Here is a 72,089-nt window from a genome sequence, read left to right as displayed (position 1 = left end):
CCTCGTTGAGCTGGATCTCCTTCCTTTTCCTGTTTGTTCACGCCTTGACACAGCGGTTCCGTGCTCCGAGTTTCCAGGAATGTCGACTATGGTGAGCTGGACTTTGTTTTGTTCTATTTCAGGTTATAAGGCTCCCTGATAGCTGCGTTGCTGTGTGTACGCCGCTGTACAAACCAACTGCTTTTTTCAAAGCACAAATCCTGTTGCTCCTTCCTTTCTGCACAGCTATCTTGTTTGTTTGTCCACACTTTTGACTTTTGTGTGCAGCAGTCCTTTTTATTGCTGCCTGACATACTTTTCTGAGATAACTGTAGGGAGATAGTAATTGTAGTACAGTCCTTTTTTTTTTTTCTTTTTTTTTGTTATATCTCTTCAAGCCACTTTTTGCCACAGAAAATATACTCTAATACAGTGGCCCAGATTTATTCACAATTCTCCCAGAAAAAAAAATAAAAGTGGGAGATTAAGATTGTCAAATCTGCATCAGTGCCAGTCCTGTGTGTGGCATCTGTCTTTGTTTTTCTGCCACAGAAAACCTACTGTCTAACAGTGGGCCTGATTTCTTCACAATTCTCCCAGAAAAAAAAATAAAAGTGGGAGATTAAGATTGGCAAATCTGCATTAGTGCCAGTCCTGTGTGTGGCATCTTTTTTGTTTTTTCTGCCACAGAAAACCTACTGTATAACAGTGGGCCTGATTTCTTCACAATTCAACCAGAAAAAAAAGTAAAAGTGGTAGATTAAGATTGGCAAATCTGCATTAGTGCCAGTCCTGTGTGTGGCATCTTTTCTTTTTTTTCTGCCACAGAAAACCTACTGTGTAACAGTGGGCCTGATTTCTTCACAATTCTCCCAGAAAAAAAAATAAAAGTGGGAGATTAAGATTGGCAAATCTGCATTAGTGCCAGTCCTGTGTGTGGCATCTTTTTTTTTTCTGCCACAGAAAACCTACTGTATAACAGTGGGCCTTATTTCTTCACAATTCTCCCAGAAAAAAAAATAAAAGTGGGAGATTAAGATTGGCAAATCTGCATTAGTGCCAGTCCTGTGTGTGGCATCTTTTTTTTTTTTCTGCCACAGAAAACCTACTGTATAACAGTGGGCCTGATTTCTTCACAATTCTCCCAGAAAAAAAAGTAAAAGTGGGAGATTAAGATTGGCAAATCTGCATTAGTGCCAGTCCTGTGTGTGGCATCTATTTTAGTTTTTTCTGCCACAGAAAACCTACTGTCTAACAGTGGGCCTGATTTCTTCACAATTCTCCCAGAAAAAAAATAAAAGTGGGAGATTAAGATTGGCAAATCTGCATTAGTGCCAGTCCTGTGTGTGGCATCTTTTCTTTTTTTTTCTGCCACAGAAAACCTACTGTATAACAGTGGGCCTGATTTCTTCACAATTCTCCCAGAAAAAAAAGTAAAAGTGGGAGATTAAGATTGGCAAATCTGCATTAGTGCCAGTCCTGTGTGTGGCATCTTTTCTTTTTTTTTCTGCCACAGAAAACCTACTGTATAACAGTGGGCCTGATTTCTTCACAATTCTCCCAGAAAAAAAAGTAAAAGTGGGAGATTAAGATTGGCAAATCTGCATTAGTGCCAGTCCTGTGTGTGGCATCTGTCTTTGTTTTTCTGCCACAGAAAACCTACTGTATAACAGTGGGCCAGATTAAATCACTTGTCTCACATATCCCCAAAAAAATTAAAATAAAGGGAGAATAATCTTGCCAAACCTATGCATCTGTGCGAGTGCTGTCTGTGGTATCTGTCAGTCATTTTGTGCCACAGGAACTATACCATGATATAATGGGCCTGATTCAATCCCTTGTCTCCCATATCAAAAAAAAGAGGGACATTTCTATTGCCAGTGTGTGCATCTGCGTCAGTCTGGCTAGTGCCATATCTGCCAGCCTCTTTCTGCCAATCAAACAGTGTAGTGTAATACAGTGGGCCTGATTTTTCACTGCATTCTCCCACACATAAAGAGGGACATTTCTATTGCCAGTGTTTTTATCTGCGTCACTCCTGTTAGTGCCATATCTGCCAGCCTCTTTCTGCTAATCAAACTGTGCTGTGTAATACAGTGGGCCTGATTTTTCCCTGGATTCTCCCACACATAAAGAGGGACATTTCTATTGCCAGTGTGTGCATCTGCGTCAGTCCGGTTAGTGCCATATCTGCCAGCCTCTTTCTGCCAATCAAACTGTCTACTGTAATACAGTGGGCCTGATTTTTCCCTGCATTCTCCCACACATAAAGAGGGACATTTTTTATTGCCAGTGTGTTTATCTGCGTCACTCCTGTTAGTGCCATATCTGCCAGCCTTTTTCTGCCAATCAAACAGTGTAGTGTAATACAGTGGGCCTGATTTTGCACTGCATTCTCCCACACAAAAAAAGGGACATTTCTATTGCCAGTGTGTGCATCTGCGTCAGTCCTGTCAGTGTCATATCTGCCAGCCTCTTTCTGCCAATCAAACAGTGTAGTGTAATACAGTGGGCCTAATTTTTCACTGCATTCTCCCACACAAAAAAAGGGACATTTCTATTGCCAGTGTGTGCATCTGCATCAGTCCTGTCAGTGTCATATCTGCCAGCCTCTTTCTGCCAATCAAACAGTGTAGTGTAATACAGTGGGCCTGATTTTTCACTGCATTCTCCCACACATAAAGAGGGACATTTCTATTGCCAGTGTGTGCATCTGCGTCAGTCCTGTCAGTGTCATATCTGCCCGCCTCTTTCTGCCAATCAAACAGTGTAGTGTAATACAGTGGGCCTCATTTTTCCCTGCATTCTCCCACACAAAAAAAGGGACATTTCTATTGCCAGTGTGTGCATCTGCGTCAGTCCTGTCAGTGTCACATCTGCCAGCCTCTTTCTGCCAATCAAACTGTGTAGTGTAATACAGTGGGCCTGATTTTTTCCTGCATTCTCCCACACATAAAAAAGGGAGATTTACATTCATAACAAGTTCACGCACACCTTGTACCTGGCTTTACAGGACCACATAACGGTTGTTAGTTTGGTAACATTTTTTCAAGAATGAGGAAGACTGGTGGAAGAGGTCGTGGCCGTGGGCTGTTATGATATGGTGGCCTAGGAGAAGCATGGGGGACACTCTGGAGAAGGTGGGACCTGTACTGACCGCAGACCCTGAACTTAACACCGCAACTAGAAGCAGCCGTGGGATGTACCTAACACTCCCTAGATACCTCATCACAGCCAGAGATCTAAATACCCCTAGAGATAAGAAAAAGGAAAACTATCTTGCCTCAGAGAAAACTCCCAAAGGACAGACAGCCCCCCACAAATATTGACTGTGAGAGGAGAGGGAAAAAACATACGCAGACTGAAATCAGGATTTAGCAAAGGAGGCTGTACTAGCTAGATAGAAAGGAAAGAACAGAGTACTATGCGGTCAGTATTAAAATACTAGAAAATATCCACCACAGAAAAATACAAAAGCTCCACATCTAACTAAAGATATGGAGGGTATATCTGCATCTCCAGAGATACCAGCATGGCTGAACAAATCCTTGCACAGACCAAGCTGGACAAAACAAACATGAAAATGAACTGAACTATTATGTCCACAGCATATGGATAGCAAAAGACCAAGCCAGAACTTATCTTTGATGAACTGCACAGCAAGCAGGAGAGACCAGGAAAGGATGTGAATCCTCCAGGAACAATGGACAACTGGCACTGACCAAAGGGTGAAGCCAGACTAAATACCCCAGTCCGAAGTGGCCACACCTGATGACTGCTGTGAAAGACAGACAGCAGCTCTACCACTTATAACCACCGGAGGGAGCCCAAGAGCAGAATTCACAACAGTGGGCGTTCATTGCCAGCTGGTAATGATGGTAGTGGTGGTGGTCGTGGAGCATCAGGTGGTCGTGGGAAAAGCAATATAGCCCCTAAGTCTCGAGTTGTTGAGCCAGCGTCATCGTCTGGCTACACAAGGCCTCGAAGGCTCCCTTTTCTGGGAGTTGGAAAACCGCTTTTGAAGCCGGAGCAGGAGGAACAAGTATTGGCTTTCATTGCTGACTCTGCCTCTAGCTCTTTCGCCTCCTCCTCGGAAAGTGCCAAATGTCAGAGCAGTGCATCATCAGTGGATGCTCCCGGTCAGGAACAAGTCGCTTCCTTGTGTCCTTCACCCAGAACAACAGTAAAGGATGCGTCAGGCGACACAACAGGTTACTCCATGGAGCTCTTTACACATACCGTGCCTGGGTTAGAAAGGGAAATTGTTAACAGGCCATGCCCATTACAAGATAAATCGGACATGGAGTGCACAGATGCACAGCCACAGCCAGATTATTATGCTATTCCTTTGACTCAGATCAGAACATTGTCTTCGCAGTGTACTGATCCAGAATCTGACCCCGATGAGACTATGGAGCCCCGTCATGAAAGCTATAGCACCGGCTTACACGGTGACCCAGAGGAAGGTGCACAGGACATGGAAGAGGAGGTCATAGATGATCCAGTTGTTGACCCCAATTGGCAGCCATTGGGGGAACAGGGTGCAGGCGGCAGTAACTCTGAAGCGGAGGAGGAGGAGCCGCAACAGTCATCAACATCACAACAGGTTCCATCTGGCAGGCCCGTATCTGGCCAAAAACGTGTGGCAAAACCAAAACCAGTTGTAGGACAGCGTGGCCTTCCGGTTAAAGTAGCTCAGTGTGCAATGCCTGAAAAGGTATCCGATAGTAGGAAGAGTGCAGTCTGGCATTTTTTTTAACCAAGATCCCAATGATCAGTGCAAAGTCATATGTAAGAAATGCTCAAGGACCTTCAGCAGAGGTTAGAATGTTAAAAATCTAAATACAAGTTGCATGCGTAGACATTTAACCACCATGCACTTGCAAGCCTGGACAAACTACCAAACGTCCCTTAACGTTGTAGCACCCTCTCACAATGAAGCTAGTCAGCAACGCGACATCCCTTCCCTCACTGTAAGCCCACCGTTTACCACACCACCTGCAGGTAATGTGGCGGTTTCGTCGCCAGGCCAAAGCAGTCATGAAATCACCAGGTTCGTGGTAGCAAAAACTGTATGTAGGGCAACAGCAAGAATACCATCACCAACCCTCTCTCAGTCACCCATGTCCACCAGCACCCCCGCTAGTTCCACCCTATGCAGCTCTCCAGTCCAGCTCACCCTATATGAGATTCTCGTTAGGAAAAGGAAGTACTCATCCTCGCATCCGCGTACACAGGGTTTGAACGCCCACATTGCTAGACTAATCTCGTTAGAGATGATGCCCTACCGGTTAGTTGAAAGCAAAGCTTTCAAAGATCTGATGGACTACGCTGTACCACGCTATGAGCTACCCAGTTGACACTTTTTTTCCAGAAAAGCCATCCCAGCCCTCCACCAGCATGTAAAAGACCGCATTGTCCATGCGCTCAGGCAATCTGTCAGTAGAAAGGTGCACCTGACAACAGGTGCATGGACCAGTAGGCATGGCCAGGGGCGTTACGTCTCCATCACGGCACACTGGGTTAATGTGGTGGATGCAGGGTCCACAGGGGACAGTAATATTGGGACAGTACTGCCTAGCCCACGGTCTAGGAAACAGTTGGCTGTAGGCGTTCGTCACCCCTCCTCTTCCTCATCCTCCAGCAGAAGCGAGAGCTCGTCCACAGACCGCAGTCGCACGACCACTCCATCCGCAGTTGCCACTGTAGCACACGAGGTGTCCAATTATGGAACAGCTAGTGGCAAGCGTCAGCAGGCTGTATTGGCATTGAAGTGTTTGGGCGACAACAGACACACCGCGGAAGTTCTGTCCGAGTTCTTGCAGCAAGAAACTCAGTCATGGCTGGGCACTGTACATCTTGAGGCAGGCAAGGTAGTGAGTGATAACGGAAGGAATTTTATGGCTGCCATAGCCCTTTCACAACTGAAACACATTCCTTGCCTGGCTCACACCTTAAACCTGGTGGTGCAGTGCTTCCAGAAAAGTTATCCGGGGTTACCTGACCTGCTGCTGAAAGTGCACAGACTTTGCTCTCACATCCGCCGTTCGCCCGTACACTCCAGCCGTATGCAGAACCATCAGCGGTCTTTAAACCTTCCCCAGCATCGCCTAATCATCGACGTTGCAACAAGGTGGAACTCCACACTGCACATGCTTCATAGACTGTGCGAACAGAGGCGTGCTGTTATGTATTTGTGGGAGGATACACATACACGGGCAGGCAGTTGGATGGCAGACATGGAGTTGTCAGCTGTGCAGTGGGCGAAGCTCCAAGACCTGTGTCAAGTCCATCAGTGTTTTGAGGAATGCACACGGCTGGTTAGTGCAGACAATGCCGTAATAAGCATGAGCATCCCCTTAATGCATCTGCTGACGCAAAGTTTGACGCACATAAATCAACAGGCGTCTGCAGCCGAGGACGAGGGAAGCCTTGATGACAGTCAGCCATTGTCTACTCAGGGAAGTCTACAGGACGAGGTGGCGGGCGAAGAGGAGGAGGACGAGGAGGATGATGGGGATGACTATTTTTTGGATGAGGAAGCTTCTCAGGGGGCAATAGAAACTGTTGGCGGTGCAAGGCCGGGTTCAGGGTTTTTGAGGGAGACAAGTGACGTTGATTTGCTAGAAAGTGCTCCTCAACCCAGCATATGCACTGAGTTGACAACTGGAACATTGGCCCACATGGCGGATTATGCCTTGAGTATCCTCAAAAGGGACCCACGCATTATAAAAATAATGACCGATGACGATTACTGGTTGGCCTGCCTCCTTGATCCTCGCGATAAAGGCAAATTGCAAAATATCATGCCACATGAGAACCTCGAACAGATATTGGCAACCAAACAAGCTACTCTTGTAGACCGTTTGATTCAGGCATTCCCAGCACACAGCGCCGGTGATGGTTCTCACACGAGATGCAGGGGGCAACAGGGCAGAGGTGTTAGAGGTGCACAAATCAGAAGTGGCGTAGGACAGAGGGGTTTTCTGACCAGGTTGTGGAGTGATTTTGCAATGACCGCAGACACGACAGGTACAGCAGCATCCATTCAAAGTGACAGGAGACAACATTTGTCCAGTATGGTTACTAACTATTTTTCCTCCATTACCGATGTTCTCCCTCAACCATCATTCCCCTTTGATTACTGGGCATCCAAAATAGACACCTGGCCTGAATTGGCCGAATATGCATTGCAGGAGCTTGCTTGCCCAGCAGCTAGTGTGCTATCAGAAAGAGTATTCAGTGCTGCTGGTTCAATCCTGACCGAAAAAAGGACTCGTCTGGCTACCCAAAATGTGGATGATCTAACCTTCATTAAAATGAACCACTCATGGATTTTAAATTATTTTGCCCCACCTTTCCCGGCTGACACCTAGCTTTCCTGTAAAAAGGTCTTGCTTTGGGACTGGTGTTACTGACTGTTCCAATCGCTTAATTTGCAGCTGCTGTTTGTCCAGCATACAACATGTTTACACCTCCCTAAATGGCCTAACTCCCCCCACGGGGCCGTGGTCTCGCCACTTGTCGCAAGCACCCATCAGAGTGCCGTTTGTCTGAAGAGGTGGGTGTGTGTTATGACCCCAATGGCGAGGGTCTCAGAGGAACGTGGAAGTCTGCAGAATACAAAAATCCAGCTCATAGGGCAGTGGTAACTGGGTTGACCATATATCTACTCCTAACGCCAACACTAGAAGTAGCCGGGGATCATTCCTACGTTGATTCTAGATGACACGCGCCAGCCGGAGAATCTAGCTACCCCTAGTAGAGGAAAACAAAGACCTTTCTTGCCTCCAGAGAAGGGGACCCCAAAGCTGGATAGAAGCCCCCCACAAATAATGACGGTGAGGTAAGAGGAAATGACAAACACAGAAATGAACCAGGTTTAGCACAGAGAGGCCCGCTTACTGATAGCAGAATAAGAAAGGTAACTTATATGGTCAACAAAAACCCTATCAAAATCCACACTGGAAATTCAAGAACCTCCGAACCGTCTAACGGTCCGGGGGGAGAACACCAGCCCCCTAGAGCTTCCAGCAAAGGTCAGGATATATATTTGGAACAAGCTGGACAAAAATACAAAACCAAAACAAATAGCAAAAAGCAAAAGGCAGACTTAGCTGATATAACTGGAACCAGGATCAGTAGACAAGAGCACAGCAGACTAGCTCTGATAACTACGTTGCCAGGCATAGAACTGAAGGTCCAGGGAGCTTATATAGCAACACCCCTAACTAACGACCCAGGTGCGGATAAAAGGAATGACAGAAAAACCAGAGTCAAAAAACTAGTAACCACTAGAGGGAGCAAAAAGCAAATTCACAACAGTACCCCCCCCTTAGTGAGGGGTCACCGAACCCTCACCACGACCACCAGGGCGATCAGGATGAGCGGCATGAAAGGCACGAACTAAATCGGCCGCATGAACATCAGAGGCGACCACCCAGGAATTATCCTCCTGACCATAGCCCTTCCACTTGACCAGGTACTGAAGCCTCCGCCTGGAGAGGCGAGAATCCAAGATCTTCTCCACCACGTACTCCAACTCGCCCTCAACCAACACCGGAGCAGGAGGCTCAGCAGAAGGAACTACAGGCACAATGTACCGCCGCAACAAGGACCTATGAAATACATTGTGAATAGCAAACGACACAGGAAGATCCAGACGAAAAGATACAGGATTAAGGATCTCCAATATCTTGTAAGGCCCAATAAAACGAGGTTTAAATTTGGGAGAGGAGACCTTCATAGGAACAAAGCGGGAAGAAAGCCATACCAAATCCCCAACTCGTAGTCGGGGACCCACACCGCGGCGGCGGTTGGCAAAGCGCTGAGCCTTCTCCTGTGACAACTTCAAGTTGTCCACCACATGATTCCAGATCTGCTGCAACCTATCCACCACAGAATCCACCCCAGGACAGTCAGAAGGCTCCACATGACCCGAAGAAAAGCGAGGATGGAAACCAGAGTTGCAGAAAAAAGGCGAAACCAAGGTGGCGGAACTAGCCCGATTATTAAGGGCAAACTCAGCCAACGGCAAGAATGTCACCCAATCGTCCTGATCAGCAGAGACAAAACACCTCAAATAAGCCTCCAAAGTCTGATTGGTTCGCTCCGTCTGTCCATTAGTCTGAGGATGGAAAGCAGACGAAAACGACAAATCAATGCCCATCCTACTACAAAAGGATCGCCAGAACCTGGAAACGAACTGGGATCCTCTGTCTGACACAATGTTCTCAGGGATGCCGTGCAAACGAACCACGTTCTGGAAAAACACAGGAACCAGATCGGAAGAGGAAGGCAGCTTAGGCAAAGGAACCAAATTGTTATGACCCCAATGGCGAGGGTCTCAGAGGAACGTGGAAGTCTGCAGAATACAAAAATCCAGCTCATAGGGCAGTGGTAACTGGGTTGACCATATATCTACTCCTAACGCCAACACTAGAAGTAGCCGGGGATCATTCCTACGTTGATTCTAGATGACACGCGCCAGCCGGAGAATCTAGCTACCCCTAGTAGAGGAAAACAAAGACCTTTCTTGCCTCCAGAGAAGGGGACCCCAAAGCTGGATAGAAGCCCCCCACAAATAATGACGGTGAGGTAAGAGGAAATGACAAACACAGAAATGAACCAGGTTTAGCACAGAGAGGCCCGCTTACTGATAGCAGAATAAGAAAGGTAACTTATATGGTCAACAAAAACCCTATCAAAATCCACACTGGAAATTCAAGAACCCCCGAACCGTCTAACGGTCCGGGGGGAGAACACCAGCCCCCTAGAGCTTCCAGCAAAGGTCAGGATATATATTTGGAACAAGCTGGACAAAAATACAAAACCAAAACAAATAGCAAAAAGCAAAAGGCAGACTTAGCTGATATAACTGGAACCAGGATCAGTAGACAAGAGCACAGCAGACTAGCTCTGATAACTACGTTGCCAGGCATAGAACTGAAGGTCCAGGGAGCTTATATAGCAACACCCCTAACTAACGACCCAGGTGCGGATAAAAGGAATGACAGAAAAACCAGAGTCAAAAAACTAGTAACCACTAGAGGGAGCAAAAAGCAAATTCACAACAGTACCCCCCCCTTAGTGAGGGGTCACCGAACCCTCACCACGACCACCAGGGCGATCAGGATGAGCGGCATGAAAGGCACGAACTAAATCGGCCGCATGAACATCAGAGGCGACCACCCAGGAATTATCCTCCTGACCATAGCCCTTCCACTTGACCAGGTACTGAAGCCTCCGCCTGGAGAGGCGAGAATCCAAGATCTTCTCCACCACGTACTCCAACTCGCCCTCAACCAACACCGGAGCAGGAGGCTCAGCAGAAGGAACTACAGGCACAATGTACCGCCGCAACAAGGACCTATGAAATACATTGTGAATAGCAAACGACACAGGAAGATCCAGACGAAAAGATACAGGATTAAGGATCTCCAATATCTTGTAAGGCCCAATAAAACGAGGTTTAAATTTGGGAGAGGAGACCTTCATAGGAACAAAGCGGGAAGAAAGCCATACCAAATCCCCAACTCGTAGTCGGGGACCCACACCGCGGCGGCGGTTGGCAAAGCGCTGAGCCTTCTCCTGTGACAACTTCAAGTTGTCCACCACATGATTCCAGATCTGCTGCAACCTATCCACCACAGAATCCACCCCAGGACAGTCAGAAGGCTCCACATGACCCGAAGAAAAGCGAGGATGGAAACCAGAGTTGCAGAAAAAAGGCGAAACCAAGGTGGCGGAACTAGCCCGATTATTAAGGGCAAACTCAGCCAACGGCAAGAATGTCACCCAATCGTCCTGATCAGCAGAGACAAAACACCTCAAATAAGCCTCCAAAGTCTGATTGGTTCGCTCCGTCTGTCCATTAGTCTGAGGATGGAAAGCAGACGAAAACGACAAATCAATGCCCATCCTACTACAAAAGGATCGCCAGAACCTGGAAACGAACTGGGATCCTCTGTCTGACACAATGTTCTCAGGGATGCCGTGCAAACGAACCACGTTCTGGAAAAACACAGGAACCAGATCGGAAGAGGAAGGCAGCTTAGGCAAAGGAACCAAATTGTTATGACCCCAATGGCGAGGGTCTCAGAGGAACGTGGAAGTCTGCAGAATACAAAAATCCAGCTCATAGGGCAGTGGTAACTGGGTTGACCATATATCTACTCCTAACGCCAACACTAGAAGTAGCCGGGGATCATTCCTACGTTGATTCTAGATGACACGCGCCAGCCGGAGAATCTAGCTACCCCTAGTAGAGGAAAACAAAGACCTTTCTTGCCTCCAGAGAAGGGGACCCCAAAGCTGGATAGAAGCCCCCCACAAATAATGACGGTGAGGTAAGAGGAAATGACAAACACAGAAATGAACCAGGTTTAGCACAGAGAGGCCCGCTTACTGATAGCAGAATAAAGAAAGGTAACTTATATGGTCAACAAAAACCCTATCAAAATCCACACTGGAAATTCAAGAACCCCCGAACCGTCTAACGGTCCGGGGGGAGAACACCAGCCCCCTAGAGCTTCCAGCAAAGGTCAGGATATAGATTTGGAACAAGCTGGACAAAAATACAAAACCAAAACAAATAGCAAAAGCAAAAGGCAGACTTAGCTGATATAACTGGAACCAGGATCATTAGACAAGAGCACAGCAGACTAGCTCTGATAACTACGTTGCCAGGCATAGAACTGAAGGTCCAGGGAGCTTATATAGCAACACCCCTAACTAACGACCCAGGTGCGGATAAAAGGAATGACAGAAAAACCAGAGTCAAAAAACTAGTAACCACTAGAGGGAGCAAAAAGCAAATTCACAACAGTACCCCCCCCTTAGTGAGGGGTCACCGAACCCTCACCACGACCACCAGGGCGATCAGGATGAGCGGCATGAAAGGCACGAACTAAATCGGCCGCATGAACATCAGAGGCGACCACCCAGGAATTATCCTCCTGACCATAGCCCTTCCACTTGACCAGGTACTGAAGCCTCCGCCTGGAGAGGCGAGAATCCAAGATCTTCTCCACCACGTACTCCAACTCGCCCTCAACCAACACCGGAGCAGGAGGCTCAGCAGAAGGAACTACAGGCACAATGTACCGCCGCAACAAGGACCTATGAAATACATTGTGAATAGCAAACGACACAGGAAGATCCAGACGAAAAGATACAGGATTAAGGATTTCCAATATCTTGTAAGGCCCAATAAAACGAGGTTTAAATTTGGGAGAGGAGACCTTCATAGGAACAAAGCGGGAAGAAAGCCACACCAAATCCCCAACGCGTAGTCGGGGACCCACACCGCGGCGGCGGTTGGCAAAGCGCTGAGCCTTCTCCTGTGACAACTTCAAGTTGTCCACCACATGATTCCAGATCTGCTGCAACCTATCCACCACAGAATCCACCCCAGGACAGTCAGAAGGCTCCACATGACCCGAAGAAAAGCGAGGATGGAAACCAGAGTTGCAGAAAAAAGGCGAAACCAAGGTGGCGGAACTAGCCCGATTATTAAGGGCAAACTCAGCCAACGGCAAGAATGTCACCCAATCGTCCTGATCAGCAGAGACAAAACACCTCAAATAAGCCTCCAAAGTCTGATTGGTTCGCTCCGTCTGTCCATTAGTCTGAGGATGGAAAGCAGACGAAAACGACAAATCAATGCCCATCCTACTACAAAAGGATCGCCAGAACCTGGAAACGAACTGGGATCCTCTGTCTGACACAATATTCTCAGGGATGCCGTGCAAACGAACCACGTTCTGGAAAAACACAGGAACCAGATCGGAAGAGGAAGGCAGCTTAGGCAAAGGAACCAAATGGACCATCTTGGAGAAGCGATCACATATCACCCAGATAACGGACATGCCCTGAGATAGCGGAAGATCAGAAATGAAATCCATGGAGATATGTGTCCAAGGTCTCTTCGGGACAGGCAAGGGCAAGAGCAAACCGCTGGCACGAGAACAGCAAGGCTTAGCTCGAGCACAAGTCCCACAGGACTGCACAAATGACCGCACATCCCTTGACAAGGAAGGCCACCAAAAGGACCTGGCCACCAGATCTCTGGTGCCAAAAATTCCCGGGTGACCTGCCAACACCGAGGAATGAACCTCGGAAATGACTCTGCTGGTCCACTTATCCGGGACAAACAGTCTGTCAGGTGGACAAGACTCAGGCCTATCAGCCTGAAATCTCTGCAACACACGTCGCAGATCCGGAGAAATAGCTGACAAAATAACTCCATCTTTAAGAATACCAACAGGATCAGCGACTCCAGGAGCATCAGGCACAAAGCTCCTAGAAAGAGCATCGGCCTTCACATTCTTTGAACCTGGTAAATACGAGACAACAAAATCAAAGCGGGAGAAAAACAATGACCAGCGGGCCTGTCTCGGATTAAGGCGTTTAGCAGACTCGAGATACATCAGATTTTTGTGATCAGTCAAGACCACCACACGATGCTTAGCACCCTCGAGCCAATGACGCCACTCCTCAAATGCCCATTTCATGGCCAACAACTCCCGATTGCCCACATCATAATTTCGCTCGGCAGGCGAAAACTTCCTAGAGAAAAAGGCACAAGGTTTCATAACAGAGCAACCAGGGCCTCTCTGCGACAAAACGGCCCCTGCCCCAATCTCCAAAGCATCCACCTCAACCTGAAAGGGAAGTGAGACGTCAGGCTGGCACAAAACAGGCGCCGAAGTAAACCGGCGTTTCAACTCCTGGAAAGCCTCCACGGCAGCAGGAGCCCAGTTAGCTACATCGGAGCCCTTCTTGGTCATATCCGTCAAAGGTTTCACAATGCTAGAAAAATTAGCGATAAAACGACGGTAGAAGTTAGCGAAGCCCAAGAACTTCTGAAGACTCTTAACTGACGAGGGCTGAGTCCAATCAAGAATAGCTCGGACCTTGACTGGGTCCATCTCCACAGCAGAAGGGGAAAAAATGAACCCCAAAAAGGGAACCTTCTGTACACCAAAGAGACACTTTGAGCCCTTGACAAACAAAGAATTTTCACGCAAAATTTTAAAGACCAACCTGACCTGCTCCACATGCGAATCCCAATTATCAGAAAAAAACAAAATATCATCCAGATAAACAATCAAAAATTTATCCAGATACTTCCGGAAAATGTCATGCATAAAGGACTGAAAAACTGAAGGCGCATTGGAGAGCCCAAAAGGCATCACCAAGTACTCAAAATGACCTTCGGGCGTATTGAATGCGGTTTTCCATTCATCACCTTGCTTAATGCGCACAAGGTTGTACGCACCACGAAGGTCTATCTTGGTGAACCACTTGGCACCCTTAATCCGGGCAAACAAGTCAGACAACAGCGGTAAAGGATACTGAAATTTGACAGTGATCTTATTCAAAAGCCGATAATCAATACAAGGTCTCAAAGATCCGTCCTTTTTTGCCACAAAAAAGAATCCCGCACCAAGAGGGGAAGAAGACGGACGAATATGTCCTTTTTCCAGAGACTCCTTGATATATGAACGCATAGCGGTATGTTCAGGTACTGACAGATTAAACAGTCTTCCCTTAGGAAATTTACTGCCCGGGATCAAATCTATAGCACAGTCACAGTCCCTATGAGGAGGCAGTGCACTGGACTCAGACTCACTGAAGACATCCTGATAATCAGACAAATACTCCGGAACTTCCGAAGGCGTAGAAGAAGCAATAGACACAGGCAGGGAATCCTCATGAATACCACGACAGCCCCAACTTGAGACTGACATAGCCTTCCAGTCCAGGACTGGATTATGGGTCTGTAACCATGGCAGCCCTAAAACAACCAAATCATGCATTTTATGTAAAACCAGGAAACGTATCACCTCGCGGTGTTCAGGAGTCATGCACATGGTAACCTGAGTCCAATACTGCGGTTTATTTGCTGCCAATGGTGTAGCATCAATACCCCTAAGAGGAATAGGATTTTCTAATGGTTCAAGAGTAAATCCACAGCGCTTAGCAAATGAGAGATCCATGAGACTCAGGGCAGCACCTGAATCTACAAACGCCATGACAGGATAAGATGACAGTGAGCAAATCAAAGTTACAGACAGAATAAATTTAGGTTGCAAATTACCAACGGTGACAGGACTAACAACCTTAGCTATACGTTTAGAGCATGCTGAGATAACATGTGTAGAATCACCACAGTAGTAGCACAAGCCATTCCGGCGTCTATGAATTTTCCGCTCATTTCTAGTCAGGATTCTATCACATTGCATTAAATCAGGTGTCTGTTCAGACAACACCATGAGGGAATTTGCGGTTTTTCTATCACATTGCACCGAATTAGGTGTCTGTTCAGACAACACCATGAGGGAATTTGCGGTTTTGCGCTCCCGCAACCGCCGGTCAATTTGAATAGCCAGTGCCATAGTATCATTCAGACCTGTGGGAATGGGAAAACCCACCATAACATTCTTAATGGCTTCAGAAAGGCCATTTCTAAAATTAGCGGCCAGTGCACACTCGTTCCAATGTGTCAGCACGGACCATTTCCGAAATTTTTGGCAATACACTTCAGCCTCGTCCTGCCCCTGAGACATAGCCAGCAAGGCCTTTTCTGCCTGAATCTCAAGATTGGGTTCCTCATAAAGTAAACCGAGCGCCAGAAAAAACGCATCAAGATCAGCCAATGCCGGATCTCCTGGCGCCAGCGAAAAAGCCCAATCCTGAGGGTCGCCCCGTAAGAACGAAATAACAATTTTTACTTGCTGAGCAGAATCTCCAGATGAACAGGGTCTCAGGGACAAAAACAATTTACAATTATTCACGAAATTCCTAAACTTAAACCTGTCTCCGGAAAACAGTTCAGGAATCGGTATTTTAGGTTCTGACCTAGGATTTCTGATAACATAGTCTTGTATGCCCTGCACACGATTAGCCAGCTGGTCCACACTTGTAATCAAGGTCTGGACATTCATGTCTGCAGCAAGCATAGCCACTCTGAGGTAAAGGGGAAGAAGAAAAAAAAAAAAAAAACTCAGAATCTTCTTTCTTATAATCCCTCTTCTGCAATGCATTAAACATTTAATACTGTCCTGGCAAACTGTTATGACCCCAATGGCGAGGGTCTCAGAGGAACGTGGAAGTCTGCAGAATACAAAAATCCAGCTCATAGGGCAGTGGTAACTGGGTTGACCATATATCTACTCCTAACGCCAACACTAGAAGTAGCCGGGGATCATTCCTACGTTGATTCTAGATGACACGCGCCAGCCGGAGAATCTAGCTACCCCTAGTAGAGGAAAACAAAGACCTTTCTTGCCTCCAGAGAAGGGGACCCCAAAGCTGGATAGAAGCCCCCCACAAATAATGACGGTGAGGTAAGAGGAAATGACAAACACAGAAATGAACCAGGTTTAGCACAGAGAGGCCCGCTTACTGATAGCAGAATAAGAAAGGTAACTTATATGGTCAACAAAAACCCTATCAAAATCCACACTGGAAATTCAAGAACCCCCGAACCGTCTAACGGTCCGGGGGGAGAACACCAGCCCCCTAGAGCTTCCAGCAAAGGTCAGGATATATATTTGGAACAAGCTGGACAAAAATACAAAACCAAAACAAATAGCAAAAAGCAAAAGGCAGACTTAGCTGATATAACTGGAACCAGGATCAGTAGACAAGAGCACAGCAGACTAGCTCTGATAACTACGTTGCCAGGCATAGAACTGAAGGTCCAGGGAGCTTATATAGCAACACCCCTAACTAACGACCCAGGTGCGGATAAAAGGAATGACAGAAAAACCAGAGTCAAAAAACTAGTAACCACTAGAGGGAGCAAAAAGCAAATTCACAACAGGTGTGCCCACTTTTGGTCGACGGCACTGGCACTGGGTCCCTCATAGTACAATGAAGTGTCTCTGGCGGTGGTGGCGCGCACCCAACGTCAGACACACCGTTGTAACATGAGGGGCCCTGGGCTTGTATCTGCTGGCCAGGAGAGAGTGTCCCCCTCCTAAGGTCAAACAGTGCTCTACCACTGGCAAAATTATCTGTCGCTGCTCCACCACTGTTTAGTCTATGCGCTGAAATCCTTCAATGCCTGGCACAGACAATAACAATTTGTTGACATGTATGATGCTAGTTAAAATAGTCAGGGGCCCTGTCCTACATTTACACCAGTAAATACTTTGAGCCCAATTACAATGTCTGAAAGTCAGCATAGAAGCACACCCCGGTACCTAAGTATGCCACCCTTTTTTTTTTGTTTGTTTTGTTTTTTTTGGGGATACATTAACATCAATTTAGGTATGGGACTCGGAGTACTTACTGTGTCACACCTTCCAATTGTCCTCCGCTGACCACATCAATGCTGCCTGTGTACCCCTGCCACCTAATGGAAGCTGCATAGAGCCTATTTTATTATTTTAGGCCTAGGAAGTCTGTCTGCGGTCCCTCCTTCCAATTGTCCTCCGCTGACCACACCAATGCTGCCTGAGTACCCCGGCCACCTAATGGAAGCTGCATAGAGCCTATTTTATTATTTTAGGCCCTGGAAGTCTGTCTGCGGTCCCTCCTTCCAATTGTCCTCCACTGACCACACCAATGCTGCCTGTGTACCCCTGCCACCTAATGGAAGCTGCATAGAGCCTATTTTATTATTTTAGGCCTAGGAAGTTTGTCTGCGGTCCCTCCTTCCAATTGTCCTCCACTGACCACACCAATGCTGCCTGTGTACCCCTGTAACTAATTTAAAAATGCATAGAGCCAACTTTTTTAGTTAACACATACTACCTTTGTCTGTCTGCGGCGCCACTCAATCACGCTGTCCTCCACTGAAAAAGCTGAACTTCAACCTTCAGGCTCTCATTAAGTAGTTGTTTATATAAGACAGCAGTTGCCCTACTACTTTGGTTGGGGCCTAGTAACGGTGTCTGCCGCTCCTTGGTGTTCTCCTCCAGGTTTCCTTGTCTGAGCTTCAACCTTCAGGCTCTCAATAAGTATTTTTTAATGTCACACTGCAGTTGCCCTACTACTTTGGTTGGGGCCTAGTAATGGTGTCTGCCGCTCCTTGGTGTTCTCCTCCAGGTTTCCTTGTCTGAGCTTCAACCTTCAGGCTCTCATTAAGTATTTTTTAATGTCACACTGCAGTTGCCCTACTACTTTGATTGGGGCCTAGTAACGGTGTCTGCCGTTCCTTGGTGTTCTCCTCCAGGTTTCCTTGTCTGAGCTTCAACCTTCAGGCTCTCATTAAGTATTTTTTAATGTCACACTGCAGTTGCCCTACTACTTTGATTGGGGCCTAGTAATGGTGTCTGCCGCTCCTTGGTGTTCTCCTCCAGGTTTCCTTGTCTGAGCTTCAACCTTCAGGCTCTCATTAAGTATTTTTTAATGTCACACTGCAGTTGCCCTACTACTTTGGTTGGGGCCTAGTAACGGTGTCTGCCGCTCCTTGGTGTTCACCTCCAGGTTTCCTTGTCTGAGCTTCAACCTTCAGGCTCTCATTAAGTATTTTTTATTGTCACACTGCAGTTACCCTACTACTTTGGTTGGGGCCTAGTAATGGTGTCTGCCGCTCCTTGGTGTTCTCCTCCAGGTTTCCTTGTCTGAGCTTCAAACTTCAGGCTCTCATTAAGCATTTTTTAATGTCACACTGCAGTTGCCCTTCTACTTTGGTTGGGACCTAGTAACGGTGTCTGCCGCTCCTTGGTGTTCTCCTCCTCCTTGGTGTTCTCCTCCAGGTTTCCTTGTCTGAGCTTCAACCTTCAGGCTATGAGCACACTTTGCGTGTGACCTCTGCGGGTTCTCCCGCAGTGGATTTGATAAATCTGCAGGGCAAAACCGCTGCGGTTATCCCTGCAGATTTATCGCGGTTTGTTCCGCGGTTTCCGCTGCGGGTTTCCGCCTATACTATTGATGCTGCATATGCAGCAATATGCAGCATCAATAGTAATGTTAAAAATAATAAAAATTGGTTATACTCACCCTCTGATGTCGCGATCTCCTCGGCGCTGCACTCGGCGGTCTGGTTCCAAAGAGGCTGTGCCGAGAAGGACCTTCGTGACGTCACGGTCATGTGACCGCGGCGTCATCACGGTCATGTGACCGTGACGTCACCGCAGGTCCTGTTCGCACAGCAACTGAGACCGGGGACGGCCGCGTGCAGCGCTGAGAGGTGAGTATAGCATCATTTTTTATTTTAATTCTTTTTTTTTACACTATTTATGCTTCCCAGGGCCTGGAGGAGAGTCTCCTCTCCTCCACCCCGGGTAGCAACCGCACATTAGCCGCTTACTTCCCGCAACGTGGGCACAGCCCCATGCGGGAAGTAAGCGGATCAATGCATTCCTATGGGTGCAGAATCGCAGCGATTCTGCACAAAGAAGTGACATGCTGCGGGTTGTAAACCGCTGCGTTTCTGCGCGGTTTTTCCTGCAGCATGTGCACTGCGGTTTGCGGTTTCCATAGGGTTTACATGTTAATGTAAACACTATGGAAACTGCTGCGGACCCGCGGCATCAAAATCGCCAAGGATCCGCGGTAAAAACCGCGAAGTGTGAACATGGCCTTAGGCTCTCATTAAGTATTTTTTAATGTCACACTGCAGTTGGCCTACTACTTTGGTTGCGGCCTAGTAACGGTGTCTGCCACTCCTTGGTTTTCTCCTCCAGGTTTCCTTGTCTGAGCTTCAACTTTCAGGCTCTCATTAAGTATTTTTTAATGTCACACTGCAGTTGCCCTACTACTTTGGTTGGGGCCTAGTAATGGTGTCTGCCACTCCTTGGTGTTCTCCTCCTCCTTGGTGTTCTCCTCCAGGTTTCCTTGTCTGAGCTTCAACCTTCAGGCTCTCATTAAGTATTTTTTAATGTCACACTGCAGTTGCCCTACTACTTTGATTGGGGCCTAGTAACGGTGTCTGCCGTTCCTTGGTGTTCTCCTCCAGGTTTCCTTGTCTGAGCTTCAACCTTCAGGCTCTCATTAAGTATTTTTTAATGTCACACTGCAGTTGCCCTACTACTTTGGTTGGGGCCTAGTAACGGTGTCTGCCGCTCCTTGGTGTTCTCCTCCTCCTTGGTGTTCTCCTCCAGGTTTCCTTGTCTGAGCTTCAACCTTCAGGCTATGTGCACACTTTGCGTGTGACCTCTGCAGGTTCTCCCGCAGCGGATTTGATAAATCTGCAGGGCAAAACCGCTGCGGTTATCCCTGCAGATTTATCGCGGTTTGTTCCGCGGTTTCCGCTGCGGGTTTCCGCCTATACTATTGATGCTGCATATGCAGCAATATGCAGCATCAATAGTAATGTTAAAAATAATAAAAATTGGTTATACTCACCCTCTGATGTCGCGATCTCCTCGGCGCTGCACTCGGCGGTCTGGTTCCAAAGATGCTGTGCCGGGAAGGACCTTCGTGACGTCACGGTCATGTGACCGTGGCGTCATCACGGTCATGTGACCGTGACGTCACCGCAGGTCCTGTTCGCACAGCAACTGAGACCGGGGACGGCCGCGTGCAGCGCTGAGAGGTGAGTATAGCATCATTTTTTATTTTAATTCTTTTTTTTTACACTATTTATGCTTCCCAGGGCCTGGAGGAGAGTCTCCTCTCCTCCACCCCGGGTAGCAACCGCACATTAGCCGCTTACTTCCCGCAACGTGGGCACAGCCCCATGCGGGAAGTAAGCGGATCAATGCATTCCTATGGGTGCAGAATCGCAGCGATTCTGCACAAAGAAGTGACATGCTGCGGTTTGTAAACCGTTGCGTTTCTGCGCGGTTTTTCCCGCAGCATGTGCACTGCGGTTTGCGGTTTCCATAGGGTTTACATGTTAATGTAAACGCTATGGAAACTGCTGCGGAACCGTAGCATCAAAATCGCCGCGGATCCGCGGTAAAAACCGCGAAGTGTGAACATGGCCTTAGGCTCTCATTAAGTATTTTTTAATGTCACACTGCAGTTGGCCTACTACTTTGGTTGCGGCCTAGTAACGGTGTCTGCCGCTCCTTGGTGTTCTCCTCCAGGTTTCCTTGTCTGAGCTTCAACCTTCAGACTCTCAATAAGTATTTTTTAATGTCACACTGCAGTTGCCCTACTACTTTGGTTGGGGCCTAGTAACGGTGTCTGCCGCAAATTGGTGTTCTCCTCCAGGTTTCCTTGTCTGAGCTTCAACCTTCAGGTTCTCATTAAGTATTTTTTAATGTCACACTGCAGTTGGCCTACTACTTTGGTTGCGGCCTAGTAACGGTGTCTGCCACTCCTTGGTTTTCTCCTCCAGGTATCCTTGTCTGAGCTTCAACCTTCAGGCTCTCATTAAGTATTTTTTAATGTCACACTGCAGTTGCCCTACTACTTTGGTTGGGGCCTAGTAATGGTGTCTGCCACTCCTTGGTGTTCTCCTCCTCTTTGGTGTTCTCCTCCAGGTTTCCTTGTCTGAGCTTCAACCTTCAGGCTCTCATTAAGTATTTTTTAATGTCACACTGCAGTTGTCCTACTACTTTGGTTGGGGCCTAGTAACGGTGTCTGCCGCTCCTTGGTGTTCTCCTCCTCCTTGGTGTTCTCCTCCAGGTTTCCTTGTCTGAGCTTCAATCTTCAGGCTCTCATTAAGTATTTTTTAATGTCACACTGCAGTTGCCCTACTACTTTGGTTGGGGCCTAGTAACGGTGTCTGCCGCTCCTTGGTGTTCTCCTCCAGGTTTCCTTGTCTGAGCTTCAACCTTCAGGCTCTCATTACCTATTTTTTAATGTCACACTGCAGTTGCCCTACTACTTTGGTTGGGGCCTAGTAGCGGTGTCTGCCGCTCCTTGGTGTTCTCCTCCAGGTTTCCTTGTCTGAGCTTCAACCTTCAGGCTCTCATTAAGTTTTTTTTAATGTCACACTGCAGTTGCCCTACTACTTTGGTTGGGGCCTAGTAACGGTGTCTGCCGCTCCTTGGTGTTCTCTTCCACTGAACAAAGCAGTGCCGCCTGTTTACTACTGTTACCAATTTTGAACTTCATTTGGCCCACTTTATTACTTGGGCCTACTAACTGTGTCAGCCTCTCATTACAGTTGTCCTCCACTGAACAAAGCAATGCTGCCTGGTTAGTCCTGTTACCAATTTTGAACTGCATTTAGCCTACTTTATTCTTTGGCCTATATCTGTGTTTCCTCCTCATCCTGCCCATTGCCCAGCCACTGCTAGATGAGTCTGCTGGTACATTGACCCAGACCACTACATTCCCCTTGCACTCTACACAGCCAGAATCTGACCCTGCTGAAAGTAAGGTTCCCCTTCCCGCATGCTATACCACCTTACACAGGGACAAAGAGGAAAGTGCAGATGAAAGTGCAGGTTCCTTCATCAGGTGGGGGGGCATACTCGTTGGCGACGTCACTGGCACAGGGCCCCTCAGAGTACGCAAAAGTGTCGCTGCCGGTGGGAGGCGCCCCCGCCGTGCAAACACACCGCTGTACTTTGAGGGGCCCTGTGCCAGTGCCAATGCCAACGAGTGGGCCCCCCCTGCTTGCTCAGGATCACAGCACTTGCAAACTTGACATACTTACCTCTCACTGCTCCACCGCTGTGACATAGTCCACGTTTCCTGGGCCCACTAAAAACTTGAACCAGCCCTACCCCCCACAACTTTAGCCAAATGACCCCCAATTTCCAATGCCTATCTATTATTATAAAGTAAATTAAGATTGACAAGCTTCAGTAACAAGAATGGATGTTTTTGCCATTAAAATGGGCACTGTAGGTGTTTTCCTGGCCTCCACTCACTGCCGACTATGCTTCCCCATTGACTTGCATTAGTTTTCATGTTTCGGTCGATCCCCGACTTTTCGCAATAATCGGCCGACTTCACTTGACTCGACTTTTGATAAAGTCGGGTTTCGCAAAACCCGACTCGACCCCAAAAAAGTAAAAGTCGCTCAACCCTATTAACTATTACTACCTGAAATGAAGATCTGACTGGACAAATCATTAATACAAATGGTCTGTGAATTTTTAAGACATCATTTGTACTGAGATAGTGTTGTTGAGCATTCCTTATCTCACTACTTTATTCTGTGTAATGCGGAGTTCTTCGTAGGCTTTCAGCTTCAACGTTGAGAATCTAGCAAAGAGACATTTACTAAGACTTTTATTCCACTTTTGTAATTTTTATGCAGGCATTTTTTTATTGTGCTCTGAATATTTTATTACCTAAGTATCTTCATTCTCCAAAACTTCTGGGAAGGTCTTCCATTCATTAGATGATATCCCAGTATCCAAAACTCATATCAAAGATAGTCAACAATGTGGGGCAATGCCTCAAAGTCTTCGAGATCCAGAACGATGATAGAAGGCAGAAGAGTCAATTGAAGGATGGCAGTAGGCAGGACAGATATGGTGAGGACTGAAAAGAGGTGAGAATAGGTGTTTTTATTAACCCTTCCTCGTCAATTGAATGTACATAACATTTCCACTTCAATACGGCAAATGTGCTGAATTCTAATTTGAAGATTCACTCAACTGTGCTGAATTCTAATTTGAAGATTCACTCAACTGTAACTTACAGAACATACTGTACATCTACAGAATCCGGTGCAAAATGGCCTACATTCTGGTGCATATCGTTGTTAAACTAAATTATTCATTCCTAAACAGAATGTTCTGCAGAAATACTTCTCATTTATAATCTTGGGTGGAAGCTCTCCCATCTTATTAAGATGTAGTCAATGTGGTTTTTCTAAAAACCTAAACTCTATGAGGTTTTGCAAGTCTTGTTATTCAAATCTCAGGGATAAATTTCAGAGACTGCATAATACATGTTCTGAGAAACTCCTATAAATATGTTCTCACTGAAGAGCGGGTGTAACATTGGTCAATACAAAGGACTGGCACATTACTTATTCCTTCCAAAGACCTTACAAAGGAGCTAAAGCACTATGGGTGGAGGAAAGGCCATTTTGGCAGCCAAATAAGAAAAGGTTGCTTACAGTTACAGCAGTCAGACTGTGGAATGCCAACCACAAGATGTAGCAATGGCAGACATAATAACAGCTTTTCAAGGAGGGCTGGATGATTTCCTCAGTGCACATGATGTAGCACTGGCATCTCTGCACACTGTACCACTTCCCTGTCAGGGATGCAGACTCACTCATCGCCATAGCCCCTGTCCCACATCTCCTCCTTCCTTGTCGGCTGCTGCCCAGGTTGTGCTTACGGAGTGCAGATGCCCAGGCACTGTGCTTAGGATGCGCAAGAGCGCTCCCTCCTTCTAAAACAAGCTACGCACACTGTCCTCAAGTGTCCCCAACCTATGGCTGGGAGACACTTATTGTTTAAGGCACCTACACCTACATGGAGGTGCTTGTGCAGCATTTTTAGTCTGTTCCCAAACATGCTTGCTAGTTCTAAGGTCCCATTCCACTAGTTCCTGCTAGTTTCTGCTAGTATCTGTCTATCCCTAACCTCCTTGCCGGTACTTGCCTTGTCAGTCTCTATTAAAAAAGGATTCGCCTGCATCCACCATACCAGTCTGTACATCAGTTGGATCCACCAGCACTTGCAGTACCAATCTGTACATCAGTTGGATCCACCAGCACTTGCAGTGCCAATCTGTACATCAGTGAGATCCATCAGCACTTGCCATGCCAACCTGTGTATCAGCCGTATCATTCTGCTCCTACCTGTGCCTGCCTGCATCAGCTGTCTTCTCTTTCCCGGTTGTTCCAGCTACTAGTCCCTTGGGAGTCAACTGCCGTGCATCCATGGTCTGTTCTGGAGAAGAACCTGGTGCTCATCGGGAGCCAAGTCTAACCCCACCTGCAATGGCTCTAGTGAAAAGTCAGGTTCTCACCTTGTTATGTCTCTCAAGATTCTCCTTGGACAATAGAACAGTGGTTCTTCCACTCTCGCTACACATAAGATAATGGGATATTGATAATTTAGTGACAAAGAATGTATAATTGGTGGAGAAAGATTGAACTTGATGGACCTAAGTTTTTTCAAGATAAATTTAGTAAAACTTCAGTTGACTTTTTTCTAAATTTGCAACATATCATTAAGCTTGAAGGTGGAATGAAAGGTAAAGGTTTAAAATATATTGCTTGGTTTGGTTTGTTTCATTACTTTCAGACACAAAGGCAACTTTGCAACCTTTATATGAATACAAAATATTCATTAAACCACTCACAAAATATAAAATTAAATACGTTTTTATTAAACATATTTTTTTCAATACATGACCCATACAATTAATGATGCATGTTTGAGGATTCAGAAAAAAAGATAAATCAAGTATAGAGAAAGGAGGTGGTGAGTCAAGTTTAGCCATGGGTATAATAATACATATATGCAGTGTCAAACGGAAAATACTTGCCAGTTTCACAATAGGTATATGGTCTGAAATTCTTCTAATTCAAACAGGCTAGTCCATTTAAGCAAATTTAGATAGGTTCAATGGTTACCTATAGTGTGATCAAAAGACCGTGAATGCTACCATGACTGCCCCGAAGCGCATTTCACACTGACGCTTTCTAAGGAAGCAGCCTTGCAGCACTGGGGTCCTGGGTTCAAATCCAATCAAGGACAACATCTGCAAGGAGTTTGTATGTTCTCCCTGTGTTTGCCTGGGTTTCATCCAGGTTCTTTGGTTTCCTACTACACTACAAATGCATTCTGATGGGGAATTTAGATTGTGAACCCCAGTGGGGACAGTGCTGATAATGTCTGTAAATGTACTGCGGAATAAGATAGGGCTATATAACTGAGTAAAAATAAATAAATGATGAGTGAAGAAACCAATTGATTGTTTAATATATACTGTGTGTATATCTATATATATAAAGCTGAGTGTGTGTATGTTTGTGTGTGTATGTATCAAGTTACATCCACTCCACATAGCCCCGCCCACTCTGCATAGCCACACTCACTCCACACACAAGGCCCCATCCACATGGCCCACATAGTTAGCCCACATGGGTGGAGACACATTCACCTCGAAAGCCACCCTGAAAAACTCACCGACTGTGACGTTCCAGCTTCTGCGAGCTACAATAAGGGCCACCGCCTTCAGAGTATCAGTGCGCGGCAGGCACAGGCCATATCTAGCTCTGTCGTGTCTAGAATGGAGTTGCTCCTGTGAGGCATGACGTCAAGGGAAAGGGAGGAGCCTCATGGATTACACCGCTGTGCTCATAACAGGAAGCTGCTGTTCACATGAGAAAGGAAGAGAGGATTGTGGGGAAAACGAGAGGAGTGAGGGAAAAATGAGGGGAAAATAGTGGAATGATCGGAAAATGACAGGTGTGAGGTCAAAATGACAGGTGTGAGGAGGAAAATGTGAGGAGTGAGGGGAAAATGAAAGGTGTGAGGTGAAAATGAAAGGTGTGAGGTGAAAATGAAGAGGTGTGAGTGGAAAATATGTGGAGTGAGGGGGAAATAGTGGAGTGATCTGAAAATGACAGGAGTGAAGTGAAAATGAGATATGTGAGGGGGTACATGAGAGATGTGATGGGAAAATTAACCCCTTAAGCCACAAGGGTGGTTTGCACGTTAATGACCGGGCCAATTTTTACAATTCTGACCACTGTCCCTTTATGAGGTTATAACTCTGGAACACTTCAACGGATCCCAGTGATTCTGACAATGTTTTCTCGTGACATATTGTACTTCATGACAGTGGTAACATTTCTTCGATATAACTTGTGTTTATTTGTGAAAAAAATGGAAATTTGGCGAAAATTTTGAAAATTTAGCAATTTTCCAAATTTGAATTTTTATGCCCTTAAATCACAGAGATATGTCACACAAAATAATTAATAAGTAACATTTCCCACATGTCTACTTTACATCAGCACAATTTTGGAAACAACATTTTTTTTGTTAGGGAGTTATAAGGGTTAAAAGTTGACCAGCAATTTCGCATTTTTACAACACCAATATTTTTTAGGGACCACATCACATTTTAAGTCATTTTGAGGGGTCTGTATGATAGAAAATAACCAAGTGTGACACCATTCTAAAAACTGCACCCCTCAAGGTGCTCAAAACCACATTCAAGAAGTTTATTAACCCTTCAGGTGTTTTACAGGAATTTTTGGAATGTTTAAAAAAAAAAATGAATGTTTAACTTTTTTTCACAAAAAATTTATTTCAGCTACAATTTGTTTTATTTTACCAAGGGTAACAGGAGAAAATGGACTGGAAAAGTTTTTGTACAATTTGTACTGAGTATGCTGATACCCCATATGTGGGGGTAAATCACTGTTTGGGGGCATGGCAGAGCTCGGAAGGGAAGGAGCGCCATTTGACTTTTCAATGCAAAATTGACTGGAATTGAGATGGGACGCCATGTTGCATTTGGAGAGCCCCTGATGTGCTTAAACATTGAAACCCCCCACAAGTGACACAATTTTGGAAAGTAGACCCCCTAAGGAACTTATCTAGATGTGTTGTGAGCACTTTAACCCACGAAGTGCTTCACAGGAGTTTATAATGCAGAGCCATAAAAATAAAAAATCATATTTTTTCACAAATATGATCTTTTCACCCCCAATTTTTTATTTTCCCAAGGGTAAGAGAAGAAATTGGACCCGAACAGTTGTTGTGCCATTTGTTCTGAGTATGCCGATACCCCATATGTGGGAATAAACCACTGTTTGGGTGCATGGCAGAGCTCGGAAGGGAAGGAGCGCCGTTTGACTTTTCAGTGCAAAATTGACTGGAATTGAGATGGGACGCCATGTTGCGTTTGGAGAGCCCCTTATGTGCCTAAACATTGAAACCCCCCACAAGTGACACCATTTTGGAAAGTAGACCCCCTAAGGAACTTATCTAGATGTGTTTTGACAGCTTTGAACCCCCAAGTGTTTCGCTACAGTCTATAACGCAGAGCCCTAAAAAGAAAAATTATTTTTTTTTCACAAAAATTATTTTTTAGCCCCCAGTTTTGTATTTTCCCAAGGGTGAAAGGAGAAATTCGACCCCAAAAGTTGTTATCCAGTTTGTTCTGATTATGCTGATATCCCATATGTGCGGGGGAACTACCGTTTGGGCGCATGGCAGAGCTCAGAAGAGAAGGAGCGCCATTTGGAATGCAGACTTAGATGGATTGAATCAATGTCAATAGGAAAAAAGAGTGACCGCACTACCTCTTATCAATATAGCTGAGCACATTTGCCTGCATTCGGAGTCTTGCCGCCTGATCTCGGGTGTTTAAGCCTGTGTAAATAGCCAGTGAATATAACGCTGAAAAGAAAGAAAAGGCTGCACTCACTGATCTTCTGAGACAGTTTCTTTATTTACTCACATAAAAGTCTTCACGGCCGGGGTACATTCGCACAGAGTGCTGCAAGCCTGACGACGGCCGTTTCACGCCTGCCTGGCGCTTCTGACCCGTAGAAGGGTCAGAGTGAAGGACCTTCGATGACGTCGCGGCTTGTGATTGGTCGCGTGACTGCTCATGTGACCGCTCACGCGACCAATCACAAGCCGCGACGTCATCGCAGGTCCTACACTCACTGCATTCTTAGGAACGGAGGCTGCCGGTTACACCGCTAAGGTCCAGGGTCCGCCAGAGGGGTGAGTATATCCATATTTTTTATTTTTATTCTTTATTTTTTACATGAATATGGATCCCAGGGCCTGAAGGAGAGTCTCCTCTCCTCCAGACCCTGGGAACCATACACTGGGAACTTCCGATTCCGATTTCCGATATCACAAAAATATCGGAACTCGGTATCGGAATTCCGATACAGCAAATATCGGCCGATACCCGATACTTGCGGTATCGGAATGCTCAACACTAATGTTAACATATTTTTTGGAAGTTTTCTATTGATTCTTTTGGACCTTTCCAAACAAATAAAAGGTCATCTATAGAGCGTCCCATTCAATTGATGCGATTTTTATATTCTGAGAGAAAAAGAATAGCGGGCACCACATATATAGGTCAGGGATCAGCCATATGCATATGAAAAGACAATAGATATCAAAGAGAAAAAGATATGCATACCAATGGGATCAACCTCAGAAAAATTTTATTTGTACAAAATACAACAGGGCAAAACACACATTATTAAAAACAATTTAAAAGCCAAAATAAGACACATGGCTAATAGGTCATATGGACCCCCCAGGCAGATAGAATACCTTTAGGCACCAAATAACATACAAGTTGTCCAGACAATAGGTATAAGCAATAAGTACCAATCTGCTACCAGCTATACCTTATGATCCCTAGACATAATATGCCATAGAACAAAAATTGAGTGCAAACACCACATCATAAGCATATTTACCAAAGTTGCTGTGCAGAAATAGGAGCCATGGAAGCATAGAACACCACCCAAGAACCTGTAACCATAATACGCCCTGTGGTTCAAAGCCCTAAAGGTCCAGATGGTCAAATGAGAATGCAATGACCAATAATGAGGTGCTGATACTGGGGGGAGAAGAGAGACTAAAGCCCCACGCGTATCGACGCTATGGAAGCGTCTTCATCAGGGAGAATATGAGGTAAGCAGCCCCACCCTGTCCTTTTTATACCTAAATAATGAAATATAATAGTTACCATCCGTGAAGGTGCGACGGCATGCAGTTTGCTAGCAGTGTGTACACACAGGCGACTACTTCCGGTTCAAAGAATTCACCCTATCGCGCCTGCGCAGTGAGTCACTCTGGCCAAATTGCCGAGACTGCACAGTGGCGCCCACAGTACCAGCGCGAAGGTTACCTTGGTTAAAAAGACGCTAAACTTATTAAGTAATGCGCTTGCGCTTATTATCAAAGGAGACTCCTTCTAGTCCATGAAGTCCACCTATCAGTGCCTGCGTAGTAAGTCACTCTAGTCAAATTGCCGAAACTATGTCAATACACACACAGTGTCGATGCAGGGGTTACCATAGTTACAAATAATGCTCGACTCAGTAGGTTATGCGCTTGCGCCCATTAACGAGGGAGTACTCCAAAGGCAACCAAATCCTCATATTTAAGTGACCTCAGAAATGAGGATGCGATCCACCAGAATATGTAAATATACCCCTATATCTTCAAGGTCAGGGGTGTCAAACTGCATTCCTCAAGGGCTCCAAACAGGTCATGTTTTCAGGATTTCCTTGTATTGCACAGGTGATCATTTAATCACCTGCACAGAATGATTCCAGCACCTTGTGCAATGAGAAGGAAATCTCGAAAACACGCATGGTTTGAGGCCCTCGAGGAATGCAGTTTGACACCCCTGTTCAAGGTAGTCATACTAAGTAGCAACCACCAGTGTTAGTGTGCATACCATTGTTCATGCATGAATGCAGAACTAATCAATCAGGACGTGTCAAAATTACATTAGGGCCTTGCAAAAACCTTATAGTAAACGGTATAACGGACCCACTTATATCTCTCCCGGGTTTTAGTCCCATATCCTATGTTCTTCAGAGTGATCCATGAACTTTGTCGACACAAAAATAGGTACTAGATGATATTAAGGTACCAACATTATATACGATGTATCAGCCCCATATATATTACTTTTCAAAAAACCATACACATATATATATGCAAAAAAGAAAAATATAACGGCACTGCTGTGAGGCCAGACAACCATATGCTGAATGGAGTGCTTTCCGGATAGAGGCCATCTCTATGGACTCCGGGTGCTCATGCAAAAACAGGGTGTATGCAGCAAAGAAGAAAAATGCAGATAGCACTCACCGGTAGGCTTGAACGAAACGGATCGGTCAATTTCATAAGTCGCCGACTTTCGGCAATGTCGAGTTTCGTGAAACCCGAGCCGATCCCAGTGTGGGATCGGCCATGCCGTCGGCGATCTTCGCGCCAAAGTCGCCACTTAGCGCTTCAACGGGTCTATACATCAGAGGATATGACGGTGAGTGATATCCCTTAGTCCAGGGCAAGTTCCTCCCATCACATCAACCACATAACAAAGTGCAAAAGACATACAACTGTTAAAAACATTGCCACATTATTTGTATCAAAATGTCTGTATAGCAAAGAGAAAAGAAAGACAACACCTGTGTCACATTACCGGAGAAACAATTTCTTAGTATAAACCTGTCGGGGAGTTATTATTATGCCTGGCTTGGCCTGTAGCAGGGAGAAGAAAAAAAAAACCATGGATCTATGCGCCCTTAGGGACCAGTCTTACCTAGTTATTTCACAGGAATATGGACATGTCCATTCTATCATTTAACCCCATCGGTCCCATTGCGCCTGTGCGCATGATCCATTTTGCTTCTCACTGGAACAACAATCTATGCAAATTTCCACCTCTAGGTGGCAGCACTACTCTCTCCAAACCTGCGAACATCAAGACATTAGGATCCCCCATGTGCTTTTCTTTAACGTGATTGATCAATCGTGGGATGCCTTTACCTGTCATTACAGATTTATAGCGTTCCCTGAAACGTACGTATAAGGGGCGTATTTTTTGCCTATATAGAAAGACCCGCATGTGCATAAAATGACATATACCACAAAGTTTGTTTTACATGATATAAATTGATTTACGGTGTGTTTTATTGCCCCCATGCGGATTTCACGGTCCGTGATATGCATCCGACAAAAGGGGCAATGTCCACACTTGTGGTTGCCCTTAGGAACATCTCTATTTAGCCAATTTTTTCCCCTTGGATTATCCAGACGATTATGCACCAAAATGTCTCTCAATCTCGTGCTTCGTCTGCACGAGATGACGGGCCCTCTAGCCACAATCTCAGTAAGATCTTTGTCCCTTTCTAGGATATGCCAGTTTTTTCTTATGGAGGATAGTATCTGCTGGTCCATAGGGCCATATTGAAAACAAAATGCCAGTCTTTTCTCTTCTTTCTGACCAACAACATCATTATTATCCTCTTTTCCCTTTTCCTCCACCTTTTCCAACGCTGCATGCAGCATAGTACTAGGATACCCTCTTTGCCTAAATCTATTAAATAAATCCTCAGCCTGCTGTTGGTACCCTTCCTGTGTGTTATTTGTCCGCTTTAATCTTAGAAACTGGCTATATGGCAATGATTGTTTGGTATACCCCGGGTGATAACTATTGAAATGCATCATGGAGTTGGTAGCCGTGCGTTTACGGTACGTGGAGGTGCAGATGGATCCCTCTTTTATCTCAACCAACACATCAAGAAATTCCATCCTTGTTCCCCCAGAAAACAACATATTCATATCATTGCTCTGATTAAGGTATAGTACAAACTCCTGGAATGTTTGTTCCGTACCATCCCATACTATGAACATGTCGTCGACGTACCAAAAATATGTCTTTATATGCTTCAAGTAGGGGTTTTGTGTAGTGTATAGAGTAGAGTCATACTTACATACTCTAGTATGTAGAGTCCCCATCGCGGTTCCAATTTTTGGTAGATACCATGTATCCATAAATGTGAAAGCATTATGCTCGAGGATGTAGGACATGCCCTCACAAACAAAATTAATGAATGCCTGGCTTTTGTCAGTGCTATCCAGAATCTCTTATTACCTGCACACCCTGCTGTTGTGGTATTTTCGCATAAAAGGCTTTCTACATCTATAGATGCGAGTGCAAAACCAGGTTGCCAAATAAAACTGCGTATGTTTTTCAAAAACGCACTATTGTCTTTCAGATAAGATGGTAGATAAAATGGTATATTACTGAGCATGGGGCTAAGCAGCCAATCAATGTCCCGGGAAAGGGGCTCCGTCAGGGACCCTATTCCTGATGCAATTGGGCGTCCTGGAGGTAACGTTTTAGACTTGTGAATTTTTGGTACGTGGTACCAATGGGGTTTTGTTGGGAACTTCTGCAGCAATTTCTCGGCTTGTTTCTGCGAAATCACCTGTAATTCAACATGCTTCCTCAAGTTTGTTGCTAAATTTATGAGTTGGATCTTTCTGTAATTTCTCATACACCTCTGTATCTGTTAGTTGTGTTTCTGCTTCTGCTATATATAAGGGCCTGGGTAGCAACACTACATTGCCCCCTTTGTCCGCGGGTCTGACTACTGTGTCTTCCCAGCCTGCAATCTCCCTCATAGCATTCTTTTCAAAATTTGTCAAATTCGATAGTGCTACCGGGTACACTAATGTTTCCATATCTCTAATGACCTGTGCTTCAAAAAGGTCTATCAGGTGAAATGGGAGGCATGTATGTAGATGGGACTCCTCCCATAAAGGGAGCAATCTCACTATGTGGACTTTGCATCCTTTCTACATGTATGTCAGTCAGACTAATAAGGCTACGTTCACATTTGCGGTGTGCGCCGCAGCGTCGCCGCCGCAACGCACAGCGCAAATGTGAACACATGCACAACGCAGCTTTTTGCGCCGCATGCGTCCTTTTTTTCATTGATTTTGGACGCAGCAAAAATGCAACTTGCTGCGTCCTCCGCGACCCGACGCGGGCGCCGCAGGGACGCATGCGGCGCAAAAAGCAAGTGCACCGCATGTCCATGCGCCCCCATGTTAAATATAGGGGCGCATGATGCATGCGGCGCCGCTGCGGCGCCCGCCGCTGCGGCGGGCGCCGCTAATGTGAACGTAGCCTAAGTAGTAATTTTGCATCACTTGCAGTTTCTCGTGTCTCTTGCAAGTTAGCCATGAAGCCTAATATGCCTATTTCACATGGTTGCTCCCCTTCCAGTATCAGTAGCTCTCTTCTCCCCCCAGTATCAGCACCTCATTATTGTTCATTGCATTCTCATTTGACCATCCGGACCTTTAGGGCTTTGAACCACAGGGCGTATTATGGTTACAGGTTCTTGGTTGGTGTTCTATGCTATCCCATGGCTCCTATTTCTGCACAGCAGCTTTGGTAAATATGCTTATGATGTGGTGTTTGCACTCAATTTTTGTTCTATGGCATATTATGTCTAGGGATCTAAGGTATAGCTGGCAGCAGATTGGTACTTATTGCTTATACCTATTGTCTGGACAACTTGTATGTTATTTGGTGCCTAAAGGTATTTTTCTGTCTGCCTGGGGGGTCCATATGGCCTATTAGCCATGTGTCTTTTTTTGGCTTTTAAATGTTTTTAATAATGTGTGTTTTGCCCTGTTGTATTTTGTACAAATAAAATTATTTTCTAAGGTTGATCCCATTGGTATGCATATCTTTTTCTCTTTGATTTTTATATTCTATTGCTGCATTGAAGACATCAGTACACAATATAACGAATTAATAATTTTACTGTTTTTATAAAAATCAATTGGAATTTTTTAGAATGCATTATTTACATAGTTTAGAGGCAATAATAGTAGTGAAGAGACAAATATGATATAAGTGCATTAGGGGAATTTGTTTCAAATTTTGTTTAACAAATATCTCTTTTTATCGAACATCATAGGCAAATGATAGTCAAATTTTTTGTCTTTCTGCTTTTGAATAATGAGATGAATACAGAGTCTGTGATATTTTACGGACCTAATAGATTTTTTGATAAATCTGATGTTATATGTAAAAACAAAGGGCACTATGCAGCAATATGCTTATCAAACTTTAAGACATTCGGCATATAACAATGTTTTAACCCTGCAATATAAAGGCACACGCCTTATTTTAATTACCGTATATACTCAAGTATAAGCCGACCCGAGTATAAGCCGAGGCACCTAATTTTGCCACAGAAAACTGGGTAAGCTTATTGACTCGAGTATAAGCCGGGTATGTATTGTTCCCTCATCCCTATCCCAGTATGCATGGTTTCCATGCTCCCCTGCTCTGCTCCCATCCTTGCATGCTCAGCTCCCGGTCCCATCCTTGTATGCTCGTCTTCCCGGTCCCATCCTTGTATGCTCAGCTCCCCCCAGTCCTATCCTTGTATTCTCGGCTCCCCCTGTCCAATCCTTGTATGCTCAGCTCCCCCCGGGTTCCATCCTTGTAAGCTCAGCACCCCCAGTCCCATCCTTGTATGCTCGGCTCCCCGGTCCCATCCTTGTATGCTTGGCTCCCCCGGTCCCATCCTTGTATGCTCGGCTCCTCCGCTCCCATGCTTGTATGCTTGGCTCCCCCGGTCCCATCCTTGTATGCTCCACTCCCCTGGTCCCATCCTTGTATGCTCGGCTTCCCCGGTCCCTTCCTTGTATGCTCAGCTTCCCCGGTGCCATCCTTGTATACATAGGTATGGAGATCACTGCACACGTACAAATAGAAAGTATGCTTTAAGTGGAAATTTATTTATAGTGATTTTCAGAAAAAAAGCGACTGGTGAGCGTTGACGTTTCGGCTAATGTATAGCCTTGATCACAACGTCGCTAGAAAAAATACAAATATTTACAATTAGATATGAACAATAAGTAGTGTATATACATATATCAAGGAATGTACATTAATATACAGAATTTACAATTGAGGTATTCATGTACAGAGAATAGGTCTCTGTGTAACCTAGTAACGAGATGTCATAGAAAAACATATGCAGATAAAGAGGCATAAAGACATATTTATTAAGAGAGATTCATATCATGGTGTATACCCTATATAGAGTGAGTAAGGTAATACGGTGGCCTACCCAATATATGGAGAGTCTATCTTGGTCTGAGACCGTGGTGTTGTAGGGCAATGGAAATAGTGTATCCTGTCAGAGTAGATAAAGAGAGGGGCATATATACGTTGAAGTCCCATGGGATAAGCATGGTGTGTCTTTACCGTGTGAAGAGGTAACTAGGACCTACCCTTGAAATTTAGTTGGTTGTCATGTAGCATAGAGTATCCTCTGCCTTGTGGGGCACAATCAACGTAATGGTTGAAATGAGGATGGGAATCCTATGTCAAGGGGCCTGTGGAAAGGTATGATAAAGTCATTCTGGAACAAGTTGTCTAATGTGTCCTGTAGGGTATGGTAGGAACCTACCCCAGTGGTATGCACGGGGATTTCCGTGTCCAGGTGTGGTGTCCAGACCCCAATGGGTATGTTATTGTGATGCTCAGCGTCTGTCCGGCAATGGCTGTGAAAATTAGTAATATAACATTAGCCACCGTGAGGCATAATGAGGATAACGTGAGTATACTTATCTTTGAGTTTGTAACCTACGTCCATAGGTGGCGCAGCGGGTGTGAGGCTGACACTCCCGTGTCTAAGCTGAGACTGGCGCTGGGAGACTGTGCGCGCTTCTAATCATAGAGCGCTGTGGGGTCATGTGACCGGAAGTGGTGGGGACGCTGGCGCTTGCGCTGTTCAGGCTGCAGATGTATGTGGCCAGCACCGTTTGTGTGTAGTCATGGGGATCGAGTGGGGAGATCGGCGCCTGCGCAATGGTGCTCTGATAGAGACGCTGGTAATTGCGCTGTGAAAGCTGACAGGGTTTTTTTTGTCATGAGGATCAGGTGGGGAGGAGGTGGGGAGAACGGTGCCTGCGCAGTAGTGTCCTGCGGTGGACCTAGTGACATGAAGAGGAAAAAAAGGGGGGGAGGGGGAGGGGGAATAGAACGGGATGGGCGTAATACTGGAAACAATGTACAAGGTGAATGCATACACGGAATTCTATAGACATCTAGGTCATTTAAAATGCAATTAGCACTGTCCAACGACAGGATATATACGAGAATGGACACAGAGATACGCTGTGTTGTGTATACAGGCAATTTGCAGATGCATATGTTATAAACATACATATTACATTTGAGTAGGAGTCCAAACCATATATTGAAAAAAAAGGGGGAAAGGAGAACAAAAGCAGAAGGAAACTTAGATAGACTCTATATAGTGGTAGGGGATCTTACCAACTCCACCGGTGGGGAAAGCCGAGTGGATGCGTGCGATTATTCAGTGGGTCTAAGGAAAGAAATGCATTACGTTAGCCAGTCTATTTCACGATTGAGGCCTCTTGGGCTGAGTGTAGATCCAGTAAGTTTCACGCTGTTTTAATAGTAGGGTATGATTCCCACCCCGTCTCGGTCTGGGAACTTTTTCGAGAACTTGGAATCGTAATTGAGATATATTGTGCCTAGCTTCCTGAAAGTGGGCGGGTAGAGGTAGCCAGGTCTTACCACATCTGATGGTTGATTTGTGGCTTGAGATACGGTCTCTGATGGCCTGGATAGTTTCACCTACGTAAAGTAAGCCACAGGGGCACTTGATGATGTATATCACATAGTTGGATTCGCAGGTGTGATAGTCCCTTATGGGGTAGGTTTTACCTGTACGTGGATGAACTACCTCACTTCCTTTAATGATATTAGAACAGCACATAAGATTAAAAGTACATTTTGAGGGCAATTCACACCCCACTGGCAACACATTAGGGACATTACCCAATCGAGACGAAGGGTCATTAATCACATTAGACCAACTGGGACTGAGAAACCCCAGCAAATTCATGCCCCCCAAGACAAACCATGCCGTAGAGACCTTTATTGACCTCCTAGATAGAGACATCAAGGAGACTATCCACGACCAACGTGTAGGTCTCCTCCCAGTCCGTCACAATTTAACACCACCTGAAAAACAAGCACTCTCTTCACTCAAAAACAATAGCAACATTGTTATCAAACCCGCGGATAAGGGAGGAGCTGTCGTAGTGATGAATAAAAAACAATATACAGCTGAGGTCAAAAGGCAGTTATCAGACACCACAACTTACAAAAAAATCCAATCAGACCCTGTCTATAACATCCGGAGAAAGATTGACGCCATTCTCACTAGACATTCACAACTAAAAACCATCGATGCCAAAACCAAAACATACTTGACAAATGAACATCCAGTAACTCCAGTATTATACATCCTCCCAAAAATCCACAAAAATCTGCAAAATCCACCGGGACGCCCCATTGTAGCATCCACCGATTCCATTCTTAACCCCATATCTATCTACCTAGAGAAATTGCTCACGCCATACACTCACAAAACTAAATCTTTCATCCTGGACACTAGTGACTTCCTGAAAAAAATCCAAGATACCAAGATAGTTCCAGCTAACAGTATCCTATACACCTTAGACGTTAGCAGCCTGTACACCTCAATCTCACATGATAAGGGGATTGAGGCAGTCTCCCTCACACTAACGGAGGCTAATATCGACAGACGTTCCCACGACCTTTGTCTTGAATTACTCAATTTGGTACTTAGAGAGAATTATTTCCTTTTTGAGGATGAATTTTATGTCCAAACGTGCGGGACCGCTATGGGCTCAAACGTAGCCCCGGCGTACGCCAACCTATATATGGACCGCTTTGAGCAGGATTTCATTTACCCCAACTCACTATTTCAACAACATGCTCTTCTATGGTACCGTTACATAGATGATATTTTTTGCATTTGGCAGGGTGACCACACCACTTTAACCACGTTTTACAATACCATCAACGAAGTGAGACCGGAACTCAAATTTTCAATTTCACATCACACAGAGACCATCACTTTCCTGGATACCAAAATATGTAAAGATATCCAAGGGGTTCTCACTACCGACATTTACAGCAAACCCACCGACCGCAACAATCTCCTATTGTACAACAGCTGCCATCCCAAATCCACAAGAAACAGCCTTCCCCGATCTCAATTCAAAAGAGTCTCTAGAATCGTATCAAGTCCCACTGTCAGACAAACCAGACTGAGTGAAATGGCCAAAAAGTTCGAAGACAGACAATACCCACGTACACTTCTTAACACGGAAATGACCAAAATATTGTCAGACGTAGATTCTGCAGCCATCCCGCCACAGAAACCACCAAGATTACCCTTTGTCCATGGTCATCATCCCTCCATGCAAAGAATTCACAACTTGATCCAAAGACAGTGGCCCCTACTCACCAAAGCTTATCCTAAAGTGGAGATCTTCAGAAATCCCCCCCTTATGTGCCTACGTAGACCACCGAACATTAGGGACAAATTGGTTAGGGCCGACATTGGATCACATAAACAAACACTGACTCGCACATTGAGTGGACAAAAAAGAAGGGGCACATTTCCATGCTTGAATTGTATGTGCTGTTCTAATATCATTAAAGGAAGTGAGGTAGTTCATCCACGTACAGGTAAAACCTACCCCATAAGGGACTATCACACCTGCGAATCCAACTATGTGATATACATCATCAAGTGCCCCTGTGGCTTACTTTACGTAGGTGAAACTATCCAGGCCATCAGAGACCGTATCTCAAGCCACAAATCAACCATCAGATGTGGTAAGACCTGGCTACCTCTACCCGCCCACTTTCAGGAAGCTAGGCACAATATATCTCAATTACGATTCCAAGTTCTCGAAAAAGTTCCCAGACCGAGACGGGGTGGGAATCATACCCTACTATTAAAACAGCGTGAAACTTACTGGATCTACACACTGGACACACTCAGCCCAAGAGGCCTCAATCGTGAAATAGACTGGCTAACGTAATGCATTTCTTTCCTTAGACCCACTGAATAATCGCACGCATCCACTCGGCTTTCCCCACCGGTGGAGTTGGTAAGATCCCCTACCACTATATAGAGTCTATCTAAGTTTCCTTCTGCTTTTGTTCTCCTTTCCCCCTTTTTTTTCAATATATGGTTTGGACTCCTACTCAAATGTAATATGTATGTTTATAACATATGCATCTGCAAATTGCCTGTATACACAACACAGCGTATCTCTGTGTCCATTCTCATATATATCCTGTCGTTGGACAGTGCTAATTGCATTTTAAATGACCTAGATGTCTATAGAATTCCGTGTATGCATTCACCTTGTACATTGTTTCCAGTATTACGCCCATCCCGTTCTATTCCCCCTCCCCCTCCCCCCCTTTTTTTCCTCTTCATGTCACTAGGTCCACCGCAGGACACTACTGCGCAGGCACCGTTCTCCCCACCTCCTCCCCACCTGATCCTCATGACAAAAAAAACCCTGTCAGCTTTCACAGCGCAATTACCAGCGTCTCTATCAGAGCACCATTGCGCAGGCGCCGATCTCCCCACTCGATCCCCATGACTACACACAAACGGTGCTGGCCACATACATCTGCAGCCTGAACAGCGCAAGCGCCAGCGTCCCCACCACTTCCGGTCACATGACCCCACAGCGCTCTATGATTAGAAGCGCGCACAGTCTCCCAGCGCCAGTCTCAGCTTAGACACGGGAGTGTCAGCCTCACACCCGCTGCGCCACCTATGGACGTAGGTTACAAACTCAAAGATAAGTATACTCACGTTATCCTCATTATGCCTCACGGTGGCTAATGTTATATTACTAATTTTCACAGCCATTGCCGGACAGACGCTGGGCATCACAATAACATACCCATTGGGGTCTGGACACCACACCTGGACACGGAAATCCCCGTGCATACCACTGGGGTAGGTTCCTACCATACCCTACAGGACACATTAGACAACTTGTTCCAGAATGACTTTATCATACCTTTCCACAGGCCCCTTGACATAGGATTCCCATCCTCATTTCAACCATTACGTTGATTGTGCCCCACAAGGCAGAGGATACTCTATGCTACATGACAACCAACTAAATTTCAAGGGTAGGTCCTAGTTACCTCTTCACACGGTAAAGACACACCATGCTTATCCCATGGGACTTCAACGTATATATGCCCCTCTCTTTATCTACTCTGACAGGATACACTATTTCCATTGCCCTACAACACCACGGTCTCAGACCAAGATAGACTCTCCATATATTGGGTAGGCCACCGTATTACCTTACTCACTCTATATAGGGTATACACCATGATATGAATCTCTCTTAATAAATATGTCTTTATGCCTCTTTATCTGCATATGTTTTTCTATGACATCTCGTTACTAGGTTACACAGAGACCTATTCTCTGTACATGAATACCTCAATTGTAAATTCTGTATATTAATGTACATTCCTTGATATATGTATATACACTACTTATTGTTCATATCTAATTGTAAATATTTGTATTTTTTCTAGCGACGTTGTGATCAAGGCTATACATTAGCCGAAACGTCAACGCTCACCAGTCGCTTTTTTTCTGAAAATCACTATAAATAAATTTCCACTTAAAGCATACTTTCTATTTGTACGTGTGCAGTGATCTCCATACCTAGTATATTAGGAACCTCTGGCTCCTTTCACTAGCACCGTCACTCCCAATTTTGTCGTGTGCGGGCCATCACAGCTTCATAGATCCTTGTATACATGGCTTCCCTGTCCTCCCTGTCATACTCACCCGCCTCGCTCCGTCACTGAATGTCCCTGCATCTCCATTGTCAAGGCGCGGCAGTTCTTCCTGTGCTGAGCGGTCACGTGGTACCGCTCATTAAGGTCATGAATATGCACTCCACGCCTATGGGAGTGGAGTCACGTCCATATTCATGACCTTAATGAGCGGTACCACCTGACCACAGGAGCAGAAAAGAGCTGCCGGCACCAGGTCAGAGGTGCAGTGACTAAGATGCAGCGACAGAGGGTGAGTATTGATGTCTTCTGGAAGCTGGCGGCTGCAGTTGTCACTGTGCCACAGCCGTCGGCTCCTCGTTCCCCCTCCCCTGCCGACTTTCTGGACCATAACTCGTGTATAAGCCGAGGGGGGGCATTTTCATCACAAAAAAATGTGCTGAAAATCCCAGCTTATACATGAGTATATACAGTATGTACCGTATTTTTCGGACTATAAGACGCACCGTACCATAAGATGCACCCCAAATTTGGGGTGAAAATTGCAGAAAAAAATGATTTTTTATAAGATGGGGTCAGTCTTATTGTGCGAATTTAAGATCTCTTACCTGAGGGCAGGCAGTGGCAGAGCAGGGTCACAGGAAGCATGGTGTCAGCAGAGGTGCGGTGATGCTGAGGTGCGGTGGGCGGTACGGCGTGCACCTGAGCAGGGTCTCTTCCTGCTTAGGTGGGCGACGCCATGGCTTGGTGTCCATGGGGAGGTTGTGGTAGTGCTGTGGCGACGGCAGATGAGCGGTCACTTTCTCAGGTGGCGGCGGCCAGGGTCCCTTCCACATTTGAGGTGACGCCGCGGTGGTATTGAAGGAGAGCAGCAGAGCTGGGTAAGTCACGGTTTTCCTGGTGGCGGCGGCTATCATCATGAGGCCACGCGTGCGCAGATTCAGTACTCTGCTTCCAAGGGCTTCAGGAAAATGGCCACAGGAGGCCGTGCGTGCGCAGATGGAGATCGCTGCGGCCATTTTCCTGAAGCCGAGATCTCAGTCTGTGAACTCGGCTTCAGGAAAATGGCCTCTGCGATCTCAATCTGCGCACACGCGGCCTCCCGCGGCCATTTTCCTGAAGCCCCAGGAAGCAGAAAACTCAATCTGCGCACGTGCGGCCTCAGGAAGATGGCCGCTGCCACCGGGAAAGCCGTGACTCACCCAGCTCTGCTGCTCTCCTTCAATACCGGGCTGCGGCGTCACCTTAAATGTGGATGGGACCCTGCTCACGCCATACCGCTCACCGCGCCACATCATCCCCGCACCTCTGCCGCCGCCACACTGCCGGTAAGCCTGCATTCCAACTATAAGATGCACCCCCCATTTTCCTCACAATTTTTTTTGGGAAAAAGTGCGTCTTATAGTCAGAAAAATACGGTAAATTACCAGATTCCTAATTGGACTGAGTTTCTAAGAGCAGGGTATATTATTTCCTTGCACAATGATCACACTTGAGACCTAGAAGAAGACCTAAGAAGGTCAAAACGCGTTCTCTGCACACATAAAGCAGCAGTGTGCCCTTTTTTTGATCCCTCTGTGTATATTAAGTACTTCTGCCATATGGATTATTTTAAAGATGAAAGAATAAAATGGTTTTTAATTGCCAAGTAGGAAAGATTCGCTGGAATTTTCTGTTGTAAACAGTAGAAAAAAATGTAGATAAATGTTAAAATGAGCCTTTTAGGTCTTTTATGATCTTATCAGCAACATATTGTCCTAAATAATTCAGAAATAAAGCAGGAAAAGAAAATAAATAAAACATTGAAAAGCATTGCTTGTCCCAATCACTGTTTGCAGCCCACATTCTTAAAAACAACATACCTGATGTGAAAAAATAATTGTTATAAAAAAGGAAAGTTGCTTAAAAGGTGTTTAACTAGTCCTCGTTTCTAAAAAGAAATTCAGAAAAACATAGACATATTCCCTTGTATTTCTTGACTTTTTCCTCTTATATCGGGACATAAAAGAACATAAAAAATTACAATACCTAAAGCGTAGTCCGCCAATGTAAAAAAAGAGGCAAACTTTATGCAAATATGTTAACAAGAAAAAAATGTTGAGCTCTTAAAAAACACATGAAATAAACCCCAAAACACGCTTTGTAGAAGAAAAAAAACAATAACCTCTTCTTGAACTTATTAGTTATGCGCCCAATAGTAAAAAAAACAAAACATACAAGACCCAAACTCTTTGGTGTTGTATTGATTTATTGTTCTTTACATTTTGTTAACGTTTCTTAAGGAAATCTTGGATTATAACTTATTAGATCAGTTCAAGCTAAATTTGTAAAAGGAGGAGAAGGTTAAACTTAGAAGAAATTTGGAAATTTCGATTTCAAAGAGTAAAGAAAAATAGACAAGAGACAAAGAGTAAAAGAACAGAGGCAAAAAAAATGACATACTTTGGTTCTTGTACATTTTCTAGCCAAGCTAAGTTAAAGAATATTACATAACATACTACTCTCTGAATTGTTTTGGCCTCATTCTTCCAAGAATCCCTAAAATAAAGTATTAGAAAAACAATTTTAGAAGTAGAAAACACACAACGGCCGGATTCAGGATGAGTTTGTGTACACTGTTGCTGCCACTTGTGCAGACGGTTTTAACGTCCAGTGTTAAACCAGCAAAGGTTGAAGTCTGGCTGCCGAGATCACAGATGGATTTTGTTGCACATCCCCGAATTGCTGTTGAAGCTGAGGCGCTTCCTACATAAATGAATGCAATAAAAGATTTTACACACATAGCATTGTGAATGGCTATTTTTAATAGTTGTCTGATTTACAATTTTTCAAATTCAGTTTATGTAATGTATATTTTGCAAAGTATATTATTCATATTTTATCCGACTCTCTGACGTATTAAATTTTACAGTCTCAAAATAAAATATATTTTTTTCAGTGGTCTCACTACTGAGAGAGCTCAACGTCAATAAGCAGAATGAAAATGATATGTCAATGCTTCTTACAGGTATAGCAATAGTTAAGAGGTGGTCCACTAAATTAACATTGATGACCTAGACTTAGGATAGATCATCAATGTCTGATCTGTGGGAGTGCGACACTGGGCTTCATGCTGATCAGCTGTTCTCGGTGCAAGTGGTGGCTGGAATTGATCGGTTATGGAACAGCTCCATCTACTTATAGTGGCCGCGGCTGGGTATTGCACATCCACCCCTTTCAATTTGAATGGAGGGCTTGTGGTTACTATCAGTAGAGGGTGCAAATCTATAACTGAGCACTTCCGGCCACCGCCGGCACCTAGGACAAATGATCAATGGGCGAGCATGGTGTCACACCCCCTCCGATCAGACATTGATGACCTATCCTAAAGATAGACCATCAATGTAGAAGTAGTGGACAACCTCTTTATATGAAAAGGCGCATAACACAGATTGTATATACAGTATCATCGCAACAAAAACGAATCAAAAATAAATGCTACAAATGTAATTATTGGGGACAGTAAATCATTTTCCTGGTCTATAGTGGGCAAATTGGAGAATTATTTTGTCCTCACTAGTCCAGTGATGATAAAATATGAAGAAGACCCATTGGTCCTTATCCTTGGTTCCCTTTAAAGTGAATTTTAAAAAAAAAATAAGTTTTAGTACCTGATATCTTTGTTGATTGGAGAAGACACATATTCTCATCTCCGGTGCATTGTACAGTATCCGGCGTGTGACACCAGGTGGAGTCTGCGGATATGCAGGATCGGCAGACCAGTTCATTGGAGTTGGTGCTCTTTGTTGGCACTCAAGAAATAAAAGGGAAAAGTGGAAAGTAGACTTTTTTATCCATTAAATTTATACCATCATGTTTTTTATGTATATACTCATGAAGAATTTTCAACTTCCTTGACCAGCTTGAAAAAAAAGCATGATTTTGTGATACTCTGCCATGAGATGTCTATGCTAGGTGTGTCTATATACGGCCACTCAATGGACGCTTCGTGGATTGCATCATGTCAAGAGTTTTGCTAACATGTTTCAATATTGAATTGATTTTGTTTTTTTTAAAGAAATGGAATCCTTAATCTTCTGAAGATAAGGTAAGAGTGAACACATCTGTGGGAACATTACAAGACTGGACTGCTCATTGAACATCGAGTTTCCATGAAGCGCACAGATTGCCAATCCTGAGCTCTGTTTTTGGCATCTCTGTCCTCCGAGCCACAACATGTTCTGTCGCTCTTCAGGTGCTGATTACCTTTTGCCTTTGTCCATTCCTTTTGGACAGTAGGTGTTTTTCATTTGTTATGTAGTCTATCCTATCTCATTGCAGGTGCTACTATTTAAATCTTCCCCTTGCTGGTCTTCTCTGCTGGTGATAGTCTTTAAGGTACCTTCACACTAAACGATATCGCTAGCGATCCGTGACGTTGCAGCGTCCTGGCTAGCGATATCGTTGTGTTTGACAGGCAGCAGCGATCAGGATCCTGCTGTGATATCGCTGGTAGTTGGTTAAAGTTCAGAACTTTATTTGGTCATCAGATCGCTGTGTATCGTTGTGTTTGACAGCAAAACAACGATACCAGCGATGTTTTACAATGGTAACCAGGGTAAATATCGGGTTACTAAGCACAGGGCCACGCTTAGTAACCCGATGTTTACCTTGGTTACCATCGTAAAAGTAAAAAAAACAAACAGTACATACTCACATTCGCGTCCCCCGGCGTCCGCTTCCTGCACTGACTGAGCGCCGGCCGTAAAGTGAAAGCACAGCACAGCGGTGACGTCACCATTCTGCTGTTAGGGCCAGCACTCACAGTCAGTGCAGGGAAGTGGACGCCGGGGAACGCGAATGTAAGTATGTACTGTTTGGTTTTTTTTACTTTTACGATGGTAACCAGGGTAAACATCGGGTTACTAAGCGCGGCCCTGCGCTTAGCAAACCGATGTTTACCCTGGTTACCCGGGGACCTCGGCATCGTTGGTCGCTGGAGAGCTGTCTGTGTGACAGCTCTCCAGCGACCAAACAGCGACACTGCAGTGATCGGCATGTATTGCTGCAGCGTCGCTAAGTGTGAAGGTACCTTTAGTGGAGTACTAGAGTCAGTGGATCATTTCCTTTTGCAAATTAGGCTGCTTTCACACTAGCATCGGTACGGGGCCGTCGAGCTGCGTCGGCCCGACGTACCGACGCGTACTGTGAAAAAAATGCCCGACTTGGGCAGCGGAAGCAGTCTTAAAACGCTTCCGCTGCCTCATTGCAAGGTCCAGGGAGGAGGGGGCGGAGTTTCGGCCACGCATGCGCGGTCGAAAATGGCAGACTAGGCCCACAAAAAAAGTTACATGTAACTTTTTTTGTGCCGCTGGTGCGCCAAAACACGACGCAAACGTCGTACGACGGTTGCGACGTGTGGCACTGCGTCGCAATGCATCGCTAATAAAAGTCTATGGAGAAAAAACGCATCCTGCAGGCAACTTTGCAGGATGCGTTTTTTCTCCACAACGAAGCATTGCGACGTGCAGTGCCCGACGCTAGTGTTTAAGTAGCCTTAGGGGTTCAAATAGAAAAAAATCAGAGATTGCTGACTTACATGCTGGAAGGTTCGGAGTACAGTTATCAGTCTCGCAACATGAAGCGGCCATCCTTAATTGTAGCTGTGCTGTGCTTATACTGCCCTTAATGCTACATTCAGATGATGGTGAGCATACTCTGAGTAACAGTTCTGTTCTCTCTCCACCTAGAGGAAAACATAACAAACATTATCATTTTCTACATTTTTAAAAAAATAATATAAACCATACAGGTGATTGGATCTATTGTTCAGAAGGGTTTCTTTGAAGAGTAATTGTATATTTTCAGAATAAGCTGTCCAATGCATATGCATACAATTTTCACCGGTTTTGCCATCCATGCTCCATTTCTTAATTTGCTATTGACTCTGAGACTGGCTACTATGATGTCTCCCATACACAGCTACACAGCACAGTGATACACATACACAAACCTACTCTTCATTATTTAGCTAGTACACAGGCAGAAGCATCAGCATGGAAGACTTTATACAGCGGTACTAAGCAGTGCAGCTGTGCATCCAGCACAGTCACTAGAGTGACTCAAAAGACTTCTCAGAAAGCTCAGAACAATCTTTCTGCTACTCCTTCTCATCACCATAGAGTATAGTACACAGAGGTTTACAAAGAAATGATAAAGACCCATTGCAAGAGTTCTAACTTGCCTCTCCCCCACCTCCATTCTCACCCCCAAGAAAAGCAAACAAACAAAAAAAATAGTGGAACAAGATGAGTTACAGCACATAGGTGACAGAAAGTTAAAATGGCATAGCTGACAACTTTTAAAGTCAGGGAGAAGGACATGTTTTGCAGCACGTTCACAGTAATTTTGCCCCTACTAAAGTCACCCACTCTAAATTTTTAACATACAGTAAGATGCCCCCAAAATGTCCCCTATAAATGGTATGAAATCCTCATAGTGAATTCCCTTACACAGCTTTTTTTCATAGTATCCACTAACTTCACAGTGACCCCCCAACAAAATATTATACTCCAACAGTCACACTCCCACACAGTATGGTGTCACAAATCACCCCCACAGTAGGATGCCACCACAGTTGCCCCTAAAGTTATGATGTCCCCAGTCATTCACAACAGTATGATGTGCCCACATCACCCATGGGTCTCCCCACAATATGAAGCTACCACAGTTCCCCCACACTGCAAAAATATCCCCATAGTATGATGCCCCCACACAATATCATGCCACAACAGTATATATCACACAGATAATGATCCCACTACAGGTCCTCTAACAATACAATACCCCCACACAGTATTATGCACACACAGTTCCCCTACACACAGTATTATGCCCCAACAACTCCCACACAGTGCTATGAACCCACACCCCCCCAAAATATGATGCTCTCCACACCTGACTTTGCAGGTCATTTTGAAAATGCTAATTCCAATCTGATATGTTTTTTGTTATTATTAATTTGGCTGCTTAACATAGAACGCAACTCTATTTTTTAAACATAAGGGAAGCAAAGCCGAGCTGACAGTGCTGTGAGAGGAGAGCTGCAAGGGGTCTTTATAATGGCACATGCTTTGCTCTGCTAATCTGCACTGTACTCACCAAAAGCTAGAACTGTTTGACCTGGTTAGACATGAGTCTTATCATATGACACAGGGAAAGTTGAATCTGACCATCCCTAGGAGTGTTTTTTTTTTCCTGCAGGACACTTTGAGACACCTACGCTTCTCAAACACCAAACATTCCTAATCCTAGTATGTTCATATGACATTTTGATTGTCTTTTATTCCATTTTTTGGATGAGTTGTGCTGATCAAAATAGCAATTATGGTGTTTTGAATTATTTTTTTTATGGCGTTGACTATATGGTTTAAATAATTTTTGCATTTTGATAGTTTGGACCTTACATTCACACTGGGCATTTTTGCAGTGTGTTTTCCTTTTTTTTAATGGCGTTTTTCTAGGGTTTTTTTTTCAGTTTTGGTATGCTAGATTTGTCTCTTGCTCATGCTGATAAAGTTTATCATTGAAAAAAAGTCTTATTGCAAAAAATGATGTTTTGGTACCAAAAAAGCTGCAAAAATGATATCTGCATTTTTGGTGCGTTTTTTTCAGCATTTTTACACCACCCATTCATTTCAATGGGTGAAAAACACAGAAAAAATGCTGAAAGAAGTGACATGCTCTCTTTTACAAAAAAAAAAACATGCAAAGCACAAAATACTGACAAAAAAAATGTGTGTGCATGAGATTTCTGGAGTCTCATAGGCTTTGCTGGTACTGTAAAAAGCAGCTGAAAATTATCATAAAAAATGCAGCAAAAACACCCAGTGTGAACTTAGCCTTACTTTTACAGTTGATTTGAATGTTTATTTTTCTTTTTTTTTTTTTAAACCTTTTTTTTTAGCTTTATTCTTTCTATTCCAATCCCCTTAGGGAATAAAGCTGGCTCTGACCTCTGCTGTTAGAGATGAATGTATAACTCAGCCGGTATCTGCCCAGTTTTAAAGCTCACATCATGGTGGAGGAATTTTTTTTTTACCTTATACTTTTTTTGTTCCCTTTATTTATTTTTTAGTGATGAAAGGGGTTAGGATTCTGATTTGTGGCATGCTTGCCAATACGGTGTTTATTAACCACTTCTCGCCATTGCACAACCCATTCACGTCTTTATAGATGTTTGATCAGAGATGAGGATCCACAGCAGAAACCTGCTTAGCAACATCCCTGCAAAAAGGGCTGTATCAGGGGGATTAGAGTGTTTGCAAGGCTTATTTGACTGTTTACTTGCCATGAACAAAGTGATCACAGAAAGTAATGAGTAAGGGTACTGTCACACTCTGCAACTTTCCAACGATCACGATCAGCGATACGACCTGGTCGTGATCGTTGGAAAGTCGTTGTGTGGTCGCTGGAGAGCTGTCACACAGACCGCTCTCCAGCGACCAACGATGCCAAAGGCCCCGGGTAACCAGGGTAAACATCGGGTTACTAAGTGCAGGGCTGCGCTTAGTAACCCGATGTTTACCCTGGTTACCATCGTAAAAGTAAAAAAAAAAAAAACAGTACATACTCACATTCCGGTGTCCGCCAGGTCCCTTGCCGTCTGCTTCCCGCTCTGACTGAGTGCCGCCGTAAAGTGAAAGCAGATCACAGCGGTGACGTCACCGCTGTGCTCTGCTCTTACTTTCCGGCCGGCAGTCAATTAGAGCGGGAAGCAGACTGCAAGAGACCTGACGGACACCGGAATGTGAGTATGTACTGTTTGTTTTTTTTTACTTTTACGATGGTAACCAGGGTAAACATCGGGTTACTAAGCGCGGCCCTGCGCTTAGTAACCCGATGTTTACCCTGTTTAAAAGCGAACGCATCGTTGGATCGGTGTCACACACACCGATCCAACGATGACAGCGGGAGATCCAGCAACGAAAGAAAGTTCCAAACGATCTGCTACGACGTACGATTCTCAGCAGGGTCCCTGATCGCTGCTGCGTGTCAGACACTGCGATATCGTATGGATATCGCTGGAACGTCACGGATCGTACCGTCGTAGCGACAAAAGTGCCACTGTGTGACAGTACCCTAAGACAGAACGAGATCTTTCCCTTTTAGAACACCATCATCTCCCCGCAGGGGTCCGATGATAGCTAGAAATAAGAATGACCTTGGAGTCTACAGTAGCTCAAAACCTAATGGACCTTGGCTCGTGCATATGACCGTATGTTCTCCATCTGAGAAAATCATTAGGTTAATCACACTCTTGTAAGATTTGATCAGAGTGTAATCTGAGATTTTCTTCGATGTGGAGAACGAAAAAAAACACAAAAAATATCCCTTTTCTCCATTCAGTGTTTCAATGAAAATCGAACAGCATTTGGACGTTAGCCGACAACAGTTTGATTTTCTCCACGGACCCATCGATACGAATGAGTGAGTGCCATCCAATTATCGAAAGGCAATTTGTGCATGGCTTGATTTTTTTCCTCGGACTGACTTTGTCCGAAGAAGAAAAATTGGACGGGTGCGCTGCCTCATAGAATAATATGAGTGCAATCCGTCAAAATGATGGCTAGCACTTATCCGATTTTTACGGTTGTGTGCACCAGCCCTTATGCTGATAGATTGGAAAATTCTCTATATTGCATATTTAGTACAGAATATTAAAGAGGATGAACAGGTATCCAGCTCAGCGAACTGTGAACAATCTTTATTTATTTATTATACAAGGTCACTCGAAACGCGTTGATGCCGCCTGTCATGTGAAGAAGCCTTGTTTTGTCCTCCAGCTTCTATCCATCTGAATAAAGATTGCTCACAGTTCGTTGAGTTGGATCCCTGTTCTTTCTCATTGATTACTTCCACGCTTTGAAACAGCGTTCTACAGCCTCTGAACAATAGGGATATGTTGTATGGTTAGCTGGATTCATTTTATTTAGGACAGAATATTACCAAAGCAACCAATGCAATTAGGAGATCTTGAGTTCAAGTTCTAAGTGTTGAAAAAAAGTTACAAAAATTGAAAAATACACTTTTTCGGAAAAATAAGTTATTTATTTTAACTAAAAAACACCTAAAAAAATTAAAATCTTGTATCACTGTATCTGTAATGATCAGTACAATAAAAAAAAATCTTATTTTATCTTGCAAACAGTAAATCACAAAAAATTTAAAATGTAAGCATTTTTAATTTCACTGAAAATGCAATAAAGAATGATTGTAAAGTCCTATTAACCACAAAATGGTACAAATAATAGCTACAGTTTTTTACAAAAAAAATAAAAAAAACAGTGAAATCTGCTCTTGGAAAAATGAAAAAAAATATTGCAGAATGTGCGCATTCACTTATTAAAAATGGTGAGAAATTGAGTAAGGGAAATTAACTTTAGACTAAATTATGTAAGAAACGCCAATAAATGGAGTAAATCCTATCACTCACCAACAGTGGTTTCAGAATATTGAGATGCACATACGTGGCCTGATGGACAAGTCCTGCTATCGCCCGAGCATGAGGAGGATGTGGACATGCACTGCGTACACAAGAGAGCGTCACCTAAAGAGAAAAGCCCGTCGGTCAGTGGATTAATCATTCATGACATTCTGGTCTCCAACCTCACTGAGATCAGCGACATCCGAGAAAAATCTTCAATCACAAATAAAGAATAAAGATATGTTCTTCGCATTACAATGTTTCAGAAAACGTACTTATTGCTGTGATGGTCAAGAATAAGCCGAGGATTGCAATCAGGGAGCTCATCGTTCTGCTCTTTGTAGACCGGTGCTATCAAGAAATGAAAATCTTTTATCAAACAAATTAATTTATTAATGTTTTATTGGGCGGGGAACATATTAAACCAACGGAAATGGAAAACAGACTTGCTAAGAAACGAAAGTTAGATTCTGCACTCCCCACCCTTTCCCATCCCTTGTTTGAACTCGTAAGTCGTAAGGTCTTTTTTCAACCGTGTAAACTATGTAATGTAACTATTTGATATGCAAACTATGTAATCCTCCTTTCTGTCTTTAACCCTTGGTAAAAACGCAAATGTGTCTTCAAAGTAAAAGCTTATATAAACCCCTTCCAAAAATCAGACTGGAATAGCTTGGGCCCATCAGACACAATCATTCTTCGGGCTCAAAATGCAGCTATATACAGAATACACTCACTGACAGATCCTCTATACACCACACAGGAGAGGTGCCAGATCCTCTATATTCTACACCACACAGAAGAGCTGACAGATCCTCTATATACTACACCACACAGGAGAGCCGACAGATCCTCTATATACTACACCACACGGGAGAGCTGACAGATCCTCTATATACTACACCACACAGGAGAGCTGACAGTCAGATCCTCTATATAATACATCACACAGGAGAGCTGACAGATCCTCTATATACTACACCACACAGGAGAACTGACAGATCCTCTATATACTACATCACACAGGAGAGCTGACAGATCCTTAATATATTACACCACACAGGAGAGCTGACAGATCCTCTATATACTACACCACACTGGAGAGCTGACAGATCCTCTATATACTCTACCACACAGGTGAGCTGACAGATCCTCTATATACTACACCACACAGGAGAGATGACAGATCCTCTATATACTACACCACACAGGAGAGCTGACAGATCCTCTATATACTACACCACACAGGAGAGCAGACAGATCCCCTATATACTACACCACACGGGAGAGCTGACAGATCCTTAATATACTACACCACACGGGAGAGCTGACAGATCCTCTATATACTACACCACACAGGAGAGCCGACAGATCCTCCATATACTACACCACACAGGAGAGCTGACTGATCCTCTATATACTACACCACACGGGAGAGCTGACAGATCTTCTATATACTCCACCACACAGGAGAGCTGACAGATCCTTAATATACTACACCACACGGGAGAGCTGACACATCCTCTATATACTACACCACACAGGAGAGCCGACAGATCCTCCATATACTACACCACACAGGAGAGCCGACAGATCCTCCATATACTACACCACACAGGAGAGCTGACAGATCCTCTATATACTATACCACACAGGAGAGCTGACAGATCCTCTATATACTACACCACACAGGAGAGCTGACTGATCCTCTATATACTACACCACCCAGGAGAGCTGACAGATCCTCTATATACTACACCACACGGGAGAGCCGACAGATCCTCTATGTACTACACCACACGGGAGAGCTGACAGATCCTCTATATACTACACCACACGGGAGAGCTGACAGATCCTCTATATACTGCACCACACAGGAGAGCTGACAGATCCTCTATATACTACGCTGCACAGGAGAGCTGACAGATCCTCTATATACTACACCACACAGGAGAGCTGACAGATCCTCTATATACTACACCACACGGGAGAGCCGACAGATCCTCTATATACTACACCACACGGGAGAGCTGACAGATCCTCTATATACTGCACCACAGTGGAGAGCTGACAGATCCTTTATATACTGCACCACACGGGAGAGCTGACAGATCCTCTATACACTACACCACACAGGAGAGCTGACAGATCCTCTATATACTACACCAAACAGGAGAGCTGTCAGATCCTCTATATACTCTACCACACAGGTGAGCTGACAGATCCTCTATATACTACACCACACAGGAGAGCTGACAGATCCTCTATTTACTACACCACACAGGAGAGCTGACAGAACCTCTATATACTACACCACACAGGAGAGCTGACAGATCCTCTATATACTACACCAAACAGGAGAGCTGTCAGATCCTCTATATATTCTACCACACAGGTGAGCTGACAGATCCTCTATATACTACACCACACAGGAGAGCTGCCTGATCCTCTATATACTACACCACACAGGAGAGCTGCCAGATTCTCTATATACTACACCACACAGGAGAGCTGACAGATCCTTTATATACTCCACCACACAGAAGAGCTGACAGATCCTCTATATACTACACCACACAGGAGAGCTGACACATCCTCTATATACTACACCACACAGGAGAGCTGACAGATCCTCTATACACCATCACACAGGAGAGCTGACAGATCCAGTATATAGTACTCTACACAGGAGAGCTGACAGATACTCTATATACTACACCACACAGGAGAGCTGACAGATCCTCTATATACTACACCACAGTGGAGAGCTGCCAGATCCTCTATATACTACACCACACAGGAGAGCTGTCAGATCCTCTATATACTGCACCACACAGGAGAGCTGACAGATCCTCTATATACTACACCACACGGGACAGCTGACTGATCCTCTATATACTACACCACACAGGAGAGTCAACAGATCCTCTTTACACTGCACCACACAGGAGAGCTGACAGATCCTCTATATACTACACCAAACAGGAGAGCTGTCAGATCCTCTATATACTCTACCACACAGGTGAGCTGACAGATCCTCTATATACTCCACCACACAGGAGAGCTGACAGATACTTTATATACTCCACCACACAGAAGAGCTGACAGATCCTCTATATACTACACCACACAGGAGAGCTGACACATCCTCTATATACTACACCACACAGGAGAGCTGACAGATCCTCTATATACTACATCACACAGGAGAGCTGACAGATCCAGTATATAGTACTCTACACAGGAGAGCTGACAGGTACTCTATATACTACACCACACAGGAGAGCTGACAGATCCTCTATATACTACACCACAGTGGAGAGCTGCCAGATCCTCTATATACTACACCACACAGGAGAGCTGTCAGATCCTCTATATACTGCACCACACAGGAGAGCTGACAGATCCTTTATATACTACACCACACGGGAGAGCTGACTGATCCTCTATATACTACACCACACAGGAGAGCTGACAGATACTTTATATACTGCACCACACGGGAGAGCTGACAGATCCTCTATACACTACACCACACAGGAGAGCTGACAGATCCTCTATATACTACACCACACTGGAGAGCTGTCAGATCCTCTATATACTCTACCACACAGGTGAGCTGACAGATCCTCTATATACTACACCACACAGGAGAGCTGACAGATCCTCTATACACTGCATCACACAGGAGAGCTGACAGATCCAGTATATAGTACTCTACACAGGAGAGCTGACAGGTACTCTATATACTACACCACACAGGAGAGCTGACAGATCCTCTATATACTACACCACACAGGAGAGCTGACACATCCTCTATATACTACACCACACAGGAGAGCTGACAGATCCTCTATATACTACATCACACAGGAGAGCTGACAGATCCAGTATATAGTACTCTACACAGGAGAGCTGACAGGTACTCTATATACTACACCACACAGGAGAGCTGACAGATCCTCTATATACTACACCACAGTGGAGAGCTGCCAGATCCTCTATATACTACACCACACAGGAGAGCTGTCAGATCCTCTATATACTGCACCACACAGGAGAGCTGACAGGTCCTTTATATACTACACCACACGGGAGAGCTGACTGATCCTCTATATACTACACCACACAGGAGAGCTGACAGATCCTTTATATACTGCACCACACGGGAGAGCTGACAGATCCTCTATACACTACACCACACAGGAGAGCTGACAGATCCTCTATATACTACACCACACTGGAGAGCTGTCAGATCCTCTATATACTCTACCACACAGGTGAGCTGACAGATCCTCTATATACTACACCACACAGGAGAGCTGACAGATCCTCTATTTACTACACCACACAGGAGAGCTGACAGAACCTCTATATACTACACCACACAGGAGAGCTGACAGATCCTCTATATACTACACCAAACAGGAGAGCTGTCAGATCCTCTATATATTCTACCACACAGGTGAGCTGACAGATCCTCTATATACTACACCACACAGGAGAGCTGCCTGATCCTCTATATACTACACCACACAGGAGAGCTGCCAGATTCTCTATATACTACACCACACAGGAGAGCTGACAGATCCTTTACATACTCCACCACACAGAAGAGCTGACAGATCCTCTATATACTACACCACACAGGAGAGCTGACACATCCTCTATATACTACACCACACAGGAGAGCTGACAGATCCTCTATACACCATCACACAGGAGAGCTGACAGATCCAGTATATAGTACTCTACACAGGAGAGCTGACAGATACTCTATATACTACACCACACAGGAGAGCTGACAGATCCTCTATATACTACACCACAGTGGAGAGCTGCCAGATCCTCTATATACTACACCACACAGGAGAGCTGTCAGATCCTCTATATACTGCACCACACAGGAGAGATGACAGATCCTCTATATACTACACCACACGGGACAGCTGACTGATCCTCTATATACTACACCACACAGGAGAGTCAACAGATCCTCTTTACACTGCACCACACAGGAGAGCTGACAGATCCTCTATATACTACACTAAACAGGAGAGCTGTCAGATCCTCTATATACTCTACCACACAGGTGAGCTGACAGATCCTCTATATACTCCACCACACAGGAGAGCTGACAGATACTTTATATACTCCACCACACAGAAGAGCTGACAGATCCTCTATATACTACACCACACAGGAGAGCTGACACATCCTCTATATACTACACCACACAGGAGAGCTGACAGATCCTCTATATACTACATCACACAGGAGAGCTGACAGATTCAGTATATAGTACTCTACACAGGAGAGCTGACAGGTACTCTATATACTACACCACACAGGAGAGCTGACAGATCCTCTATATACTACACCACAGTGGAGAGCTGCCAGATCCTCTATATACTACACCACACAGGAGAGCTGTCAGATCCTCTATATACTGCACCACACAGGAGAGCTGACAGATCCTTTATATACTACACCACACGGGAGAGCTGACTGATCCTCTATATACTACACCAGACAGGAGAGCTGACAGATCCTTTATATACTGCACCACACGGGAGAGCTGACAGATCCTCTATACACTACACCACACAGGAGAGCTGACAGATCCTCTATATACTACACCACACTGGAGAGCTGTCAGATCCTCTATATACTCTACCACACAGGTGAGCTGACAGATCCTCTATATACTACACCACACAGAAGAGCTGACAGGTCCTCTATTTACTACACCACACAGGAGAGCTGACAGAACCTCTATATACTACACCACACAGGAGAGCTGACAGATCCTCTATATACTACATCACACAGGAGAGCTGACAGATCCAGTATATAGTACTCTACACAGGAGAGCTGACAGGTACTCTATATACTACACCACACAGGAGAGCTGACAGATCCTCTATATACTACACCACAGTGGAGAGCTGCCAGATCCTCTATATACTACACCACACAGGAGAGCTGTCAGATCCTCTATATACTGCACCACACAGGAGAGCTGACAGATCCTTTATATACTACACCACACGGGAGAGCTGACTGATCCTCTATATACTACACCACACAGGAGAGCTGACAGATCCTTTATATACTGCACTACACGGGAGAGCTGACAGATCCTCTATACACTACACCACACAGGAGAGCTGACAGATCCTCTATATACTACACCACACTGGAGAGCTGTCAGATCCTCTATATACTCTACCACACAGGTGAGCTGACAGATCCTCTATATACTACACCACACAGGAGAGCTGACAGGTCCTCTATTTACTACACCACACAGGAGAGCTGACAGAACCTCTATATACTACACCACACAGGAGAGCTGACAGATCCTCTATATACTACACCAAACAGGAGAGCTGTCAGATCCTCTATGTATTCTACCACACAGGTGAGCTGACAGAACCTCTATATACTACACCACACAGGAGAGCTGCCTGATCCTCTATATACTACATCACACAGGAGAGCTGCCAGATTCTCTATATACTACACCACACAGGAGAGCTGACAGATCCTTTATATACTCCACCACACAGAAGAGCTGACAGATCCTCTATATACTACACCACACAGGAGAGCTGACACATCCTCTATATACTACACCACACAGGAGAGCTGACAGATCCTCTATACACTGCATCACACAGGAGAGCTGACAGATCCAGTATATAGTACTCTACACAGGAGAGCTGACAGATACTCTATATACTACACCACACAGGAGAGCTGACAGATCCTCTATATACTACACCACAGTGGAGAGCTGCCAGATCCTCTATATACTACACCACACAGGAGAGCTGTCAGATCCTCTATATACTGCACCACACAGGAGAGCTGACAGATCCTCTATATACTACACCACACGGGAGAGCTGACTGATCCTCTATATACTACACCACACAGGAGAGCTGACATATCCTTTATATACTGCACGACACGGGTGAGCTGACACATCCTCTATACACTACACCACACAGGAGAACAGACAGATCCTCTCTACAATACACCACACAGGAGAGTCGACAGATCCTCTTTACACTGCACCACACAGGAGAGCTGACAGATCCTCTATAATCTACAGCACACAGGAGAGTCGACAGATCCTCTTTACACTGCACCACACAGGAGAGCAGACAGATCCTCTATAATCTACACCACACAGGAGAGTCGACAGATCCTCTTTACACTGCACCACACAGGAGAGCTGACAGATCCTCTATACACTGCACCACACAGGAGAGCTGACAGATCCTCTATACAATACACCACATAGGAGAACTGACAGATCCTCTATATACTACACCACACAGGAGAGCTGTCAGATCCTCTATATACTACACCACACAGGAGAGCTGACAGATCCTCTATATACTACATCACACAGGAGAGCTGACAGATCCTCTATATACTACACCACACGTGAGAGAGCTGACAGATCCGCTATATACTACACCACATGGGAGAGCTGACTGATCCTCTATATACTACACCACACAAGAGAGCTGACAGATCCTCTATATACTACACCACACAGGAGAGCTGACAGGTCCTCTATATACTCTACAACACAGGTGAGCTGACAGATCCTCTATATACTACACCACACAGGAGAGCTGACAGATCCTCTATATACTACACCACACTGGAGAGCTGCCAGATCCTCTATATACTACACCACACAGGAGAGCTGTCAGATCCTCTATATACTACACCACACAGGAAAGCTGACGGATACTCTATATACTACACCACACGGGAGAGCTGACTGATCCTCTATATACTACACCACACAGGAGAGTTGACAGATCCTTTATATATTGCACAACACAGGAGAGCTGACAGATCCTCTATACACTACACCACACAGGAGAGCAGACAGATCCTCTATAAACTACACCACACAGGAGAGTCGACAGATCCTCTATACACTGCACCACACAGGAGAGCTGACAGATCCTCTCTAAACTACACCACACAGGAGAGCCGACAGATCCTCTAGAAACTACACCACATAGAAGAGCTGACAGTTCCTCTATATTCTACACCACACAGGAGAGCTAACATAACCTCTATATACAGCACTACACAGGAGAGCTGACAGATCATCTATATACTACACCACACAGGAGAGCTGACAGATCCTCTATACACTATACCTCATAGGAGAGCTGACAGATCCTCTATATACTACACCAAACAGGAGAGCTGTCAGATCCTCTATATATTACACCACACAGGTGAGCTGACAGATCCTCTATATACTACACCACACAGGAGAGCTGACAGATCCTCTATTTACTACACCACACAGGAGAGCTGACAGAACCTCTATATACTACACCACAAAGGAGAGCTGACAGATCCTCTATATACTACACCAAACAGGAGAGCTGTCAGATCCTCTACATACTCTACCACACAGGTGAGCTGACAGATCCTCTATATACTCCACCACACAGGAGAGCTGACAGGTCCTTTATATACTCCACCACACAGAAGAGCTGACAGATCCTCTATAAACTACACCACACAGGAGAGCTGACACATCCTCTATATACTACACCACACAGGAGAGCTGACAGATCCTCTATATACTACATCACACAGGAGAGCTGACAGATCCAGTATATAGTACTCTACACAGGAGAGCTGACAGATACTCTATATACTACACCACACAGGAGAGCTGACAGATCCTCTATATACTACACCACAGTGGAGAGCTGCCAGATCCTCTATATACTACACCACACAGGAGAGCTGTCAGATCCTCTATATACTGCACCACACAGGAGAGCTGACAGATCCTCTATATACTACACCACACGGGAGAGCTGACTGATCCTCTATATACTACACCACACAGGAGAGCTGACAGATCCTTTATATACTGCACCACACGGGAGAGCTGACAGATCCTCTATACACTACACCACACAGGAGAGCTGACAGATCCTCTATATACTACACCAAACAGGAGAGCTGTCAGATCCTCTATATACTCTACCACACAGGTGAGCTGACAGATCCTCTATATACTACACCACACAGGAGAGCTGACAGATCCTCTATTTACTACACCACACAGGAGAGCTGACAGAACCTCTATATACTACACCACACAGGAGAGCTGACAGATCCTCTATATACTACACCAAACAGGAGAGCTGTCAGATCCTCTATATATTCTACCACACAGGTGAGCTGACAGATCCTCTATATACTACACCACACAGGAGAGCTGCCTGATCCTCTATATACTACACCACACAGGAGAGCTGCCAGATTCTCTATATACTACACCACACAGGAAAGCTGACAGATCCTTTATATACTCCACCACACAGAAGAGCTGACAGATCCTCAATATACTACACCACACAGGAGAGCTGACACATCCTCTATATACTACACCACACAGGAGAGCTGACAGATCCTCTATACACTACATCACACAGGAGAGCTGACAGATCCAGTATATAGTACTCTACACAGGAGAGCTGACAGATACTCTATATACTACACCACACAGGAGAGCTGACAGATCCTCTATATACTACACCACAGTGGAGAGCTGCCAGATCCTCTATATACTACACCACACAGGAGAGCTGTCAGATCCTCTATATACTGCAACACTCAGGAGAGCTGACAGATCCTCTATATACTACACCACACGGGAGAGCTGACTGATCCTCTATATACTACACCACACAGGAGAGTCGACAGATCCTCTTTACACTGCACCACACAGGAGAGCTGACAGATACTCTATATACTACACCAGACAGGAGAGCTCTCAAATCCTCTATATACTACACCACACAGGAGAGCTGACAGATTCTCTCTACAATACACCACATAGAAGAGCTGACAGATCCTCTATATTCTACACCACGCAGGAGAGCTAACATAAACTCTATATACAGCACCACACAGGAGAGCTGACAGATCCTCTATATACTACACCACAGTGGAGAGCTGCCAGATCCTCTATGTACTACACCACACAGGAAATCTGACAGATCCTCTATATACTACACCACACGGGAGAGCTGACTGATCCTCTATATACTACACCACACAGGAGAGTCGACAGATCCTCTTTACACTGCACCACACAGGAGAGCTGACAGATCCTCTATATACTACACCACACAGGAGAGCTCTCAAATCCTCTATATACTACACCACACAGGAGAGCTGACAGATCCTCTATATTCTACACCACACAGGAGAGCTAACATAAACTCTATATACAGCACCACACAGGAGAGCTGGCAGATCCTCTATATACTACACCACACAGGAGAGCTGACAGATCCTCTATACACTACACCACACAGGAGAGCTGACAGATCCTCTATATACTACACCACACAGGAGAGCTGTCAGATCCTCTATATACTACACCACACAGGAGAGCTGACAGATCCTCTATATACTACACCACACGGGAAAGCTGACTGATCCTTTTTATACTACACCACACAGGAGAGCTGACAGATCCTCTATATACTACACCACACAGGAGAGCTGAGAGGTCTCCTGTATACTACCTCACACAGGAGAGCTGACAGGTCCTCTATATCCTACACCACACAGGAGAGCTGACAGATTCTCTATATACTACACCACACAGGAGAGGTGCCAGATCCTCTATATAATACACCACACAGGAGAGCTGACAGATCCTCTATACACTCTACCACACAGGTGAGCCGACAGATCCTCTGTATACTACACCACTAGTGTTGAGCGATACCTTCCGATATTCGAATGTATCGGTATCAGATTGGAACGGCCGATACCGGCAAAGTATCGGATCTCGCCGATACCGATACCCGATACCAATACAAGTCAATGGGATACAAATATCGGAAGGTATCCTGGATGGTTCCCAGGGTCTGCAGGAGACGAAACTCTCCTTCAGGCCCTGGGATCCATATTCTTTTAAAAAATAAAGAATAAATATATATAAATATGGATATACTCACCCCTCCGGCGGACCCTGGACCTTAGCGGTGTAACCGGCAGCCTCCGTTCCTAAGAATGCAGAGTGAAGGACCTTCGATGACGTCGCGGCTTGTGATTGGTCGCGTGACAGCTCATGTTACTGCTCACACGACCAATCACAAGCCGCGACGTTATCGCAGGTCCTACACTCACTGCTTTCTTAGGAACGGAGGCTGCGAGTTACACCGTTAAGGTCCAGGGTCCGCCGGAGGGGTGAGTATATCAATATTTTTTATTTTAATTCTTTATTTTTTACAAGAATATGGATCCCAGGGCCTGAAGGAGAGTCTCCTCTCCTCCAGACCCTGGGAACCATACACTGGGAACTTCCGATTCCCGATATCACAAAAATATCGGAACTCGGTATCGGAATTCCGTAACAGCGAATATCGGCAGATACCCGATATTTGCAGTATCGGAATGCTCAACACTATACACCACACAGGAGAGCCGACAGATCCTCTATATACTACACCACACAGGAGAGCTGACAGATCCTCTATGTACTACACCACACAGGAGAGCTGCCAAATCCTCTATATACTGCACCACACAGGAGAGCTGACAGATTCTCTATATACTAAACCACATAGGAGAGTTGACAGATTCTCTATATACTAAACCACAAGGGAGAGCTGCCAGATACTCTATATACTGCACCACACAGGAGAGCTGACAGATCCTCTATATACTACACCACACGGGAGAGCTGACAGATTCTCTATATACTACACCACAAGGGAGAGCTGCCAGATCCTCTATATACTACACCACACAGGAGAGCTGCCAGATCCTCTATATACTGCACCACACAGGAGAGCTGACAGATTCTCTATATACTACACCACAAGGGAGAGCTGCCAGATACTCTATATACTGCACCACACAGGAGAGCTGACAGATCCTCTATATACTACACCACACGGGAGAGCTGACAGATCCTCTATATACTACACCACACAGGAGAGCTGTCAGATCCTCTATATACTACACCACAGTGGAGAGCTGCCAGATCCTCTATGTACTACACCACACAGGAAATCTGACAGATCCTCTATATACTACACCACACGGGAGAGCTGACTGATCCTCTATATACTACACCACACAGGAGAGTCGACAGATCCTCTTTACACTGCACCACACAGGAGAGCTGACAGATCCTCTATATACTACACCACACAGGAGAGCTGCCAGATCCTCTATATACTGCACCACACAGGAGAGCTGACAGATTCTCTATATACTACACCACACAGGAGAGCTGACAGATTCTCTCTACAATACACCACATAGAAGAGCTGACAGATCCTCTATATTCTACACCACGCAGGAGAGCTAACATAAACTCTATATACAGCACCACACAGGAGAGCTGACAGATCCTCTATATACTACACCACAGTGGAGAGCTGCCAGATCCTCTATGTACTACACCACACAGGAAATCTGACAGATCCTCTATATACTACACCACACGGGAGAGCTGACTGATCCTCTAAATACTACACCACACAGGAGAGTCGACAGATCCTCTTTACACTGCACCACACAGGAGAGCTGACAGATCCTCTATATACTACACCACACAGGAGAGCTCTCAAATCCTCTATATACTACACCACACAGGAGAGCTGACAGATCCTCTATATTCTACACCACACAGGAGAGCTAACATAAACTCTATATACAGCACCACACAGGAGAGCTGGCAGATCCTCTATATACTACACCACACAGGAGAGCTGACAGATCCTCTATACACTACACCACACAGGAGAGCTGACAGATCCTCTATATACTACACCACACAGGAGAGCTGTCAGATCCTCTATATACTACACCACACAGGAGAGCTGACAGATCCTCTATATACTACACCACACGGGAGAGCTGACTGATCCTTTTTATACTACACCACACAGGAGAGCTGACAGATCCTCTATATACTACACCACACAGGAGAGCTGAGAGGTCTCCTGTATACTACCTCACACAGGAGAGCTGACAGGTCCTCTATATCCTACACCACACAGGAGAGCTGACAGATTCTCTATATACTACACCACACAGGAGAGGTGCCAGATCCTCTATATAATACACCACACAGGAGAGCTGACAGATCCTCTATACACTCTACCACACAGGTGAGCCGACAGATCCTCTGTATACTACACCACTAGTGTTGAGCGATACCTTCCGATATTCGAATGTATCGGTATCAGATTGGAACGGCCGATACCGGCAAAGTATCGGATCTCGCCGATACCGATACCCGATACCAATACAAGTCAATGGGATACAAATATCGGAAGGTATCCTGGATGGTTCCCAGGGTCTGGAGGAGACGAAACTCTCCTTCAGGCCCTGGGATCCATATTCTTTTAAAAAATAAAGAATAAATATATATAAATATGGATATACTCACCCCTCCGGCGGACCCTGGACCTTAGCGGTGTAACCGGCAGCCTCCGTTCCTAAGAATGCAGAGTGAAGGACCTTCGATGACGTCGCGGCTTGTGATTGGTCGCGTGACAGCTCATGTTACTGCTCACACGACCAATCACAAGCCGCGACGTTATCGCAGGTCCTACACTCACTGCTTTCTTAGGAACGGAGGCTGCGAGTTACACCGTTAAGGTCCAGGGTCCGCCGGAGGGGTGAGTATATCAATATTTTTTATTTTAATTCTTTATTTTTTACAAGAATATGGATCCCAGGGCCTGAAGGAGAGTCTCCTCTCCTCCAGACCCTGGGAACCATACACTGGGAACTTCCGATTCCCGATATCACAAAAATATCGGAACTCGGTATCGGAATTCCGTAACAGCGAATATCGGCAGATACCCGATATTTGCAGTATCGGAATGCTCAACACTATACACCACACAGGAGAGCCGACAGATCCTCTATATACTACACCACACAGGAGAGCTGACAGATCCTCTATGTACTACACCACACAGGAGAGCTGCCAAATCCTCTATATACTGCACCACACAGGAGAGCTGACAGATTCTCTATATACTAAACCACATAGGAGAGTTGACAGATTCTCTATATACTAAACCACAAGGGAGAGCTGCCAGATACTCTATATACTGCACCACACAGGAGAGCTGACAGATCCTCTATATACTACACCACACGGGAGAGCTGACAGATTCTCTATATACTACACCACAAGGGAGAGCTGCCAGATCCTCTATATACTACACCACACAGGAGAGCTGCCAGATCCTCTATATACTGCACCACACAGGAGAGCTGACAGATTCTCTATATACTACACCACAAGGGAGAGCTGACAGATACTCTATATACTGCACCACACAGGAGAGCTGACAGATCCTCTATATACTACACCACACGGGAGAGCTGACAGATCCTCTATATACTACACCACACAGGAGAGCTGTCAGATCCTCTATATACTACACCACAGTGGAGAGCTGCCAGATCCTCTATGTACTACACCACACAGGAAATCTGACAGATCCTCTATATACTACACCACACGGGAGAGCTGACTGATCCTCTATATACTACACCACACAGGAGAGTCGACAGATCCTCTTTACACTGCACCACACAGGAGAGCTGACAGATCCTCTATATACTACACCACACAGGAGAGCTGCCAGATCCTCTATATACTGCACCACACAGGAGAGCTGACAGATTCTCTATATACTACACCACACAGGAGAGCTGACAGATTCTCTCTACAATACACCACATAGAAGAGCTGACAGATCCTCTATATTCTACACCACGCAGGAGAGCTAACATAAACTCTATATACAGCACCACACAGGAGAGCTGACAGATCCTCTATATACTACACCACAGTGGAGAGCTGCCAGATCCTCTATGTACTACACCACACAGGAAATCTGACAGATCCTCTATATACTACACCACACGGGAGAGCTGACTGATCCTCTAAATACTACACCACACAGGAGAGTCGACAGATCCTCTTTACACTGCACCACACAGGAGAGCTGACAGATCCTCTATATACTACACCACACAGGAGAGCTCTCAAATCCTCTATATACTACACCACACAGGAGAGCTGACAGATCCTCTATATTCTACACCACACAGGAGAGCTAACATAAACTCTATATACAGCACCACACAGGAGAGCTGGCAGATCCTCTATATACTACACCACACAGGAGAGCTGACAGATCCTCTATACACTACACCACACAGGAGAGCTGACAGATCCTCTATATACTACACCACACAGGAGAGCTGTCAGATCCTCTATATACTACACCACACAGGAGAGCTGACAGATCCTCTATATACTACACCACACGGGAGAGCTGACTGATCCTTTTTATACTACACCACACAGGAGAGCTGACAGATCCTCTATATACTACACCACACAGGAGAGCTGAGAGGTCTCCTGTATACTACCTCACACAGGAGAGCTGACAGGTCCTCTATATCCTACACCACACAGGAGAGCTGACAGATTCTCTATATACTACACCACACAGGAGAGGTGCCAGATCCTCTATATAATACACCACACAGGAGAGCTGACAGATCCTCTATACACTCTACCACACAGGTGAGCCGACAGATCCTCTGTATACTACACCACTAGTGTTGAGCGATACCTTCCGATATTCGAATGTATCGGTATCAGATTGGAACGGCCGATACCGGCAAAGTATCGGATCTCGCCGATACCGATACCCGATACCAATACAAGTCAATGGGATACAAATATCGGAAGGTATCCTGGATGGTTCCCAGGGTCTGGAGGAGACGAAACTCTCCTTCAGGCCCTGGGATCCATATTCTTTTAAAAAATAAAGAATAAATATATATAAATATGGATATACTCACCCCTCCGGCGGACCCTGGACCTTAGCGGTGTAACCGGCAGCCTCCGTTCCTAAGAATGCAGAGTGAAGGACCTTCGATGACGTCGCGGCTTGTGATTGGTCGCGTGACAGCTCATGTTACTGCTCACACGACCAATCACAAGCCGCGACGTTATCGCAGGTCCTACACTCACTGCTTTCTTAGGAACGGAGGCTGCGAGTTACACCGTTAAGGTCCAGGGTCCGCCGGAGGGGTGAGTATATCAATATTTTTTATTTTAATTCTTTATTTTTTACATGAATATGGATCCCAGGGCCTGAAGGAGAGTCTCCTCTCCTCCAGACCCTGGGAACCATACACTGGGAACTTCCGATTCCCGATATCACAAAAATATCGGAACTCGGTATCGGAATTCCGTAACAGCGAATATCGGCAGATACCCGATATTTGCAGTATCGGAATGCTCAACACTATACACCACACAGGAGAGCCGACAGATCCTCTATATACTACACCACACAGGAGAGCTGACAGATCCTCTATGTACTACACCACACAGGAGAGCTGCCAAATCCTCTATATACTGCACCACACAGGAGAGCTGACAGATTCTCTATATACTAAACCACATAGGAGAGTTGACAGATTCTCTATATACTAAACCACAAGGGAGAGCTGCCAGATACTCTATATACTGCACCACACAGGAGAGCTGACAGATCCTCTATATACTACACCACACGGGAGAGCTGACAGATTCTCTATATACTACACCACAAGGGAGAGCTGCCAGATCCTCTATATACTACACCACACAGGAGAGCTGCCAGATCCTCTATATACTGCACCACACAGGAGAGCTGACAGATTCTCTATATACTACACCACAAGGGAGAGCTGCCAGATACTCTATATACTGCACCTGCACCACACAGGAGAGCTGACAGATCCTCTATATACTACACCACACGGGAGAGCTGACAGATCCTCTATATACTACACCACACAGGAGAGCTGTCAGATCCTCTATATACTACACCACACAGGAGAGCTGACAGATCCTCTATATACTACACCACACGGGAGAGCTGACTGATCCTCTATATACTACACCACACAGGAGAGCTGACAGATCCTCTATATACTACACCACATGTGAGAGCTGACTGATCCTCTATATACTACACCACACAGGAGAGCTGACAGATCCTCTATACACTACACCACACAGGAGAGCTGACAGATCCTCTATACACTCTACCACACAGGAGAGCTGACAGATCCTCTATACAATACACCACATAGGAGAGCTGACAGATCCTCTATATACTACACCACACAGGAGAGCTGTCAGATCCTCTATATACTACACCACACACGAGAGCTGTCAGATCCTCTATATACTACACCACACAGGAAAGCTGACGGATCCTCTATATACTACACCACACGGGAGAGCTGACTGATCCTCTATATACTACACCACACAGGAGAGTTGACAGATCCTTTATATATTGCACAACACAGGAGAGCTGACAGATCCTCTATACACTACACCACACAGGAGAGCAGACAGATCCTCTATAAACTACACCACACAGGAGAGTCGACAGATCCTCTATACACTGCACCACACAGGAGAGCTGACAGATCCTCTCTAAACTACACCACACAGGAGAGCTGACAGATCCAGTATATAGTACTCTACACAGGAGAGTGTCATGAATCCCCAATGGCTAGGGATAGCACAGGACAAGCAAAGTATAACAAATATCGGACGAGCTCTAGGGTGATGGAACCTGGGCTGACCGCTGCCCTACGCCTGACAAACGCAACTAGAGATAGCCAGGGAGCGTGCCTACATTGGTTCTAGACGCCACGCACCAGCCTAAGAGCTAACTAGTACTGCAGAGAAAACAAAGACCTCACTTGCCTCCAGAGGAATTAACCCCAAAAGGTATAGTTGCCCCCCACATGTATTGACGGTGAAATGAGAGGAAGGCACACACATAGAGATGATGTATATAGCTTTAGCAAATAGAGGCCCGCTAAAAACTAGAAAGCAGAATGATACAAAAGGGGACTGAGCGGTCAGCAAAAAACCCTAATCAAAAAAACCATCCTGAGATTACAAGAACCCATGTGCCAACTCATGGCACATGGGGAGAACCTCAGCCCACTAGAGCAACCAGCTAGCATAGAGACATTCTAAGCAAGCTGGACCAAAAACCAAACAACTGAAAATCAGCACTTAGCTTATCCTGAAAGATCTGGAAGCAGGTAGGCAGGAACCAAACAGAGCACATCTGAACACATTGATAGCCGGCAAGGGAAATGACAGAAAGGCCAGGTAAAATAGGAAACACCCAGCCTCTGATGGACAGGTGGAAACCAAAGGCCGCAACCCACCAAAGTCACCCAGTACCAGCAGTAACCACCAGAGGGAGCCCACAAACAGAATCCACAACAGTACCCCCCCCTTGAGGAGGGGTCACCGAACCCTCACGAGAACCCCCAGGGCGATCAGGGTGAGCTCTATGGAAGGCGCGGACCAAATCAGTCGCATGAACATCGGAGGCGACCACCCAGGAATTATCCTCCTGACCATAACCCTTCCACTTAACCAAATACTGGAGTTTGCGTCTGGAAACACGAGAATCCAAGATTTTTTCAACAACATACTCCAATTCTCCCTCCACCAGCACCGGAGCAGGAGGCTCGACCGAAGGAACAACGGGCACCTCATACCTCCGCAACAACGACCGATGGAACACATTATGAATAGCAAACGATGCTGGGAGATCCAAACGAAAAGATACAGGGTTAAGAATCTCCGAGATCCTATAAGGACCGATGAACCGAGGCTTGAACTTAGGAGAAGAGACCTTCATAGGGACAAAACGAGAAGACAACCACACCAAGTCCCCAACAAGAAGTCGGGGACCCACGCGGCGACGGCGATTAGCAAACTGCTGAGTCTTCTCCTGAGATAACTTCAAATTGTCCACCACCTGATTCCAAATCTGATGTAGCCTGTCCACCACCACGTCCACTCCAGGACAATCCGAAGATTCCCCCTGACCAGAGGAAAAACGAGGATGAAACCCCGAATTACAAAAAAAAGGAGAGACCAACGTGGCAGAACTAGCCCGATTATTAAGAGCAAATTCGGCCAGTGGCAAAAAAGCAACCCAGTCATCCTGATCAGCAGAAACAAAACACCTCAAATAAGTTTCCAAGGTCTGATTAGTTCGCTCCGTCTGGCCATTCGTCTGAGGATGGAATGCAGACGAGAAAGACAAATCAATGCCCATCTTGGCACAAAACGTCCGCCAAAATCTAGACACAAACTGGGATCCCCTGTCAGAAACGATATTCTCCGGAATCCCATGCAAACGAACCACGTTCTGAAAAAACAAAGGAACCAACTCAGAGGAGGAGGGCAACTTAGGCAAGGGCACCAAATGAACCATCTTAGAAAAGCGGTCACACACAACCCAGATAACGGACATTTTCTGTGAAACTGGGAGATCAGAAATAACATCCATGGAAATGTGCGTCCAAGGCCTCTTCGGGATGGGCAAGGATAACAACAACCCACTAGCCCGTGAACAGCAAGGCTTAGCTCGAGCACACACTTCACAAGACTGCACAAAGGTACGCACATCCCTAGACAAGGAAGGCCACCAAAAAGACCTGGCCACCAAGTCTCTTGTACCAAATATTCCAGGATGACCAGCCAACACAGAAGAATGGACCTCGGAGATGACTCTACTGGTCCAATCATCCGGAACAAACAGTCTTTCTGGTGGACATCGATCCGGTTTATCCACCTGAAACTCCTGCAATGCGCGTCGCAAGTCTGGGGATACGGCGGACAATATTACCCCATCCCTAAGAATACCAGCAGGCCCAGTGTCTCCAGGAGAGTCAGGCACAAAACTCCTGGAAAGAGCATCTGCCTTCACATTCTTTGAACCTGGCAGGTATGAAACCACGAAATTGAAACGAGAAAAAAAATAACGACCAACGAGCCTGTCTAGGATTCAAACGCCTGGCAGACTCAAGGTAAATGAGATTCTTGTGATCAGTCAAGACCACCACGCGATGTTTAGCACCCTCAAGCCAATGACGCCACTCCTCAAATGCCCACTTCATGGCCAAAAGCTCCCGATTACCCACATCATAATTGCGCTCGGCGGGCGAGAATTTTCTAGAGAAGAAAGCACATGGCTTCATCACCGAGCCATTAGAACTTCTCTGTGACAAAACCGCCCCCCGCTCCAATCTCGGAAGCATCAACCTCCACCTGAAAAGGAAGTGAAACATCTGGTTGACACAACACAGGAGCAGAAGAAAACCGGCGCTTAAGTTCCCGAAAGGCCTCCACGGCCGCAGGAGACCAATCAGCAACATCAGCACCCTTTTTAGTCAAATCAGTCAAAGGTTTAACAATACTGGAAAAATTTGCAATGAACCGACGATAAAAATTAGCAAACCCCAAGAACTTCTGAAGGCTCTTAACAGATGTAGGTTGTGTCCAGTCACAAATAGCCTGAACCTTAACGGGATCCATCTCAATAGTAGAAGGAGAAAAAATGTACCCCAAAAAAGAAATCTTCTGGACTCCGAAGAGACACTTTGAGCCCTTCACAAACAGAGAATTGGCCCGCAAAACCTGAAACACCTTCCTGACCTGTAGAACATGAGACTCCCAGTCATC

The 72,089-nt window shown here is 45.3% G+C and overlaps 1 protein-coding gene across 1 annotated transcript; it reads right to left on the bottom strand.

The window, feature by feature from the left end:
* Nucleotides 1-43,222: 43,222 nt before the first annotated feature.
* Nucleotides 43,223-51,959, bottom strand: LOC143768710 (phospholipase A2 inhibitor 25 kDa subunit-like). The gene is made up of 5 exons (XM_077257364.1): nucleotides 51,733-51,959; nucleotides 51,467-51,580; nucleotides 46,571-46,717; nucleotides 44,643-44,783; nucleotides 43,223-43,737 (listed from the first exon to the last, which is right to left on the bottom strand). Exons 1-5 carry the CDS (start codon nucleotides 51,782-51,784, stop codon nucleotides 43,544-43,546), a joined length of 648 nt encoding a protein of 215 aa, XP_077113479.1. The 5' UTR covers nucleotides 51,785-51,959; the 3' UTR covers nucleotides 43,223-43,543.
* Between the last annotated feature and the right edge of the window lie 20,130 nt (nucleotides 51,960-72,089).

The sequence above is a fragment of the Ranitomeya variabilis genome, chromosome 4 (assembly GCF_051348905.1).
Source record: "Ranitomeya variabilis isolate aRanVar5 chromosome 4, aRanVar5.hap1, whole genome shotgun sequence".
NCBI classification, from domain to species: Eukaryota; Metazoa; Chordata; class Amphibia; order Anura; family Dendrobatidae; genus Ranitomeya; species Ranitomeya variabilis.
This window is presented reverse-complemented; position numbering and strand designations above follow the sequence as displayed.

Bases quoted from the DNA above. Each gene is read 5' to 3' on its own strand.
- LOC143768710 (XM_077257364.1), bottom strand. From the start codon at position 51,784: ATGAGCTCCCTGATTGCAATCCTCGGCTTATTCTTGACCATCACAGCA. The intron at 46,718-51,466 runs GTGAGTGATAGG...GTTTTCCTCTAG, and splicing joins ATATTCTGAAACCACTGTTG to GTGGAGAGAGAACAGAACTG. The intron at 43,738-44,642 runs GTACTAAAACTT...TCATTTATGTAG, and splicing joins CCAATCAACAAAGATATCAG to GAAGCGCCTCAGCTTCAACA.